Source organism: Ictidomys tridecemlineatus, chromosome 12 (genome assembly GCF_052094955.1).
Source record: "Ictidomys tridecemlineatus isolate mIctTri1 chromosome 12, mIctTri1.hap1, whole genome shotgun sequence".
NCBI classification, from domain to species: Eukaryota; Metazoa; Chordata; class Mammalia; order Rodentia; family Sciuridae; genus Ictidomys; species Ictidomys tridecemlineatus.
In genome coordinates, this window is record NC_135488.1 from 106,910,164 (window position 1) to 106,982,252 (window position 72,089).

General features: G+C 40.9%; 3 long non-coding RNA genes across 4 annotated transcripts; 2 read left to right on the forward strand and 1 right to left on the reverse strand.

Annotated features, from left to right (window-relative positions):
* The first annotated feature begins 15,599 nt into the window (after positions 1-15,599).
* Positions 15,600-44,154, forward strand: LOC120885046 (uncharacterized). Its single transcript, XR_005727531.2, has 3 exons — positions 15,600-16,477; positions 30,010-30,093; positions 39,533-44,154. It is a non-coding gene; the product is annotated as an uncharacterized LOC120885046 (long non-coding RNA).
* On the reverse strand, positions 17,903-20,260 carry LOC144369446 (uncharacterized). The gene is made up of 2 exons (XR_013429211.1): positions 20,074-20,260; positions 17,903-18,192 (listed from the first exon to the last, which is right to left on the reverse strand). It is a non-coding gene; the product is annotated as an uncharacterized LOC144369446 (long non-coding RNA).
* Positions 19,997-24,967, forward strand: LOC144369445 (uncharacterized). 2 transcript variants are annotated; one of them, XR_013429210.1, is made up of 3 exons: positions 20,009-21,634; positions 22,190-22,299; positions 24,722-24,967. It is a non-coding gene; the product is annotated as an uncharacterized LOC144369445 (long non-coding RNA). The 2 variants fall into 2 exon arrangements; XR_013429209.1 differs by having other exon boundaries at positions 19,997-22,299.
* Positions 44,155-72,089: the final 27,935 nt, after the last annotated feature.

The window sequence follows — 72,089 nt, forward strand, 5'->3', positions numbered from 1 at the left end:
TCCCCACTTTTACATCAACTTATTTTATTTTATTTTTTTTAATTTTTATAGTTGGTTGTTCAAAACATTACATAGTTCTTGATATATCATATTTCACACTTTTATTCAAGTGGGTTATGAACTCCCATTTTTACCCCATATACAGATTGCAGAATCACATCGGTTACACTTCCATTGATTTACATATTGCCATTCTAGTGTTTGATGTATTCTGCTGCCTTTCCTATCCTCTGCTATCCTCCCTCCCCTCCCCTCCCCTCCCCTCCCCTCTTCTCTCTCTACCCCCTCTACTGTAATTCATTCCTCCCCCTTGTATTTTTTTCCCTTTCCCCTCACTTCCTCTTGTATGTAATTTTGTATAACCCTGAGGGTCTCCTTCCATTTCCATACAATTTCCCTTCTCTCTCCCTTTCCCTCCCACCTCTCATCCCTGTTTAATGTTAATCTTCTTCTCATGCTCTTCGTCCCTCCTCTGTTCTTAATTACTCTCCTTATATCAAAGAAGACATTTGGCATTTGTTTTTTAGGGATTGACTAGCTTCACTTAGCATAATCTGCTCTAATGCCATCCATTTCCCTGCAAATTCTATGATTTTGTCATTTTTTAATGCAGAGTAATACTCCATTGTGTATAAATGCCACATTTTTTTTTATCCATTCGTCTATTGAAGGGCATCTGGGTTGGTTCCACAGTCTTGCTATTGTGAATTGTGCTGCTATGAACATCGATGTAGCAGTGTCCCTGTAGCATGCTCTTTTTAGGTCTTTAGGGAATAGACCGAGAAGGGGAATAGCTGGGTCAAATGGTGGTTCCATTCCCAGCTTTCCAAGAAATCTCCATACTGCTTTCCAAATTGGCCACACCAATTTGCAGTCCCACCAGCAATGTACAAGTGTACCCTTTTCCCCACATCCTCGCCAGCACTTGTTGTTGTTTGACTTCCTAATGGCTGCCAATCTTACTGGAGTGAGATGGTATCTTAGGGTGGTTTTGATTTGCATTTCTCTGACTGCTAGAGATGGTGAGCATTTTTTCATGTACTTGTTGATTGATTGTATGTCCTCCTCTGAGAAGTGTCTGTTCAGGTCCTTGGCCCATTTGTTGATTGGGTATTTGTTATCTTATTGTCTAATTTTTTGAGTTCTTTGTATACTCTGGATATTAGGGCTCTATCTGAAGTGTGAGGAGTAAAGATTTGTTCCCAGGATGTAGGCTCCCTATTTACCTCTATTTATGTATTTTCACTAATTTTTTTATATTTATGGAATATTTATTTTTATTTCCTTCTGTGAATCCATATCCTTTACCCATTTCCCATTGGATTCTTCATTTTTTTCTTACTGAACTTTTGGAGCTCTTTACATATTAGGGATGTTAGACTTTTGTTCTGTGATAATTTTTCCCAATATCTTCCCAGTTTGTCATTTTACTGCACTGATAATGGTTTTTGTTTTGCAGAATTTAAAAAATTATGTTTCTTTCACTAATGTTTTTTTCCAAATAATTGCTACCCTCCAATCAAATTCAGCCAACGATGCAAAGATATACCACTCTGGACAAGGAAGATCATTGTAGCAATTTTCTAACAGGAAAAACAAACAAAAAATCCTCAATATGCAACCTTGAATACATAAATGTATATCAACAGTATGGTCTACTATGCTCCAATTGAAAACAAGGAAATATATATAAATATATTGATTTAAATATATTTTTATTTAAAATATATTTATATATTCTTAAATATATAAAAGAAAAGTTAACGGTGGGTATCGTAAGACAATGAGAATAGGTCGCATGAGTATATCTTCCGGTCTTTGTCCTCAATCTTATTTCATGCCAGTCTCTTCCCTTCTCTCTGGATTTCAGTCTTGCTGATGTTCCTTCATCCCCTTACCAGGCCCTCCTTCTTTCTGTCTCAGGGCCTTTGCACACGCTTTATCCTCCTCTGTGTCATCAAATTTTATCTCCTTTCCCCTCAGTCTTTGCCTGGTCAATTTCTATAAATTTTTCAAAGCTCAGCTCAAACTATCTTTATTCAAGAAAGGTTGGGCAAGGTTCCTCTGTCACACTCCCCTAGCACCTGCACAATTATTGGTTTAATGATTGTCAGCCTGCGGGAAGATTAGCTCCCGGAAGGCTGGGGCCTTCTTTTCTGTCATTTTTGCCAAAGTAAGACTTTTGCCAAGTGGAATAATTTGAATGCTTCAGTGTGAATGAAAATCTCAGAGGTTTGTTAATACTAAATATTATGTTTTACTCCTGGAACTGGGTGTAACTCAAACATTAGGGCTTAAAGAGACCCCTGGGGGAGAATTCAGGGTTGGAGCCCAGGAATGCACCTTTTTAACATCAGTCCTGTTTGGACCCCACTGGCAGGCGGCACCTTGAGCAGCCTGGTAGAGAGAGGGAACATGTGTTTTAGCATCGAGATCTGATTAAATTCCACTCACGTATTAATTAAAAAAGCACAGTGAGTGCGAGGCACGGGGCTGAATGCCCAAGAGACAGCAGCCCAGGAGGGTGCACGTGGCTGTCCCCAGGCTCTGTCCTCTGGTGCAGGACAGAGCTCAACAGGGAGATGGATGTGCTGTGGGAAGGGCAAACAGAGGGAGCTCTGGGGATTCAGGGAGGGGTCCTGGCAACTCCTGGGTGGCCGGGGAGACTAGCCTGGGGCTGACGGCAGTTTTCCAGAAGGAACTCAGTGGGCCAGAGCATGTGGGGCAGATGACGTGGTAGAACAGCAGGGAAAGGAGCTCACGTGGCCTCGAGGCTCAGAGGAGATGAATGGGATGAATGGGAAAGAGATCTCTAGAAGGTTCCCCAAATCTCCCAACTTGTCTGCATCCCTCTCCCTTGATTCTGCGTTCCTGCCTTCCGAAGCCTTCCCCTGAAGTTTGTTTTGCCTTGTGTTATTTTCATGGAAATTGCAAAGATGGGAGATTAGCCTGTGGTGATATGGAAAGGGCTCAGCAAACACCAAAGCAATCAAGTTAAGACAGTGGGTGACAGCACAGAATTTCATACGCATTAAAAACTAATTTAAGGCTTCTATATGAAACCCCCCAAAGGTCCAGACGATAAATTCTCATCCTCTTTTCCCCGTAGCCACTCCTACTTCCCCATCCTAAACTTTTCTGGACTTCAAAGTCCCCCTGTGCCCCAGAGGCGCTCTCGGGCCATTAGCAGGAGAGTGAGCAGAGAAACTGGCAGATTTAGGGCTATCCTTTCCCCTCTCACCATGAGAGCGCCTGTCAACGTGGGTCACTGTCCCCTGGATGAAGGTGCATTTTGAAAACACTTTGAGCCGATGACTCTAGACATTTGGGTCTCTTGTTAATAAAGGACAATAAATTTCTAGATTCAGCAATGACAAATAACCCTTTGCAAGTTATTAATACTTCGTAAAACAAATATTTCAGCTTTCTTCCAGTCCCCGGCTCTCCTCTGCTCCCTTCCCTTCTATTTTTCTCCCTTTCTCTTAATTTTTTCTTTTCTTACATCTGTCTTTTCTCAGCCTCCCTTCCTAGTTCTAAATTTGGTTTTGATTGTTCCGATGTTGTTCCAAGTGTACTTTTGCTGATTTACTTTGATAACCTCTTTGAATTTCCAAGCAGGATCCTTTGTTTAAAAATGGGCTGTTTTCATGGAAACCGTTGTGGCCTTGCCGCAAGGATTTCTTTTACCCTGGAGTTAGAGGATATTTTATTATTTGCAATTTTTTTTTCCTTAACCAAGGCCACTGTTTCTTGTCTATTCTTTTTTTTTTTTCACCCTTTATTCCTTTCCTTGTATCATAACTCATTCATCTTCCCCTCTCTCTCTTTCTCTTCAGCTGCCCTTCCTCCATCTCTGGTGTTGATTTTCTCATTGGTAAGCTTTTATATTATTGGAGGGGGAAACAAAAAGTTTCTGATAATTCGTTGGAATCCCTACCAACACAGCTGGGCCTAGAAACAATAAAGGCTTCCAAGAAAGTTCTTTTAAAATTCATGCAATGTGACTTAAAAAAAAAACACACACACACACACACAACAACTTTACAGTAAGAGAAGAATCTGAAACTCTTTACAGAAGCACATACAGATTTCTCATGCAAATGAACAGTCGAGTTGCAAAACTACTTGCAATTTAATCCATGTTACTTTTCTCCGAGTTCAACATCGAATGCTAAATTTGAACGCCAGGCTTCCCTTTCGAAACATATGCATCCTACAAGTTAGAGCACTTGCTCTTAACGGGGCATCGCTAGCGCTTTCCTGCCCCTTTTTAACTCCCTGTGTTTTATTGCCTTGCGGGGAGAAAGGGGCCTGCCTGTGTCAGCATCCCTCCAGGAGGATGGACAGCATCTCCAAATACCTAACAGATGTCGTGCTGTATCTCGGGACGAATCCATTATTGACTCGGAACTCTCACTGTGGTAATGTTGCCAGGTTTCCCTTCACACTTGTGATGAGGAAACGGGCTGAGCATCCGTAAGGGGACAGGACAATAACAATAAACAGACACGGGCTGAAAGCGAGGCAGTAATGATACAAAACAACCCCCGGTCTCCTTGACAGTCATTCTCCCTCCAGCACCAGGTTACAAATCACTTTCTGTTTCCTTCTCCCTAAGCTCACACGCATTCAGAGAGAGGGAGAGAGGATCTAAAGACATCCCCAATGTGAGTTCTTGTCCAGGAAATATTTGGATAAGAGAGACAGGACTAGAGAAACTCAGAGTCGTCTTGGAGGAAGTTATCAAAGGAGATGGGTGTGTTAGGGCTGGGGAGTGAAAAGAAGTACTTCATTCTCCATCCCATCTAATCAGAATCACTTGTAGCCTCAAAAGCGGGTCCTGATTGCAGTGGATGCCAAAAGCATATTTTCCACGTTCAAAGCAGAATCCGTCATCCTCTCCCCCTCCTTCCGAACGTGCAGTCTCTCGTCCAATTTACCTAATACATCACTGTCATGTTCATTGTTTCTGAATCTCTTTACTCTCCACTGCTTTAGATGTTCCAGGAAGTTGGTGGGATAAGAATGTATGAATCGGTTCCCTCCACCATCCAGATCCCGTGCACAGAGCAGTTGGATGATGCTGCTCAGTGTATTGGGAAGATGGTAATAAAAATGGACACGATGAAATTCAGGAGGTAGAGTCACAGACCTCAGAGTGCTATAGTGGAGAAGAAGAGAGGGAGGTCCAAATTCAATGAGAGGGGCAAGTGTGGGGCTAGGAGGGGGGATGGCGAAGGTGACCTTGGAGTTGAATTGCCAAGGATGCACCCTGTTCACCTAGGCTGATGAGGAGGCTGCTCACACAGAGGTGTGGGGGTGTGAGAAATCAGGCCTTTAATGGAGTAGCGAGGGATTCCTGATCAAAGCTTAGGGCTGCTAGGGCACGTGTGGTTGAGGCTGTTACTGGTAGACAGGTAGGTGAAGCTAAAAGACAGATCTTGTGTACCATGATGAGGTTTTGGACATTGCTGTATGGAAGAGAGGGGCCTATTGATGGATTTTAAGCTAGGGGACAATATCATCTTATTTCTACTGATAACCTGTGGATAGGAGAGGAGGCAGGGAGCCTGGCAGGGGCTATCCTAGAGCAGGGAGGCTCTGTCCTGGGTGCTAGGAAGAAGGTACTACAGTGATCGTGCCCGGTAGAACTGATGGGGCTGGGTGCTCGCGGATGTGAGGTTGAATAATGATAAATAAAAAAATTAACCTAGGCCACTAACCTGCTGAGAACGTAACCCCAAACCCAAAACCCTCAGCAGTCTCTCAAGACTTACCAAGTTAAGCTGAAAATATTTAGCGTGATATTCAACCCCCTTAAGAGTTTGGGTCGAATCCATCTTTCCGATTCCATTTCCCCATACCCCTCTGCTGGGGGAAAAAGTAGAGGAAAGCGAATTGCTTTCCCCACATTTTCTCTGCAGTGACAACTCTTAACCCTTCTGCTCCAGTCTCCTGCCCAGCTGAGCACGGGCTCTCCCTTCGCGGTGCGTCCAAGGAGGCAGAGTTTGGTTTTCTTACTCTGCTTCTTTCTCAGATGCTTTGTATTAGTTTTGAGTCTTTTCTCTTCCCCACTGCATCTATCAACTAAGATGTACTCTTATTGAAAACTGGGAATCCCTTACGCATACATTCACTCCACTTCCTATCTCACATACAGAACATTGTATGTTAAAGTTGTGATTTCTTTAAAGATTTTCACTTCAGCTCAGTTTTCCTACTTTCATGAAGTAAAAATGGAGAATTAGAATATTTAAGCAGATAATCCGAATCAAAGTACCTACTTTGGCCATGGTATCTGGCCACGGCTAAGTAAAATCTTATGACAATATTAACATAAATGAGGTTTACTAATTGAGTAAAGGAAAACATGTATAAAGTTTTATGCTCCAAAATATATCCGTCAATAAATCCTGGTTATGTTTGGCACGTCTCAAAGAGACCAACAGATTGTAAAGATATTTTTTGATAAGATTCTATTAGCTTATATCCTGCTATTAATTTTTATACTAAATTTTTTATTGGATTTAATGAGAATAATGGTTTCTTCAAAAAAGACTACAACTCTATAAATGTTTTAAGTGAATTTGTTCTAGAGTGAGGTATGTGTGGGTACAAGTGGAGAAGTTCTTTTTAAAATATTTATGGACCAGATGTATTTATTCATTGAGAGACAGTTGTATAAAAACTTCCCTCAAAGACCACAAACCTGAAACAGTACATGAATGTTTGCATTATTACTATTGTGTTCCTCAATATGACTATCATTATGATATTTATATGATGTTTATCTTTGAATGGAAATGAGTACATTTATTTAAAAATTCTTTTTCATCTCTCTATGTGGTTCTTTTTTTTTCTTTTTTGGTACTGGGGATTGAACTCAGGGGCACTGAACCACTGAATCATATTCCCAGCCCTATTCTGTATTTTATTTAGAGACAGGGTTTCACTGAGTTGTTTAGCACCTCGCCATTGCTGGGGCTGGCTTTGAACTCACAACTCTCCTGCCTCAGTCCCTGAGCCACCAGGCTGGGCTCTATGTGGCTCTTTTTTTTTTTTTCTTCTCTTCTTCTTCTTTCTTTTTTTTTTTTTTAATATCTTTTAGTTGTCAATGGATCTTCTATTTATTTATATGTGGTGCTGAGGATCGAACCCAGGGCCTCACATATGCCAGGCAAGTGCTCTACCACTGATCCACAACTCGAGTCCTACTCTATGTGGTTCTTAAGGATCCAGTGTTATTTCTGTTTAACTGATGTGGAACCAAAACACAGAGGTGAGGCTCACTGTTTGAGTGCCTTTACAAAGCAATTCAAACCCACTTCCTTTCAGAAGGTTTGCTGGGCTATTAGGGCTGAACTTGACTCTTCTGACTTCATACTGCATCCAGGAGATGGCTGGGGCACCACCTAGGTTTTGTGGGTGGTTGGTCTGACCACCCATTTACACAGCAAGTTTTTTAGGGCTATGAAAACTCATCTTTTCTGAGTGCTTAGTATGTGCCAGGCACCAATGATAGACAAATAATTCTGCATAGTACCTTCTGGAAATCTGTAAGAAACACACAGGCAAGTGTGCAATATGGTAGTTGGGCAGAAGAGTGATTTTATGGAAAAAGCTCAGGGTGTTATATGTTCACAGAGGTGGAGCTGCTAACATGCTATCCATTTACTTATGATAGAGCAGAGGCCCACAGTGGGCAGGTGACTTGTCAGTGTAACAGTCTGGTAAATGGCAGCTGTAGAAATTAAGCCTCAACTGCACCACCTCTAAGCCCACACTTCTTTCTCTGCATCAAGGTTTTTCTCCCTGTTCACGTCATTCCCTTGAACACCTGTGTCTTGCATGTCTTTCTACTCCTTTGCCCCCATAAGACAGTCCCCATTACACGGGAAATGGTTGTTTTGTTGAGTTAATGGAAAGGAAGTGATCTTTCTTGCTGTATTTTATACCAAATATTAAGCTAATGCTAAATATCTCACTAAAGCATTTGCATGTTTTCAAAAGGTGAAAACCTGGAGGTTTTTAGGAGTTAGGTTGGGGGAGGTCAGTATAGAGCATTATTCTATTTTTCTTGTGCCAAAAAAATGGTAAGAAGAAAAAAAACCAAAAAACAAAAACAAAAACAGAGGCCACTGTTTAGCCCATAGGGATGGAAATGGGGCAGAAATGGTGCCTTGCGTTTTTTATATGGGACAAGTTTGTTGCAAAGTTAGTGAGTGGACTTGGAAAGCCTGGGGTTGGCTGCTTATATCTTCTGCTAAATTCACTATGTTTTCATGGGTATCAAAAAGGAAGATTCAAGTGCAGTATGGATTTGGGACATAAATGGCCCATTCTTTATGCCCATTGCTCCATCATTAACCTTCCCACTCGGTCCTCAAAATGAAAAGCCCAGCATCTTCCATCTGCTCCACGTTATTTATGATGATGTCTCTAATTATGTTCAATTGAGTTGCTGTCGATGATTAAAGGTAATAGGTAATAATAACTTGGCCTCATCATTACCACCATTATTATTAGCTCATTGATTGCAATAATTTCTAAAATTACCCCTTGGAATAAAATATGTTAAGCACCTGGTTTATCCTTTTTAGGAACATCTGCTCTAAATGTGTGATAGCATAGGACTGGACGTGTCTTGCTCTGAAAGGAAAGCAAACAATGTTGACATTGGGAGTCTTGTCTGTGCTGGAATGGACGTATTGTGAGATGATGAGAGGAGGGAATAATGACCATGCTCAAGTTCAATGCTGGAATTACAGAGCTATTAAAACGCAGGGGGTGGGGAGACACACACACACACACACACACACACACACACCACAGAACATATTTCAGCCTCTGCAATCTTCATATCTTTGAAAATATTCCCATCTTCACGGCAGCCCTGATCTTTGCCATGGTGGTGCCCCTCCGGGTCTATATTACCAGGATATCAGGTGTGTGGCTGTTGGGAGGCAGGGGTGGCAGGAAAGATGTTGGAGCTGCATGTAAAGATAGAAAGGTCAGTGGTATATAGAAAATTTTTTTAGTAGAATCTCTTCCCAACACCGTATTCCTCTTTTTGTTTTGGAAATTCCACCACTGGATTTTCATTCTTTTTGGTTTCTTTTAAATGCTCTTCTTTAGGGGTAGAGGTCGGCCACTGGGTGCTGCCCTGTATGTTCATAATGCCTCACTCTGCATAATGTACATACATACATATGTGGACGCACAGATGGCAATGTATACATATCTACTCTTTCTATATAGAGTATTTTGCCCCAAATGAATTTATTTGTGTCACGATTAAACCAAATGCAGATTAAATCTGGGAAATCAAAAGAAAAATCTTTATGTTTATAAAAATTCTGAATTAGGTTATTTTTTTGAAATTTCTTACAGGGTCAAGAAAATGCAAGATATTTTTAAAAACATAGCTGTTGATTAGTGATGATGAAATATTCACTGAGCTCAGTACAAATTAGATTTCTAATATCATAAATTTTAGCACATTATGAAATCACAGTGATGGACGTTTCACTTCCTTTCTAATTTGAAATCTGCATTCTTGCTCTCTGCTTTGAGCAGGTCATTAGTTACCTGAAATTGATTGTGGGTTTGGACTGCCCTGCCCAGAGCTGGGCAGCTCCCAGATTCCATGCCATGGTACCTCTGGTTTTTCAGGGGTTTTGCATATAAACCTTCTGATTGAAATCACAGAAACCAAGGAACATATATGTCACTGGTATATAAGGACTTGTGGAACGGCTATGTGGCTCCAGGGGTATGATTTGGCCCTGGCATCCAGTCCCTTTAATACCTTCAGGGTCCCTAAAGAATGTCATATTTCAGGCAAGAGTTCTAGTCACGTTGTATCATTAACTTTATGGAGTGTTGTGGAATAACATTTAGTTTGATTCTGATAGAATAAAGGTGCAAATCCACATGCATAATTTAAAATAAAAATCTTTTCTCCGGTACCATATAAATGCACGCCAGGTGTGAAAGGAGAACCAAAATGGTCTCCAAGGATGCCATCATGCAAGAGGCTTAGCTTTCTCCTCCAGCTACCCCCAGCTGCCAGGGCACTCATGTGAGTTGCTCTCCATTTCCACTGTCCTATCTGCTGTTGCTCTTAGGGGTTTCTTAGGAATCCCCTCCATTTCCCCAACCCTTTCTTTCTCTATCATAAACAAACATCAAATTTGAATTGTTTGGAAACATAAGTTGGTATACCTTGCCTCCTTTACTGGACCATAAAAAGGATGAGATAAAATGATTATCCAGAAAAGATAAAATAATTACATAAGCTTTTTGTCAACTCCTGACTGGGATCTATTTTGTAGGAGAGCCATTTTCTTATTTGCTGAAGAATTTAAGCTTCAGCTTTATACTCAAATACAGAGAAGGTCACTAAAAAGCTATCAGAAGGAATAAATAAATTCAATAAAGTTGTAGGATACACAATCAATTTACAAAACACTTGCATTTCTATGCACCAACAATGAAATATCTGAAAAGGAAATCAAGAAAACAATGACATTTAGAGTAGCATCCAAAAAGAGATAAATACTTAGGTATAAATTTAACCAAGGTGATGAAAGATCTATACAAGGAAAACTATAAAGCACTAATGAAAGAAATTAAATACAAACATATGGAAAGATATCCCATGTTCTTGAATTTAGATCAATTAATATTACTGTCCACACTACAAAAAGATATGTAAAGATTCAAGGTAATCCTTGTCAAAATTTTGATGGCATTATTCACAGAAATAGGGGGAAAAAAGCAACCCATGAAATCGTAAGGAACTACAAAAGATTCTGAATAGCCAAAGCAATGTTGAGTAAGAAAACCAAGTTGAAGACACCACACTTCCTGACTTCAAATTATACTGCAAAGCTATAGTAATAAAAACAATATGATGCTGGCATAAAAGTATATACTTAGACCAATGGAACAGAATAGAGAGCCCAGAAATAAGGACACACGTATATAGCCAACTGAGTTTTAACAAGGGTGTCAAGAATGCAAAAGGAGGAAAAGATAGTCTCTTCAATAAATAATGTTGGGAAAATTGGATATTCATAGGCAAAAGAATATAATTGGACTCTGATCTTATACCACACTCAAAATCAACTCCATTTGGATCAAAGACTATATAAGCCCTGAACTCCAAAATTCCTAGAGGCAAACTTAATGGGAAAGATCCTTGACGTTGGTCTTGGCAATAACATTTTGGATATGCATCAATAAAACAGGCAGCAAAGGCAAACATAAAAAGGATCACATCATATTAAAGTTTGTGCACAGCAAAAGAAATGACCAAATAATGAAAAAGCAGCCTGTGGCATGGGAGAAAATTTTCAAATCATACATCTGACAAGGTAATGCTATCGAGAATATAAAAGAACTTAGACAACTAAATACCCCGAGCCCAAATAATTCAATTCAGAAATAGGCAAAGAATGTAAACAAAGTGAGACAGGAGTCATCACAATATCAGACATTAAATTAACACAGCTATAGTTATGAAAACAGCATGGTTTTGGCACCGAAACAGACATGAAGACCAATGGAACAGAATAGAAGATACAGAGACACACCCACACAAATACAGTTATCTCATCCCAGACAAAGGCACCATAAATGTACACTGGAAAAAAGATAGCCTCTTCAACAAATGGTGCTGGGAAAACTGGAAATTCATAGGTAATAGAATGAAATTGAACACCTATATCTCACCCTGCACAAAACTCAACTCTAAGTGGATCAAGGACCTAGGCAGTAGACCAGAGATCCCGCACCTACTAGAAGAAAAAGCAGGTTCAACTCTCCAATATGTCAGCTTGGGAATCAAATTCCTCAACAAGACTCCTAAAGCACAAGAAATAAAATCAAGAATTAATAAATGGGATGTTTTCAAACAGAAAAGCTTCTTCACAGGAAAGTAAATAATTAGGAATGTTTATAGAGATCCTATAGATTGGGAGAAAACCTTCACCACCAGTATTTCAGATAAGGCATTGATTTCCAGAAAATACGAATAACTCAAAAAACTTAAACCCAGAAAAATAAATAACTATATCAATAAATAGGCAAATGAACTGAACAAACACTTCATAGAAGAAATACAAACTGGCAAAAATATATGAAAAATGTTCAAATTTGACCCAGTTATCTCATTCCTTGATCTATACCCAAAGGACTTAAACAGAACACTACAGTGACACAGTCATATCCGTGTTTATGGCAGCTCAACTCACAATAGTCAAGCTATGGAAATGACCCAGGTGTCCTTCAATGGATGAATGGATAAAGAAAATGTGGTGTATATACAAAGTGGAATATACCCAGCTATATATAAGAATGAAATCATGACGTTTGTTGGTAAATGGATGGAAATGGAGAATATAATGCTAAGAGAGATAAGCCAACCCCCCCCCCAAACCAAAGGTCAAATGTTCTTTCTTATTTGTAGAGGGTAACCCAAAACAAGGGAGGATGGGGAGAGGAATAATAGAAGCCCACTGGATTACACAAAGAGAAATGAAGGGGAGGGGCGGGGAGGGGAATAGGAAAGACAGAATTAACTGGTCATACCTTTCTTTCCTAGTGTGGTATTTGTGTACATGAGCAGGATGACTCCACATCATGTATGACTACAAGAGTGGGAACCTAAATAGAATAAGTTATACTCAACGTGTGCATATTTTGCCAAAATACATTCTACTGTCATGTATAACTAAAGATAAATAAATGAATCATTAAAAAATAATCTAAACAGATACTTGTCCAAAGATGACATATAAATGGCTAATAGGTATATGGAAATGTGATCAGTGTCATTAATCATCTTGGAATGTCCAATCCAAACCAAAATGAGATCTCGCCACGCACCTGTGATGATACCTATCATGAAAAATCAAAATGTAACAAGTGCTGGTGAAGATGTTGAGAAAAGAGAATGCTTGTGAACTATTTGTAGGAATGCAAATTGGTACAGTTATTATGGAAAACTTATGCAGGTTCCTAAAAAATTTACAAGTAGAATAACTATATGATCCAGCAATCACAAATTGAAATCAGGATCTTAAAGAGAGGTCTGTATTTCCAAGTTCACTGTTGTGTTATTCAAAGTAAGCCAGAGGTAAACACCGAAGTCTCTGTAAATGGATAAATGAATAATGAAATTGTGAGATGCATGCTTCTGTGTGTGTGTGTGTGTGTATGTGTGTGTGTGTGAGTGTGTGCGTGTGTGCTTGTGTAATTCAGCTTTAATAAAGGAAATCCTGCCATTCGTGGCAATGTGGATGGACTTAGGTCTATCCATGTTATATTATTGTGTTAACTGAAATAAGCTGAACTCAGAAAGACAAGTACTGTGTGATCTCATTTATATAAGGAATCTAAATAGTCCAACTCAGAACCAGTGAGTAGAACTGATGTTGCTAGGAGCTGGAAGGAGAGGAAGAGGGAAGGTGTTGGTTAAAGGGGAGTTTCAGCTATGAAGATGAACAGGTTCTGGAGATCCACCTTACACCACAGTGTCAGTAGCCATCAATGCTGTATTGCACACTTATAATTAGCCAAGAGGATAGATCTTATGTTAACTGTTCTCACTACAAAAATAAATTGATAGATAAAATAATTACAATAATAAAGGGTATGCAAGACACTTTGAGAGGTGATGGATATGTTTATGGCCTTTTCATGATGATGGCTTCATGAATTCTTATCCTCAAACTCATATATATCCATTTTTTTATAGGTCAGTTACTTCAAAAAATGATTGAAAAACTATCCTTATTGGTAAGGAGATTTCTTGTCTTCATTCTCAAATACTGGGTGTGAGGTTTTTTCGGGAGCTCGGAGCTGTGAAATGTAGAAGGCATTTATTTCAGCACTCTCTGCCTTCCGTCAGCTTTCGGGCAGCCTTGTCTTCGACCTACCTTTCATTCTTTTAGCAGCATCAAAAGGTAGTTTGCTGCACACTTTAGAACCTCTTCTCAAGAAACAGGATGGGCAGAGTTCCTCTCAGCTCCTTCAGATTCTCCCGCTAGACTCTCCTAGCCCTTTCCCCAGCACCTTCTTTCTCCGTTCATGGTCCTCTGCTTCTCAAGGATCACCCATGTTGGTCACAGAGGCAAAGAATAGGACCATTTCTTCAGAGAGTAGTTCTAAGGACTTACAAGGGCCCTTGCGGGGAGCATCTGTATTTAAAGGAAGAAACCAGGGGAAGATGCACTCAAAGCTGTGAAGAAGTCAGGATTTCGTGCACAAATTTGGAAACACGGGGACGAGGGCCTTTACCAATATCAGAACCTCCTCTGCTTGATGATTGTTTCCTACGCTCTTGCTGGGCGCAGGGATAAGTGAGAAGGCTTCTGTGGGGCCTGAGCATCCGACAGCAGACCTAGATGAAAGAGCGAGGAGGCCCTCAGCCACAGAACACTTGGAAGAGGACGGGAACATGTGGTCCACTTGTGATCTGTGTTTACTCGTCTGTCTGGTGTGTTCTGAGAGGAGGATGCAGGCCAGCCAGGGGTCAGCGAGTCAAAACCCTTTGAAGACAGACCCGGCTTCTGAAATGGATCTGGAGTTCCCTTGCTGGCTCTGTGTCCCACAGTAGTCCACACACTTCCTGGCCCATCACTTTTGCATGTGTATCATCTACGGATTTCATTGGTAGAGCTTTAAGTGTGCAAAACCGCAACATTCTCTGTTTTTTTTTTTTTTTTTTTGGAACTAAACAATAACTCTCTTGAACTCCATTTTCCCTAACAGGAACTTGAATCTCGTCACTTCTAGGAAGTTTTCAGTTTAGCCCAATCCATCAGTGTCTTCCCTCACTTTGCATCAGCCCCGAGTGGCATCCAAATGATGCTGGGGTTAGTAGGCACATTGAGGGGCATTACCACCTCTGTCTAGCCACACCCTTCTTCTCTCCTGGGGGTTCCCAGGATCCATCAAGGCTCAGGTTTGTCCTGCCTAGGCCGTCATTGCGATGGCAGCCCCTTCTCTTGACTTTTCTGATCCAAGTCCACCCCCCCCCCCAATAGGACCTAAGATATGTCTGGGTGCTTATCCACATTCCTAAATCTTCCCGTCTGCCTTCCCAGTTCATGCATGGGGGCAGGGCACATTGGAGAGGCTCTGAACTCTTGGCTTGCTGGACAGGAGTGGACACCCCGCCCAGAATCGAAGGGCAGTTCAAATCACCTTCCTTCAGGGCAGAACTGACACAAGAAAGGAAGGCAGGGCAAGAGGGTCTCCTCCCTAAAACCCACGCAGGGACTACTGAATCTTGACCCCCTTTCCATTTCGGTTCCTTTCTTCTTTCAAGAGACTAAATTTGTGTAGTTTTTGGAAGAAAATCTGCCTTCTTCTTAATGTTACTATTTATGGTAGGAGATTTGTGTTCTTATTCCTTCTGAAATGTTGAGAACTCAAAACTCCTTTTCTCTATCACAAAGTTTGGCTCTACAGCGAAACTCTTGCCTTTCAAGACAATGCTCTGGTTTGAATTTCTAGAGCATACTTAAAAAATACAAAGTCAAAATTTGATTCCTCTATTCTCTGCATTTTCTCCTTTCCAAATCAGAAAGAATTAAAAAATTAGATTTTTTTTTTCAGGTAAGATGCCATTTAGAAACATGGACTTAGTAATAATATATTGATTACTATTTTAAAAAAAATCATCCTGTTTCACTAGAATTTTCACAATCTGCTTTGACCATTTCAGAAATGGTGAGATTCTCATGAGTATCAGGGGAAGAAAGGTAGACACCATTAAGAATAACAAGGAGACAAAAAAGGGTGGATATTCTAAAAAAAGGAAAGTGAATGGAATAGAATGTCTGTTGAATTTTTTTTTTAAATCTTTACACTATGAACCTTTGTAAAAGCCATCATAAAAATATCAGAGGTAAGGTAGAAAAGAAATTCCTGTTAGTCTTAACTGTACCAGTTAATAGCCACATGATACTGAACAAGACAACCTTACTGGTCTCCTTGTCCATGAAATGAGTGTGGTAATACTTCCTTGCTTTGTGTAGTTCAGAGGCATGTCTGCATAGAAGAAATTCAAGGACACACACACACACACACACACACACACACACACACAATTTGTATTACTGGGGATTAAACCAGGTCTTTCTGTGTGCTTGGCAGACACCTTACCACTGACTACTCCTCAGACCCCTAGAGATATTATTTTAATAAGCTTTGTTCTCTACAGAATAGATATAATTACTTAATGATAGTATGAGACATAATGATCAAGGTCTCACTTTCCGTTTTAAAAGACAGTAGCTGATATTTGCAAACTTAATAGATTTTTCTTTTCCCAGGATGAATCTGTGAGTGACTGTTACAACATTCTGATTCCATTGTACTTGTTTCCAAATCCAGCATAGGACCATGGTCTACGCCTAGGCTTTTGGGTGGTGTGCAGTCACTGGACACTGCTGAAGTGTGTTTGGTAAGTTGCTAAGTGGGAGGCACCTGTCAGTGGATTATGGGGAATTAAAAAGGAGATATCAATATAGTTCCTGCCCTTAAGAGATTCCAGGTCCTATTGAAAGGCTTCTATTATTCTCTCATTTACTCATTCAACAATTTTTATCAAGCCTTCTCAGTGTTAGGTGCTGAGATTACAGCAGGGAACAAACTTTAAAAAATTAAATTGATATTTTAGTGAGATCTGGCCAAATTGTATAAAATCAGAGTAAGCTTTTAAAATGTAATTCAAAATTAATTCATGATATGCATAGGATTGATGCTTTTGGAGAATAAATGGGGGGAAAGGATGATGGTGGGAGGGTTGGTTATAGAATGTGGCCTTCCAGGAGCTGCATTCTAAGCTGGGTGAGAAGCCTGAGAGAAATCCTTCAAATGGAAGGAAGAAAGACAAGGAAAATATTCAAGAGTGAGCATGGTCTTGCTTGACTTGTAGCAGGTGTATTCTGAAGAGGATTGGGGGGTTCAACTGGAGAACCGTGGAAGATGATGACAACCATAAGAAATTTAGTTTTAATGGGGTTGGGAGTAAAGGACCATGAACAGTTTTGGGTGGAGTGGTGGTTGGGTGTTGGGGATACAAAGATATGTGATGGGTTGAATCCTGTCTTTATAGAATATGGATTTTCTGTAGGCCACAGGAAGAACTACACACAGGTTTCCATTTTTAAACACTACATATCCTGAAGAAGATTGTAAGTTACCTAAACAACTGATTATTTTTATAATGGTAATAAGCCTGGATAGAAAAAAATTCACTCTGAGGTCCAGATTACTTATTTAATTAAGAAAAAAAAATTCTTTTTCTTTTTTCCCTTCAACTAGGAATTGAACCCAGGGTTGCTTAACCACTGAGTCACATCCCCACCCTTTTTTATTTTTTAATTTAAGACAGGGTCTTGCTAAGTTGCTCAGGGCCTTGCTACATTGCTAAGACTGGCTTTGAATTTGTGATCCTCCTGCCCCAGATTCCCAAGCTCCTGAGATTATAGGCGTGCACCACCAAGCCCAGATAATTAAGCAAATCTTATTGTATCTTCACTAAGTCATACAAGTGTGTGTAGCTCCATGTCATTTACCAAGGGGCAGTAGATGTGGATTTAATGGAAAGGTTTATGATTTTTGTTTGGGGTTACCAATTCAATGTTTCCACTGAATATCAGAGACTAACAATAGTAGTTTTGACTTCTTAGGAACCATCTCACCACACACTGAGAAAAAAAGGGCTTGTGGTATCAATTTAGAAAAACTTTTCTCTCTTTTTTTGATCCAGTGGCCAAGGGCAAATTGATGACCAGGCAGTATTTTCCAGAGACACTTAAGAACTTATCAGTTAAAAAAAACTAATCAACCCTCTATTGAACAGTCAGACCACAGCAGCCATGTGTTTTATAAGCCTTTGCTTTATTTTACAGAGGAGGTTTCCTCATGCCACTGAGTCTAGGGCTTGGTTAGGGATAATGTGGTTCAGGTTTTCCCATAATTGTATGGAAATTCCCTGGGTAAAATGTATGGGTCTGGGAAAGATCAAATGTGACAATGCTCAATAGCTTCTGATTTTCCAATCCTTCAGAATTGCCCGGCGGTCTTTCCCTGCGTATCTCCTCATCAAGCCCTGAGTTCATAAAGTCCTTGGTAGATGAGACAATGCTTCTGACCATGGGCTGTCACTGAAACCTAAAAGGAATAGAATGTGTGTTTGGTCAGTGGACTTGGCAAAAGGAGCAGGCTCCTGGGGCATCTGGACATTGTTCACACTGAGTCCTTTTATTTGTTCATTTAGAAATGAACAATCAGGAAAGCTTCTGCATTTGGGAGATGTTTGCAAAACGAATTCTTTCAGGTTGCATTTGGCTACAGTCCCATGTGAAGCAGTTGTACTTTGTACTCAACAGATTTCGGATAAACCAGGAAAGCTTGGCTTCTCAAATTGTTTGATCTTTCTTGCTTTGCCCAGTTTTGCAGATTCTGACATCTGGAATGTAAATTAGAACTACACATTTAATATTTCTGTTTAATGTCCATTATCAGGCTCCCCTGAAGATTGTTATTCAGAATTGACTGCCAAGGGCCTGCTGTTCTAATTGACAGAGCTCTCACCCAGATTTGGGGTTATTTCTCTTTGTCTCTCCCCAGGCAGACCAGGAAAAAAAAGGTAGTTCCCTTTCTGAATTTTCATTGAAGACAGTAAGTCATCAGAGATGTGTAAGCTGATATTTGTGCTGGGCATTCACAAGTATTCATTTAATGAGCCATTCTAGAGTCTTTTAGAACATTGCTGTGTAGAAAGTTCTCAAGTGAAGAATTAGCATGGAAAATCACCCTGCTAAACTCCCCAGACACACCAGGTGACATGTCATGCTTCATTCAGTTCTGTAAAATTTAGTCAATGAATACTACGTGTAATGGCTTTACAGACTACTGGGAATTCGATGAAAAATAAGGGATTACTTCTACTCCTGTGAACTGTGTTAGTTTGTTCGGGCTGCCATAACCAAGATTCCCAGGCTTGGCAGCTTGAACAATAGAAATTCCTTTTCCTCGAGTTCTAGAGGCTGGAAGTCCAAGATCAAGACGTTGACAGGGTATATCTCTTCCAAGGCTTTGTTCTTAGGTGTACAGGAAGCCACCTCTTGCTTTATGTTCACATGGGCTTTCTTCCACATGCATACATCCCCTGATGTCTCTGTAACCTAATCTTTTCCTCATCATGGGATTGGTGCCCATTCCAATGACTTGGTTTTCACCACAATTACCTCTTTGAAGCGCCTGTCTTACCAGTCATGTTCTGAGGTTCTAGGGATGAGGGCTTCAATATCTGAATTTGGGGGAGCCTCTACCTGTACTTTCTAGTGGTGGAAGAGAAGCCACACAAGCGATGGCTTCAAACAGTACATCAGCCAACGCAGAGGCAGAGTTCCATAGGGGTGGGGAGGAGAGGGCGTGTCCATGTGGCGGAAGACCTTGATGGATGGAACGGTTTTGAGGTTCACATTGAAGAACAGGTTTTAAGGAACAGGCAACTGAATTATGTAAAACTGTGATGCTTTCGATAAAGTACCAGCAGATTTTATACAGCACAGTGTATTTCTTTCCATACTCACCCCAAAGGGCAAGGTCTGCCAAGGTTTTTCTAAAAAGGGTCGGATAGTAAATATTATAGCTCCTGGAGCTCCATGGGCTCTTACTACTACTCATTCCTGATGTGGAAACCTCTGTGTAATGTGTGTAAGCAAGTGAGTGTGGCTAGGTACCAATAGAATTTCATTTACAAAACTAGGCAGTAGAACGAACTGGTTAATAGAAGAGTCAGAAGAAGAACCAGGTCCTGTGACTCCCACGGATGAATGCCCTTTCCTCTCCACCATGTTAATTCTACCTCGTGAGAACGACTAAGTTTCTACATAAATGTTTGAGCTTTTTTAAGATTTCAAAACCAATTAGGAAAATAAAAACTCAAACTGCAATAGAGAGAAAGAGAGAGAGAGAGGGGGGTGGGGAGGGGAGGGATTGAGAAACAGCAGGCAGACGTTGGCCCCTTGGCCGTGATTTGCTCACCCTTGTGTAGGGGAACTTTAAACCCCCTCACTCTGCTTTCATGGAGTTCCTCTTCTGCGACATGATGCCTGTCTTTCCAAAGTGGAGCCTTCAAACATGCAGAGAACAGAAAATACCTTGGCTCCAGCTCAATGTTGTCATGTGGTAACAGACCACAAACCTAAGCCACTTCCGCCCTGTTGTTTAACTCCTGGCACATGTGTGTTTTGTTTCTCTTTTATTGGCTCTTTAGTGGAACTGCAAAAAGACTTGCGGCTTCCTTTCATCCAGCGAGGGAAAACGAGCAACTATCTCTCCTTTCACAACCTAGAGCACTTCTTGGTATTCGTATCCCAAAAAGGGTCCTTGCACAGTGCAGGATCTTTCCAGATGCCTGAGAATTTCCAGTAAATACAAACACTCCACTGTGGACAGAAGACACGCTGAATTCTGGACAGAATGGCTCATATCTTTCTAGAAGAAGGAGAGGAACAATGACGTAGCCCCCGCGAAGACTCCTGGCTCCTTGGAGTCAAGACTAGGGGCTCCTCCCCTCTAGCCCTTTGTGAGTAGAGGGGTGCTCTGGCCTTCCGAGGCCTGCAGGTGAGCGGTGGCCAAGCCAGGCAGGAGTGCTCTTCTTCAGGAGCTTTTACTCCAAAGGGAGACGACAGAGAACAGGCAAGCCAGAAAGTTTATAAATTAGATAATTCCAAATGCCAACTATCATTTATAAAGAAAATAAAGCAGAGTCATGGGAGGCAGATTGGGGTGGCTATGGGAGAAAGAGAGAAGTGACTTTGAACAGGGAAGGGATGGCTGAGGGATGAGCAGAGCTGGAGAATGCCAAGGGCCAGGCACCGAACTGGGGACAGCCTTGGTGAGGTCACAGGCCGGCCGGCCATCGTTCAGGTGGTGTGACTAGTAGACCCTGCAGATCATATTGGCCTGCTCTCCACATGCTCCATAATTTCACCAACTCTCTAAAGTGTGATAGGGTCTCCTACTGAATTTTAGGTGTGTTCCAACCAAGACAGATGGCCATTGTTATTTCACTTGTCCCAGGCTCTCAACTCAGGTCTTTTCTTTTTAATTAGAGCTTTTTAGTTTCTAACATAGTCATCGGGTTCCTCCCAACAAACTCAGAAATACCTGGAAATCGATTTCAGTTTGAAAATTTTCCCTCCCATAACCCCTCCCCTTCCCCACTCTCCTTCCTCTACTTTACTCAACTTCCTTTTAATAAGTCTATTAATTTATATTTGATTGATTCTCACGTTTTCCTCTTTTCAAACTGCACTAGTGGAATTGTGACCCTTGAGTCATTAGGAGGAGTTCTGAAAAACAACTTGGAAATACCTCATATCCTCCTCTCCAACATTTTTTTGTTCTTTTTTGGTACTGGGGATTGAACCCAAGAGCACTTAACCACGGAGCCACGGGATCCCCAGCCCTTTTTTGTATTTTCTTTAAAGACAGTGTCTCATGAGTTGCTTTTCTCTCATGAGGGCGTTTCTAAGTTGCTGAGGCTGGCTTTGAACTCTCGATCCTCCTGCCTCAGCCCTTGAAGCTGCTGGAATTACAGGTGTGTGTGGCCTCAACATTTTTAATAGTGCAAATCAAAAAAGAAGTGTGCTTAATTTGTTAGATCCAACATCTTAAAAATATTGAACTAAATAATTTGGCGATACTACTTTGACTTAATAATATGGACTATATAAACCTGTTTTTGAAGAGCATCCTTATTATAAGACTCCAATATAATGTCCTTCAATATGGGGTTCACTAACCAGCTGCAACAGAATCACTTGGGTTCTTTTATGTATTTGGATAGCATGGTCTTCCAGATCTTGAATCAGATTGGGTCTTGGGTATCAGCATTTCAAAACAACCTCGCTCTCCCACTCTTATGCAACCTAATATTCCTGGGAGCTCATGACCCACCAGTTGAACTTCCTATTGAGCTTCCACGAAGGAACTCTTCTGTGGCCCTGCCCTGTGCCTCATACGTCCCACTGTTTAAGGAGAAATGACTTCCTAAGTGGTGAACATGGAAAAGAAAAACAGGAATGCTTGGCTCAGACGCTGCCTCTACCCTTGTCTTTGGTCTGCTTACTTGTGTTCTTTATCCTGTGAGTAGCTCTTCCCTGATGGAGGAAGCTTGTGATTATCCCACGGTTGCAGAGATTGACTGGAGAAGTGTATCTAAGACAAGATTAAAGCTATGAGGATGTATTTATTGTGTTAAAGGTGGGTAATTTATCCTTCATGTAACTATGGACCTTGACCAATTGGTTCTTAACTAAGGCAGGTTAATAGCTTTTGAGAGGATTGTTATATATTGAGCCTCGCAAGTCCCAAATTCCCATTCAAAGATAACTGACCTGGAGGCAAGGTTTTAAAAAATACAACATAAGTACATCATGTAGAGCACTAGAAAACACATGGCTATTCATTTTCCTTTTTCACAAAAAGCTCACGCTCATGAGAGGAGCAGACAAGGTAAGGATGTAGTAACTGAAATTCATTTATTTGGAAGCAATTCCAAAGGATTTGAAGATAGCCAGACCTACCCTTCATATTTCTTCTAAGATCCCTCTTAAGACAAGCAGAGAGATAGGAGACCAGAATGCGTAACATCTGGTTTGCTCAGGGGTAGAAGGGGTGAAGTGGAGGGAGTTCTTGGAAATTCTTCAAGGATATGGTGGGAGAACACCTGGAAAGGCCTACTTTATGGAAGCAAGGCAGCAGGGACCCAGGCAGAGGGGGTCATGTTCGACAAATCGGATGGAGTTCCTTGAAGATATCCCTGTCAAGAAAGATGAAAGAGATTTAGTGGCTGTATAAAGAGCACTTGGATTTTAAACAAGATTTGACAAGATTCTACATCCGGGATTAATGGTCAAGGAGAAGAGCTGTTGAATGTGGGTAGCATAGAGTGTGAGATTAAAAAAAGAAAAAAAGTACTTGCTCAAGAGAGGGAGATGGATGAAAGACAGGGAAGGGTTTTGTGACCTGGAAAGGGATTACCTGGAAGGAGGAGGGGACAGTTGTGAGAGAAAATGGTCAGCTGGCTTTTGAATGGCTTTTCTTATAACATTGAAGGGGAGCCAGAATAGAGGCACCATCTTGAGATGGTGCCCTGTACAGGAGGATGAAAGCCCAGTACAAACCAGAGACCAGGGTTAATAAAACAAAGTTGGGAGCAATTAGCGCAGTGATATTTTCTGAGGCCAGAGCTTCAGATGATTGTAGAGTCAGCCAAAATGTCTTTGGTGTTTCTAGCCTTTCGTTTGGAGTCTTCCTTTCAAAAATCTTCTTTACCTCCACCAAGTACTACCCCTGACCTCCACCCAAGCTTCCTGAGTCCCCACATTCCAGGCTTCTCACATTCTCCTCTTTTCCTCCTGTAAAAACCGAATGTCAGTAAAATATCGAACTCATCCTCAGGGATGAATGCTTATAGAGAGTTTAAGGCATTATTCTTCCTCTGGGCATTAACATTTTAATGGGAGTCAAAAATTTTAAATCAAAGTATTATAGCTGTTGTGATGGAATTTCAGAGAAAGGTTTGGGAAGGATACAGTGAGATTATGTGTCCCGGAGGTCACTCATGGTGGCTCTCTCCTGCACCTGGTGATAAAATCAACAGAATACCCGGGAACAGTATTCTGGTCTTCAGTGCTTATTAGAAAAACAAAATCAGTGAAAATAGCATTCGAAATTCTATTTATGGAGAAAAAAATAGTATTGACGAGATGTAGCCAAAGGACACCGTGGTATAACATCATAGAATAAGAATCTATGAGGAATGAAAGAACAGCAAAGGAGCTGAGACCCAAACAGTTGAAAGAGACTAGGAGTCTCCTAGGTTAAGATGGCAGCTCAAATGCATGTCTCTAAACTCACTGCCTGGCAAAAGCCCACAAAATCCTTAGGAAGGAGAGTCAAAGAACTAGGGAGTAAAGAGAGAAGACATCAGCCGCACCTTTTCAAAGCTGGAAAGCATATGATCGAGAGAGCAAATGAGTTAAGAGAGGCCAGACCACGGAATCTAACCAGAGTCTATAGAGCTGAGAATTCACATGTTGCCATCACGGTTTTCTCAGAATCTCTAGAAAGGACTCCAGTTTCTCTTGAAATGGAGTAGTAGAAGACTAGAGGTTTATTTTCTGAAGTGAGTAAAACAGAGAGCCTGGAGTTGGGGATTGCCTGGCATGGACATTAGTGCCATTGAAGATGGAATATTCTACTGAATAATCAAACTCTAAACATATTCAACACTTCTACAGTCCTTCTTTAACCCCAGCCCTAGCAAGTCTTCCAGAATATTCCAAACATGAAATCAAACAAATATATTTTTAGGAATTTATCCCACCAAAAAAGACTAAAACCAGCAGTCTTGCCCCCAAAAGCCATTCAGATCCCCCTTGAAGGCAGCTCAAAGACAACAGCCCCACTCACGAATAGCAATATTTCCAGTCTTTTGCTCTTCCAGAGCCTTGCCACTCCCCATGAAGAGACCCTGTCTGTTTTTCTCCCCTTGGGACTGGGTAGGACTTTGTGATAACCTTAACAAATAAAATGTGTTCTACATGAGTTTTGATGCAAGGCCATAAAGGGTGATAACATTTCTTCCTGGCCTTTTCTCTCTCTGGATGCCTGCCCTTAGAACCTTGCCACCATGCTATGGAGAAGCCTGAAGTACATCCCATGGAAAGGCCCACTGAGGAGGAACTGAGGCCCTCTGTCAACAGCTACCACCCACCACCAGGCCAGTGGGTTTCCGACCTCCAGCTGTAGAAACTCACAGCTGAGCTCTCTGACACTGAGGCAGAAGGGCCTTTCTCACCCTGCTCAGTACCAAACCCGACCCACAAAATTCATGAATATAATAAAAGATCGTCTTTGGCGACTAGACTTTGGGATAATTTGTTACGAGTTTATTAGTAACCAGATTAAACATTAATTAAATATTTGAATATTGAAGGTACTTATTTTGAAGGTCATCTTTGTATAAATTTGCCATCGCTGAATTGACAAGAATCATGTTTATATTTACATAATGGAGGGTAAATGAGTAGAGTATTTGATATGATTCATAATTTTCCTAAAAGCTTTTCTGGAATTTTAAACTATTTTCTTTGATAAAAAAAAATAGAGGATGAGACATGAACTCATTATAAGAATAATAAGTTTGGGGATTTGGTAAAATGGAGAGAAAGTTTGAGCAGGCTGCATAGGAATTCAGTGACTGCTCCTAATCCATTCCAGAGTCGAGCAGCTTTTTTTCTCATATCGCCTGCTGTTTAGGATTATATTCATCACGGCTGCCTTTAGTTACAGGTGGGGACATTATTTTGGAAACCTGACTTTGTATTGTCTTTGTAACCTAGATCTATTGCCCGTGACATTTTAGCTATTTAATAACTCTACTGCTCCAGCAAAGCCTCCCAGAGGAGCACTTGGGCTCCCAGTGTCCACCCACCTAAGCTCTCCATAGGAGCAATGAAAAGCTACAGGTGCGAGAAATCTGAGGATTCCTTCTCCGAGGGGTCTCTCTTCAGTCAGGTCTGCTTTTTTTCTCAAGAGAGATTTGAAGCTCTGTGGAGTAGTTAATCTTAGAAACTCAGAAATGGCAGATTAACCTCCAAAGATTAAGTGATTATCTAAACATGTTAATTCCACGAGAATGCTTATTTATTACCTCCTAGCCTCCTGATGGACGAAAATCCGCCCTGCAGACTTCACGTAGATTTTTCATCAGATGAGAACAAAAGTAAGAAAAGCCCTTATCTTTTCCTCCAAATGAACAACATAAAGACAGCACAGTGCTGTGTCACTTACAAAAGGTGTGAAGGAAATTCTGAAGTTCTGCAGCTCGCTCATCTGGTGTGACATTTTGCGTTGGAAAGAATGTTGTTTCTGCTTTAGCTCATTGTAAAAATAGGATGCCAGTGTGTATCGAAATGAACACATCTTTCTCAGCCATGCTCCCCCACAGACATTTAGGATCACTAAATCGCTAGAAAATCCTACTGATTCATGAAACACTTAGTGTACGCCTTCTTTCCCCCCCTGTTATGCCATTTATTTGCTAGGCATTTTGATTGGTTCTGGAGACAAACTAATTAAGAATCAAGACTGACTTCAGAAACTCACGGTTTCCTAGGGAGACCAACACGGGGCCCAGTGCCACGGGGAAGCAGAGGTCTCAGAAGAGCCCCACACTGGAGTCTACCTGGACCTAAGCAGGGGCCCTGGCCCCTTGACTTCACTCATCCCCTGCCAGCATCGCTGACAGGTCCCCGCCCCAGGAGTGCAAATCAGAGCAGCAGGTCTTTGGGGGGTCAGCTCCATTTTATCAGGTGTATAAATGGTGCTAGCAGAAGGGGGGACACTTTTGACCTCTCTCCATTTTAAAAACTGTGACCCTGACAGGAAGTGGGGGATTAAGAAGGAAGACCCCAAGTTACAGGACAGCCACTGGCTTTCAGGGAGCGGGGGTCGCTTCCCTCTCACCTCCCCGCAGTCCCAGCACTTGACCTCGAGTGTGTTTCCTCGAGTGCACGTTTTGTTGTCATCACTGCGCTCTGTCCGCTCCCCTGCCTCATTCTGTATTTCAGACTGTCTCCGAGTCGCCAGCCCCCCTTCCCAGGAGGCACTGGTTTCGGTTTCCCTCTGCCAGAAACCGCAGAGCTGTGCCCCAGCCCTTGCTGCTCCCTGGGCTCCAGGTCCGCCTGGAGGGGGAGAGGACTCGGGAGGGAGCCCAGACCAGGTGCCACCCCAAGGGTTGAGCTCCCCGGGACCTCAGCGCCAAGAGGAGCCAAACTGCAGCTCGTTCACCTGTACCCTCCTACCACATTCCAGCACACCTAGGACCCTCTGGACCACACCGCACAGTGTTCTTTTAGAGACCGGTAACCATAACAAACACTGAAGAGGGGTGGGAGGGAGAGGGAGGGGGCGGTGCAATGTGATGGACATCACTATCCAAAGTACATGTGTGGAGACTCGGGTGTCAACAGACTTTATATATAAACAGGTATGAAAAACTGTGGTATATATGTGTAATAAGAATGGTAATGCAAAAAAAAAATAGATGTATAAAGGCATGAATTGGCACGAACATACTCTATATACAAAGATATGAAAGATGGTACTCTACATGTGTAATAAGAACTGTAATGCATTCCACTGTCGTGTATTCAAAAAAAAAAAAGTCAGTGAAACTAAAAAAAAAATAAAAAAAAACAATAACAAACACTGGCAGATGAACAATATACACTATTGACCCATAAGATGCTTTAAATAACAGAGGAATTTAAAAGTTTAAAAAGCAAGTGTGTCTCTTGGAATGGCAGGAATATTTAAGCGTGAAACAGCCTGACTTAACAACAGTAACTAAATGCTTGTCCTTTTGCAGACAATATTTTGACATGATTTTCTATTGCCGTTTTAAAATTCTTAGTTTTTTCTATACTAATAAGCAAAGAAGTACATTTTCCTAAGTTGTCAAGCTACATGTATATGTCTTGTACAATCAGAGAAATGAAAAGTTGTGTTTCATTTGTGTACAATGAGTTGAAATGCATTCTGCTGTCATGTATAACAAATTAGAAAAAATTTAAAAAAACCCAAAAAACAACTAGATGTAACTCACTGTGTGCAGTGGTGCACTCCTGTAATCCCAGACACTTGGGAGTCTGAGTCTGAGTTACTCCTTTGAGGGTGCTGTTTTTCTGCCAGGATTACAAATTCAAGTCCAGCCTGGGCAACTTAGAGAGCCCCTGTATCAAAATAAAATTTTAAAAAAGGGCTGGGAATGTAGCTCAGTGTAGAGCATGAGGTCCTGGGTTCACTTCCCAGTACCTCCCCCCCCCCAAATTAAGAAACAATCAACTATACATGATAACTATGTATCATTCTCCAGGATAAGGTAATAAAGGCACGAATTAAGCTACAGTCCCAGAGATTTTCATGAATATTTAAGCTTGTGATTATTGTATATGGGGTGATTTCTCAAGGGTCCTGGTTTTCTTATGAGTGATACTTTCATTGTTTCAGGTGACCTGATAACCTTTGCTATCCAAATCTTTGCAATCTGACTTCTTGCCATTTAAACTAAGAGGCTCAATCAATCTAGGTACTTTTTTTTTTTTGAGACATTCTAATATCTCTCCATATCCAAACTCTCATTCCTGTCTCTCTGAAACCGAGGCGCCATCTGCTTTGGAAAGTGTTTCACAATCTGAGACTGAAGATTTCCAGACCTAAATGGAACTTAGCAATGAAAGAATCGCTAAGTCTCTGTTTAGGGCCATGCTTGTGTTCTCTCTTCAGCCTCCTTCCTACAGAAGCCTGGCAACTCTTTCATGGAAAGCTCAATTGTCTGCGTGAAGCTGAGCACCTTGTCTGTTTCCTCTCTGACCTTTGTTTCCCTCTGGGTAGGACAGAGATCCTAACTTGATGAAAGTGCGTGAGGGTGCTCAGTGCTCCTGACTGGCCTCCCTCCTACTGGGGGCTCCTCTCTACCTCTCCAGCCCCACACCCCTACTTCTCCACCCTGCTGCAAGCTGGCTCCCTCCTGGAGAAGACTAAAACCTCCTCCAGACTGCATCCCCCAAGTCATGTCCCTTGGCCGACTCATTGGTCTTGGCAAATAGGAGGCACCAATGAAGGGTTGGGGCAGGTAAGAAGTGGGAGTTTGTGTACTAATTCTTCAGGAATTGTCTCCTCCCTCCGTCCAAGTTGAGGCTTCACAGTGACCATGCATTCCCGGCTCCTAGCAGGGCCCTCTCCAGGGAGAGAGCTCTGGTGGCATCCCCTCTGGCCTAGGAGTCCTAAGGGCAGTCAACTGTACCTGGTCCTGGAGGGTCCCACTGATTCTTTGTTCCTTTAACTCTACTCACATCTTTAAACACAGTCCTTCTTTTGCCCTCTCTTGAGTTACTCCTTAGAGGGTGCTATCTGCTTTCTGCCAGGGCCTTCGCTGGTATCCTCTTCCAGGGCTACAGATGGTGGCATTTGTTCCCTGATGTATTTTGCTGCCTTAAGAGATGGTGTCTCACTGCAGCAGTCGAATGACTTAGCCAGAAGACTCCACTCCCTTGGAAGCTGGCTTAAACATTTTGTTTATGTGGTGAAAATAAGGACAACGTCATTTTTTGAAAAAAGGATTTCTTTTTTAGCTTTTAGCTAAATATTCATTTCCATTCCCCCCCCCCCTTCCACCTAAAAAATAGAAGAAGAAGATGCTCTGGCTTGTATTTATGAGGGAGTCAGGCATGCCGTTCCCCTTTCAAAGCTGTTCACATGGAAAGGAAACTGGCCTTGACATTTACACAGTCCAGGAGGATTTCAAATAGAATTTGGACAGATTGGGAAGTTACCATCTTGGAGTATATGGGGAAAGCAATCCTGGTGGAAAGATGTGGTGACATATATGAGACAATCCATAGATGTTAGGAATGTGCAGCTTTATATGTGCCTCTTCACTTCACAGTCCAATGGGATTGCCAAAAATATGCATTTGTTCTCTGCAATATCACATGAGAAGACCGGCCAATTAAAGCAGTCCGCACTAAAGACAAGGAGTATAATTTCTGGGTATATTTACGATTGCTTAATGTCAACAAAGGGGTCTTTTAAACACAGCCCATTCCTTATCCTGCACTCACAGATCATGCTAAACACATCCAAATGCACAAACCATAAAAGAGGGAAGAGCCAGTATCGGCACCAAGCTCTTTGGTTTCTGCATCTGGCCAGTGTCCACTGGGAAAAATGTAAGTCAGAGTTTACCACATGGATTACAAATGTGCTGAATTGCAAGAATGATTATTAAATGAAAATATCCATAGCACCTGCAGCTTGTCCTAGGAAATTCCCCCCAGGGTATTGTGGGTGCTTTTTTAAATTTCTTTTTTTTTCTTCTTCTTCTTCTTCTTTTTTTTTTAGGGAGAAAAAAAAAGTAAGACAGAGCAAGATGCAAATGGCAACTCCAGCTGCTTGTAGTAGCGACTCCACTAATGTTCCTGAAAGGTTCGCAGAGTCAATTCAATCAATCTAAGCTGCTTCTATTCTCAGCATGAGCATGGTGAGGGAGGGGCTGGGGGATATCATTAGCTTTCTTCCTTTGAGGTTTGGATGATCAAGACAATGAAAATAATAGTAATGTAAGTGGAAAGTGCTTAAAAAAAAAAAAAACACAAAGCACATCAGGAAGCATGAGGCTAGCTGTGTGCTCTGCCCAGAGAGGTGTTTATCCTTTTGGAAGGGCAGGCATCTTCTGGAAACAGAAACTGAACGTGTGTGGATTTTGTTGATTTAATAGATGATTGTGAATGCACTTCTAGAACACTCTGCACATATGTACTATTTGGCTGTGTTTCAACTAGCTTCTGTGTGTGTTGTTCATGCACATGTGAAAATAAATACGGTGATTAGGAGAAGTCCAGGGAGGAGGTTAACTTTTGAAATCAGAAATCAGAATACCCAGAGTCGAGCTGCCGCCCAACCCCTGTAAGTACTTGGGCAAATCGCCTGATCTTTCTGAGCCTCAGTTTCCTCATGTATAAAATAGGAATGATGTAGAGCCCATCAATACAAGGCTCAGGTGAGGTGGGTCACTTGTGTGGAAATGCTTTACGTTTTGGAAATTGCTCACTAAATACTGGTTGTTATTGTTAGAAAGAAATGTCCACTATAAGGTCCTTGCTTAGCATCTGGGCGGCCATCTTAAATAGCAGCCAGCATTTTAAGGAAAAAGTTTCGCTTTTCCATGAAAGGGTGTTTCTGAGAAAGGCTCCCCACTCCCTCACACCAACCCAACCTCTAACTGTCCCCATTAGGACCAGCCTGGCTCTGATTCCTGAGCCTGCCCCATAAAAGTCCCAGCCTGTCTTGCCTCTCTCTGCTATAGAGAGATGGCCTTTGTCAGCTATGACCAATAAACTCTCGTGTGGATCTCTGCCTGGTCTCCATCTTTCATTTCTTGCTTACCTGTCTCTCATTCCTCACTTTTCCTTCATCCACTGCCCAAATTCTCACACATACTGATGCCTGTAGCAAGTATGTCAGCATCAATATGACACACATACCAGGAAACTGGAATCTGACCCCCACACTTCACATTTCAGGTAACATCTTTTTGGTTCTCAATTAGTAAAGAGAGTGTATAAATGTTAGATTCTTTCCAGGGCTGGAGAATCAAAGGTAAATTGGTATACCATGGGCATTGTTAAAGAATAAAAAAAGAATCATTCAGTGATACCTATGAAAGCAAAGTAAGGAAGGCTTTATTCAGGGCCCTCTGGATAGGTACAGGGGCTCCAGCAATGGGAGTTTATAGTAGCAGAGAGAGACTTGGTTCAACTATGAATATAGCAAGGGCAAATGGGAACCAATAGCCAAGGGTCAGAGGATGGAAAACTACTAAGAGGAAACATTAAGAATGAATCACCTTTGCATTACTATTACAAAATACCAGAGGCAGGTTACTTGCAAAGGAAAAGAGGTTTATGTAGCTCACAGTTTTGGAGGCTCTATGGCCTGGGGCTGACCTCTGTTCAGCTCTAGCCAGTCTCCCACAACCGCATCACCTTGTGGTGGATGGTTATGGCAGGAGCATTTGCAGAGCAAGAGATCACACCTTGTTACCAAGCAGAGAGAGCTTGGTGAGGTGGGTGGGGCAGGCTCGGTTTTTATAGCTAACTACCCTCTCTGAGACCTAGGGAGGGGGTCACAAGAACTACCTTAACCTCAGTTGACCAAGGACCTTTTACTTCTGCCTCTTAAAGGCTCCACATTATCTCCACAGCCACCGGGGGCCAAGCCTCCAACATATGAAACTTTGGGGGACAGAACTTAGCGAGAGATAAAGAGGATTCTGGTGGGACTGACCTAATAGGATTCTGCTAAAGAGAGGCCAGAATGGTCAGGCTTCACCTGGGGGGTGATGGAGGAGGCAGAACTTGATCAGATACGAAGAGCAAGGACAGCTCATGGAGAGGGAGGGCTGTTCCTGCTAAACGGATTCAGCAGGCACCTTTACTAAACGAGATATTTACAAGGAAGTGCCCAGGAGAAGTTCAGAAGCCCTCCCCAAGTGCGGTCCAAAACAGTATTTGTCAGCTTGAAGCGTTTTTTTTTTTTCCCCCCCTAAGTTGAGCTGTCACAACACAAATGTGGCAGATTCATTAAAGGGCTGGTGGAAGAAGACATTTTGTCCCTTTTCCCACCTCCTGCCCTGAACTGCAAACTTTTGAGGGTTATGGGGTTCTCTGGGCCCCTGGGTTTTAGTGTGTCTGTGTAACTGGTAGAAAGAAGGTTGAAATGAGCCTAAGAAAAGCTGAACTCACATTATGGAAGGACCTAGAGATGTGAGAGGAGAGAGAACTAGGGGAAAAAAAAATGAAGGCCCCTGAGAGTTGAGTTTTAGGAGAGGTCTAGGCAGTTCTGAGACAGAAAAGGGACTTGGTTAAGACTTACCATGTTCTGATGAGTGAGACTGGATAAGATAATGGTTGAAAGCAAATCATGGATCTTTTTTTTTTCTGTATGCTGTGCATTGATTTGCCTTTTGTCATTTTCTCAGGCTTCAATAAGTAATTGAATTTTTTTTTTTTTTGGAGATCTCTTCTGAATGTTATTGTGAGTGGAGCTGGAATCTTAGGGAGCTTATCTTTCTATGGGTGACATAAAGATAGTTTAAAAAAATAACCAACATAAGAATTTTTACATATATTTTAATGTTAAACAGTTAACAAGTTATGTTTCCAATTATGGCATATTTTGCCAAGAATATAGGTACTGCAGTGAGAAAAAGCAAAATGCATAAGACATGTAGGAATCTTTTCTTATCTCCATGGCAAAATGTTGAATGGCAGAGCTGAGAAAAAAAGCCAAAAGCTCAGGCTTATGGAGAAGCTCCCCACCAAAGTACAGACTCTCTGCACAAAGTACCAGATGGCGTTCCTGCTTCCCTAAACCTTTAACTTCCCAAAGGGAATCCTAGATCCATGGACTAATTCCAAGGACAGGAATCTTAACATGAGCTATTCCTACCCTGTCATTCAGGCAGAGAACAGGAAGAACTGACACCAAATCAAACAACTAGCTACTCGCATCTGAACTCACAGTCCAGTGTCCTTACCAAGGGAGGTGATACACCAAACCACTTCCAGACTTTCTGTTTTCTTCTCTGGCCCTCCACCCCACAGTGTCGGGTAGCAAGCTGAAGGTAGGCAGGAAGCAGTCAGCTACAGATGCAGGATGGGGGCCTCCCACTGGGAAGGCTTTAGCCACTTGAGGAAGGCATCTGAAGGAAATGACCATGACTGTCTATCATGCACAAGGCTGAAAAGTATGTTCCTAACTCCCTGGCCCTTAAACTGGAAAATTGAGATTTTACACACGTACCATTCCCCTTGAACCTGATATGCACACTCAGTTGTAGACAGGAAGTACACATAAGGCTCTTCCAATGACTTCATGTAACTATACATAGGATTCCATTTTTCTTTTTATTTATAACAGGCTGGCAAAGTCCTGAGTTAACATGAGAGTAATATTGCTGAAAAACCTTAGTTTGAAATTCTTAGACGGTAAGAAATCCATTTCAAATCTTCCTATTTTAACAAAATATTTTTTTAGACCTATTGACAAGAATTTCACTCATGGGATTAAAAAGAAGTTCTATACCTCATGACTATAACGAATCTGGAAACATCGAGCAAACGTACCGCTCTTATATTTTTGTTCTTTCACTTTAAGTTGTAATCACCCATCTCTGAGTTATGAGCAAATCCAAATGAAAACTGTGGGAAGAAAACACATGGTTCTGTTCAAGGTCTGAGTGTTTGGATATTGATAGGAATTAGAGATCCATAGGGTCACAAGAAGTCATGGAGACTTATTTTGCATTATTGCCACTTATTCTACACCTCTCCCTATTCTATGTGCCTCTTTAATCATCTCAGGTCCCCAGGAGTTTCCTCTGACTTTTAAAAGGGGGTGAGAGACTGGCCCCATCATAGAGGACTCGGCATAGCATTTAATAATCGTCACAGAAAAATACATAACTATTTTTCTTATGTCTCACGTAATTTCTAAATATAGACTTACACTTCTGGCAATGATGCAGTAGCTTGTGGTAGACTCACACTCCTGCCAAGAACAACTAGAAGGTTAATTTTTACAGTGCCTAAAGGCATGAGGGAGTTGTGGACACAACTAGGACTCGAGGGGCCAGGCACTGGAAGAGGGGAAGCTAAGTAAGGTGAGAACACTGCTATTTTATTCAGGAAATTTGGCAATTTTTTTAGTATCAGATGAGAGACTGAGAAACTAGTCAAAGGACCATTTCTACTGTGGAGAGAAGTGGTAGAATTTTAGAATATGTTAGGGTATAAGGAGAAAATATTAGAATTAGGGACTTTCAAGGAGGCTAAGATTTGATGGCCAAGATCCTGGAGATAAGTAAGGTACAGAGAAATGAGCCTGGTATTTGGCACCAATTTTCTTTTCTGGGCATTTAACAATTAAGTTTTTTAGGGAAAGAAGTTTGAGAAGCTAAACAGAAACAGATGAAAATCAGAGCAGAGTTTTGGGGAGTCACATGATACCAAGCAATGAAAAATGGAGTTTAGAACTTGGGAAAAAAGCCATTGCACACACTTTGAGCTCTTAGTTGGGAACTACTGAAGGATTATACTGTGCAAGTGGAGGCCAAATGGGGGTAGACCAAAACTCCCAATAATGGAAATTAATCTCAATCAGTTCAATCTATGATTGGATTGAGATAATCTGTCTCCTCCTACCTTCAGAAGAGAGGCTGAATCCTTTCGAGAGAATAGTATATCATCCAAAACAATGTATTTTTTCATACACAATGGCTGATATTCAATTTAATAAGATCAATTATACTGAGAAAAAGCTCAGTAATAAATGGATAAAAGAAACAGGTGACTTGGATATTCAAATGATTGGATATGGATTTTAAAATAATTGTGGTTAATTCAAGAGAATAAATGGAAATAGGGAAAATTTCATTATAGAACTAGAATTTATATAACAAAGTAGAAATTCTAGGATGAAAAGTTCTAATATCCAATAATAAAAAAATGATAGATGACATTAGCAGCAGATTAGAAAGGGCTAAAGATGAGCTCAGTAAACTGGAAGATATATTAAGAGAAAATACCCTTGGTAAAAAATAGAGACAAAAAAAAAACAAAGATAAGAATTATAGAAAAGAATATAGAAGACATAGAAGAGATGATGAAAAAAATCTAACAAAGTGTCTTTAAATCTCTGCAATGTTGACATTTCAAGTAAAATAATTATTTGTTTTAGGCAAATTTTGCACTGGGGAATGAAACCGTCCCAAGTTGAGAGTCTCTAGTCTATCTCAAATATGATGTTAGAAGGATAGTAGAGGCAAATGAAATGCTCAAAGCAATTGACTGAGAATTGATTCAAGTCACACTACAAGATCAACACTTACACATATCACAGATAAACTTTCCAAACACTAAGGAGAAAAATTATAAAGGTGGCCAGAGGATAAAAGGCATATTACCTTGAAAGAACAACTTTAATACTAAAATTTTACTTCTCAACAGAAATGAAGGAAGCTTGTGACAATGGAAGAATATTTTTAAAGTCTCGAAGCAAAATAAATCCAACTCAAAATTCTATAGTTAGCAAAAACATCATTCAAACATGAAAAAGAAATAGAACAGTTTCTGACAAAAGCCAAGAGAACTCATTCCCAGCCATCCTGACATTCAGGAAATATTAAAGGGAATCCCACATGAAGAAACAAAAAATGAAAGAAAAAGTGATGAACAATGGAAAGGTTAAATATTTAGATTGACCTAAAAGAATGTAGACACTGAAAAACAATAGCAATGATGTCTCATTAGGTTTAAAGCATATGGAAAAATAAAACATATGGTAGCCACAACACAAAGGAGGGGAGAAATTGTGCAGAAAAGAACCAACAGAAGGTCTAAAAGGGCTAACATTAGAAAGGTCTGGTTGCAAGATTGGCTGTGCTTCTGGGAACTTATATGTGAGAAAGATTCTCATCATTCCCTGAACTATTAAGAGTGGTTCACTGAGTCAGAACTATTTGTGGAAATGATGGATTATGCTCAACATTTGCTTTCCTTCTGGAAGTCTGAAATTTTGGTACAAACTAGATAGAAGATGTCTGTATAGCCAATATGCAATAAAAGTATGTTGAGTGGTAACCTCACATGAAGTCTCTAATGAGCTTCCCTGGTAGATGAGCATTTCACATTATTTTCACAACTTGTTGCTGGAGATATTAGACACTTACTGTTTGATCTCACTAGAAGAGGAATTTTTCTGTATCTTCTGATCTCTGCCACATGTACCTTTATTTTATTTTTATATCCTTTCACCATAATCAGTTGTATCTATAAACTGAGTCTTGTGAATCCTAGTGAATTATCAAAACGGGTGGTTTTGGAGATTCTCCAGATATACCATCTTTTACTATTTAAGATTCAAAATTTCAAGATTCCCAAGTTCTTTTGACACAAGGGAAATGGAAAAAGCACATTAGTTTTTAATATATCAAGTATGCACATTGTAGTCTTCTAAATCACTAAAATAGGAGTAAATAAAATCTTTGCATAATGAGCTAATAGGGGTATGAGATTGTGATGAGGTCAAAGAGAAAAACAAAAGGAGAAAAAAGAATCAAAACTAAAGGAACAGATGAATGGAAAACAAACGTAATTCTGGAAAATATTATTTTAGTAATTACACTAATGTAAATGGCCCACAAACATTATTTAGAAGATTTTACAAAAATACAATCATATGCTACTCGAAGGAAATTGAAAGTATGTAAAAGTGTGTAAGAGAGATATCAATCAAACCAGTAATATACTAAAACCAGCCCATAAGGTCTTCAGGAGTTTGTGGCCAGTTGTTAAATCTTTGGTTGCCAGAGATGAACCATAATAGACACATTCACATTCTGAAAAATATGAAAATGCTATAAATCAAGGTGATTTTTTTTATTGGTGAGGTTTTGTTCCGTTTGTTTTTAAAGACTTGATTTAATCGTACATGTCTCTTAGAAACCTCAATCAATGGGAACCTGATGCAGCTATACCAATATCAATCTTCTCTAAGGCAAGAAGTATGATACAGAGAGAGAAATACATTTATTAATAATAAAATAATTAAACAAGTAGTAAGGTGTACTAATCTCAAATTTTCTCATACCTGGCATCTTAGAAAATCAAAAGCAAAGTTAAAAGAACTTAAAGGATATACGTATCTTTCCTAATCTGTTATAAATATATTGGAAAGATTTTCTGCCTTCCTGACCTTGATAACATGGAATAGAAATATTAGAACTTTTCATCTAGGATCTTCAGACTTCAGGTCTGAAGCAAAGATATCACAGAGAGGTCATCATTGCACCCATTCTCAACTATTCAGTAAAAATTGGGATATTTGGTATGGGTAATGACTATTCAATGCATGTATTTGTAATCAGTCTATATCCACTGAAAGGCACTCTTGGTTATTCTGTTAAATGTCAATTATTTCAATAAAGGCAAAATAACATTCTTGTTCTCAATAATTTAGTCTAATTTGAGCTGTAGACATACATATAAATGGAGAGAAAAAAAGTAATAAGGACTCCATTAGCAGCTAGCATACTCCCCGTTGCAAATAATAAAAATCCTGATTCAGATTTATGAATAACTCAATGATAGTCTTCCGATACTTTTCAAGTCCTATGATCACAGAAGCCTAGAGATATATGGACAGGATCTTTGCAATCAACTGTCCCAGCGCTTTGACTTTAGCATTAATATATAACACACAGAGACTGAGGGGTATAGCTCAATGGTAGAACACTTGCCTAACATGTGCAAGGCCCTGTGTTATTTGATCTCCAGCACTGGGGGAGAAAAAAGGACAGAAAAGAAAAAGAGTGTGTGTGTGTGTGTGTGTGTGTGTGTGTGTGTGTGTGTGTGTATGTACATATACAACATAAACATACTAAATTCGAGAGTGGTGAAGTCCCTTAGCCATATCCATATAGCAAATTAACTATAATGCCTGAGATGAGAATCTTGTGTTCTTTTTTAAAGCCATGTTGTACATTTTGATTCCATTTTGAATCCATTCTGTCTCAAGGCAAAGAAAGTTGTCTTTCCTTCAAACAATCAGTCTAAAAATATGATACAGTTGGTTATAAAAGTGTTATTTGGACTTTTCAAATTTCATTCATTCTGAAACTTCTATATATTTATAACTAGGTGCAATAGAGAATTTTTAAGAAAAATAAAAATATGTTGATTCATTTATTTATTCAACCATGAATAAGATACTGTGTTAAGCACTGGGAATGTAAGAGTGACTTCATTGTGTGCATTGTCTGGTGGGGAAATAAATAAACATATCACTAAATAATTATTAAAGTGATAAAAGCCGCCATAGAGGTATGAACCACATATATGAACATAGAAGGAGTTAAGCCTTCTATTGAATCATCTTCTGTGGTCAGAAGGCTTATGAAAAATGGGAAATTACATCATAAGCTTTGTGGGAATAGATGTAGATGAGCCTGGATGTATGTATATGAATAAGAATTCAGGTTATTAATAGTGGCTGAAGGTGACTGTGGCAGCAACATAATAATCAAGCTCAATATTGTTGACCTAAAAGTGATTGCCAGATCACTAGTAGATAGGAGAAAGACAAAGGTAGTCATTAGCCCCTGGTTGAGAAGACCAGAATGAAGGTACATCTTAGGTTCTTTAGCTTAGGTAGAACCTCGTTTATGTGAAATGATGGAAGAGGTCACGGACATCATCTTTGTACAAGCTTAGGACAATGGACTGTCCTAGGACTCTGATGCCCTCTTAGCATTTAGTACCTTTGTAAAATAAATGGCCACAATTGGTTGTTTCAATATATTATTTAATCCTGACACTCTGACCAATAATGGTTGCAACTAAAGATCAGTTTTCAGGCATAAGTAACCCAGCATATTGTTCAATATGGTAGGCCCTAGCTACATGTAGCTATGAGAACTGGAAATATTGCTAATCTGAATTGAGGTATGCTCCCAGTGTAAAGTACACACATGATTTCAAAGACTTAGTATGAGAAAAGTAAGTAAAGTTACATTACTTTTTTTACTCAATACACATTAAAATGTCAATTCAGATATCTTGGATTAGGTAAAATGCTATTACAATTAATGTAACCTTCTTTTGGTTTATTTTCTTAAGTAGCTACTAGAAAATTCAAAATCGTATATGCCCTTGCTTTTGAAAGTGGCACTCTATCTCTGTTGGACACTGAGCCGCTGCACAGACTGGACCAGCAGCTCCTTAGGGATCCTGGGGCAGCAGCTTTGCCAACAGAAGAGCCCCATGTTAAATGGTGAGTAGTGGCCAATCCGATTCTTTCCCTCCAGGAGTTCTGAAATTCACTGACTGACACAACAAAAGAGGAGAGGGATCATAGCAAGAAGTTGCTTCGGTAGAACTGCAAGACCTCAGGTAGAGAGCAATGGAGAACTGATCTAAGGAACGGGGATAAAAGAAGCACCGAGGCCGCTTCTCACCTGGGACACCGTTTTGTTCTCAAGAGACCCAGCCGTGTGGTTTCCCTTGGTGTATCTCTTCCCTACTCATTCTTGTGATGAGTCTCTATGATCTGAGGTACCGAGGTATTTCTCTGTCTCTTGTACCTCAAAAGTAATGATAACCTAAGTTGGGTAATAGAAATGGGTTGAGAAGTGAATATTTATCTATAAAAAGAGGAAGAAAGAAGACTTCATCTTAAGAGTGTTTGAGGGTAGCATAACATCTCTTAATCTCCTTGAACATGCATCCATACCTGCAACGACGCAATTAGAAGGCAGGGTAGGCGCTCAGCCAGTGTCAAGAAAATAGCCGCCGTCTCCATCATCGTGATTGTGATCATTTTTATTGCAGTTATTTTTTTATGAAGATTCAATGAAGTCAACACAAGTGCAGCACCAAGGATCATAATCAACAGAGAATTCTTTTCCTCTTTCCTTTGAGAAAGAAGCTGAACAAGACACACAGGGGTAACTAGAAAGCTTAAATTGACAATGACTGATGTTTATTTTATTTTATTTTTGAGGCATACAAAAAGAATGTCTCTCGCTCCACCAAAAGAAATAAGTTTTTCTTAAGGAACCCTATTCTCTACTCTCCTGTAAATCCTCTCTTCCAGCTAAATGGCACCTGCACTGAAGCCCTAACAGCCATAGACAATTCTTTATGTACACTGGTGGTTCTCAAAGTGTGGTCCTTAGACCAACAGCAGCTGTATCACCTGGGAACCCATCCAAATTCTTGGACCTCATTCCAAACCCACTGAACCAGAGGCTCTGGGGGCCCAGTAATCTGCTTGACCCTGGTGACCAGTATACATTGAAGCTGGAGATTGACACCTTTGAAGGTGTATAACTTCCTAACTGTACTCATCAGTTTCTGCATCCTGAGCTGCCTCACCGCCTCGTCTCTACACATTCAGTCTCCTCAGCTAGCCTCTTGCTCTTTCTCCAGGAAACTGGCCGTGACTTCTCCAGGAAATGTGTGCCCTCCCCCTGAAATGTTGACATATCTGAGCGAATTCATATACAGTGTTAACTTGATCACTAAATGGTTTCATGTGTGCAAGACAAAGAGCTTGAAAATTTCTTGAAGTTAGGATTTTTTGCAACCTCCCTTCCACCTCTCTAGTCAGTACACAGTAGAGGTATTTTCTGCACTGAATTGAAGTCACACAAAACCCCTTTGTCTCTGCATGGAAAATAGTGATAATCTCCTTTCGGTCAGGAGTGACATCCAAAGACTTGCTCCTTTGTCTGCTTCCTGCCTGAGGTGAGGTTTTCAAAGACCTAGTTGAATAAAATTTGGAAGCCTCTTTCCCTTCATTTAAAAACTTTCTCCCTTACTGGTAAACATACTGGGGAAGTAAGTTCTTTTTTTTCCTCCTCTCTTAAAACACTGGGGTGTTTTTGTAGCTTCAGAAGTGTTGCCGAATTTTTAAGAGAACCTCCGAGAAAGGGAGATAAGGCTTAATAGTCCTGAACAATTTGCCTGCTCTCTTTAAGACCATAAGAAACTCTTAGGTGCATTAAAATGTTTTCCTTTAATTTTTAATTTTTGTTTTACGATAAGGCTAATTAAAGCAACACCTGTTTGGAATGATATAGTTGGTGCTGGGTCAACATTTCCATTGGTTTATATTCCAGCTGTGAAAACTCAATTTGAACTAAAACTTGGGTGTATAATATCCAAACCCAGGGGGATTCAAAAGAAACACTAATATACCAGTGTGCATATTAGGGGGCAAAACAAATAGAAGCAAAGTGGTTTCAGGTGCTCTTTAGCACTTGTGTAGTGTGCAAATTTTTTTTTTTTTTACGATCATGGTTTGTAGGCCTTCAGCTCCCCATGTAGGTAGGATGCCTTTGGGTATTTAAATAGGATGGAAACAGGCCAGTTAGTCCATGTAAAATACTAGCTACTGTGCACGCGTGGTAATGAGATTTCTTTCATCAGAGGGGTCTTAAGATCTCAAATGGCTATTCTCATGGTTCTCTGGATTTAAGATCCCCAGGGGGATCTTGAGGTGACAAATAACTGTATATTTTAAAGACCAGTGACTGCTTCTGTCTCTACTGGGAGGCCATGAAACTGGGATTGATTAGATGACATGAAGAGACGTTGGAACTTGGGTTCAGGCTAGGAATAATGTGACAGACTGGAACCTGCCCTTTCATGGCTCTCAAAAGCTTTTTAATAAGAAAAGCAGATAAAAGTGGAGCTTCTCAGATTAAGTTAGGGGAGAGCCTGGAGTCCTCGGCTGATCATCTCAAAGATACCCAGAAGCCTTGGAGAGGCCCAGGGGATCCCCGGAGGATGTGAGCAGCCATCGACCTGCCAATGATGTGTAGAGCAGCTAACTCCGCTCTGCACTGTATTCAGGTAGGTTGTTTTGGAGCCAAATTTTGACAAGTCAATGGGGAAGGTGAAATAAGTTTTCAGCGTGCTTTGCTTGAAGATGTCTTTAAGAAACCTGAAGCTCTAAAGAACTGGGTATGAGGAAGGGAGCACCAGGCTAGAGTCTGCTTCCCGCTGACCCCACAGTTGTCAGGTGGAGCCTTTGCAAGTCATTGAGCACGGTTGGGAAAGGAGATGGATATTCCTGACGAATTCATTGATCCCAAGGATGTACACATGCTAGGCAATTTTCTATCTCTGAGCTGTATCCTCGGCCCTTTATTAAATTTTATTTTGAGATAGGGTCTTGCTTAAGTTTCCGAAACTAATCTCAAACTTGCAATCCTCCTGTCTCAGCCTCCTGAATAACCAGGATTACAGTGTATGTTACTGTATCCAGTTAAACTGATGGATTTTAAATTATTTCAAAGATTATGGCATGGTGGAATGAAAACGATTAGGAAAGTCCAAGACCAAAGTAGAATGAGAGCTACTATATTGGCAGCAGAAAGCCCAGGGGAAAATTGGAGAACTTTTTCCTGGAACTGTTGGAGATGCTGCATGGATCGCAGGTGGACAACCTCAACATGTCGCTTCATGTCTTCAGTTCCCATTTCCTCATCTTTATCATATCTCAGACTTCCTTGCTATCCTTGTCTCTCCTAGGTTTCTTGTCATTCTGGAGAAGCATCTAATTAATCTACGGTTGCCATGGACCATTCACACTGAGCAGGATGGGAAAGGAGAAGTGCCACCTGCCTCCTGATTTTGCAAATGAAAATTTCAACTTTAAATTAGGGTCCCGGCCTTCCCGTTTGGGCTGTTTGGACTACTGGTGAAGGGCCCTCCATTCCCATCGTGGTAGATGAAGAGGTAGCCGCCATGACACTGGCCACGTCTTTCAGTATATCTCTTGCTTTCTCCCTGGAATCATGGGGAGCCAGAAGATCCCACACTCTAGGACCCCACTATGGAGTATTTGGCCATTTTCCAGAGAGCCTGCAGCAGACAGCTGTTAAGGGTCTGTGTTGGCTCTGTCATCTCACACATGAGTCTCTACGACTCTTTCTCTGTAAGTCACCTACCTGATTACCAAACCCTGTGCCTTAAGATGTCAATGACTGAAAAATAACTTTGAGTCCAGACCCTTTTGGCTATTTTTTTTAAGATATAGTTAAAAATTGGTATCAAAGTTACGAGTTCCCAATGGTTGTGTTTTAGGCCTCAGTGGATATAACACTAGGGGTCAGAGGCACCTCCACAGGCCTCTGGTCCCCCAGTGCCGCTGTCTCCTTTACCTTAACGGCATTTTAATTCTTTGAGATAGTGACAGAGTAAGAGTAAGCAGAGGGAGAGGTCAAAGGAGGTCTCCACCCAAACTTTCTGAGACAGGCTCATTTCAATTTTATTTGGTTGCTTCTGGAAAAGAGGTTAGAAACCATTGAAGTACTGTGGGAATAATACCTTACTACCAAAACTGCCTTTGCTACACCATCTATATAGTCATGAATAGCAAAAATATTCTTTCTGCCCTATGTACTGATTTTTGTGTTTCAGAAAAAATGTGTTTCCCATGGGCAGGGAGCAGGAGACCCACAGATGGTTATGGCATCTCTTGTGCTTTGGAGGTTGGGAACCTGGGAAGAATTCAGGAGAGGAGGTGGGCAATGAATGGCTTTTGTTTGCAGTCTGACAACCTGGTGATGGCTGGAGAGTCCTCTGGAGGCCCGGGGAACCATCTGTCATGTGAGCTCAACAGCAAGCTAACCCCACTGGAGAATATTGGGAAGATGTAACAACTAGATGCAACGAGATACTATGGATTGGACCTTGGAATTGGAAAACAGAACAAGTAGAAACCTGTTGAAATCCAAATAAAGTTCAGAATCTACTTATTAGTAGTATATCATGTTGGTTTCTTAGTCTTAATGGATGCAGCAAGGTGATGTAAGATATTAACAATGTGGGGAACTGGGCTACACTGGTAACTTTTCTGTAAATATGTAATTATGCCAAAGGCAAAAGGTTTTTTAAAATAAAATAACCCATCAACCAATTTATTATTTTCTCTGACCCTCTCTTAGAAGAGACTACTAAAAGCTCACGTTCAGTATCTTCAGTGTCCACTCGTACAGTTTCTTCCAATCCATTCTCTGCCCACTTCTTTCTAGTTTCTGTTCTACAGGACTCCATTAGATATCATGTATCTGGCCCAGTTGACCGTTTTCTCCTTAAAACTCAACCTCCTTCGGTTACCAATTCCTGACACTCCCCTCCTGCTTCACCTGCACATACCACCAGGCTCCCTGGTGTTCTGGATGATCTGTCTTCCTCTTGTTTTCAGTTTTCATACCTGGACATATCTATGACTCCAAAGTCCATATTTCCAGTTCAGACCTTTTCATTGAAAAATCCTCTTGCTGTCTACAAATCCCTCTGCAGAGCCCCAAAGACAGTCATTCAAAATACCCCCAAACTGATTTCCTTGTCCTCGTTCCTCTTCCTGAAAAGCCTTTCTCCATTCCCTACATTGGTGAATGTCACTGTGATTCAGGCAGCTGTCCAGCCTCCAAGTAAATGGGAAGTGCACTTGGGTCATTCTGGTCCCACTCTCCTTGTGACCACTCTAGATATTGCTGCACCGTGGCCTCCTCTGCTGCCTTTGCTCAGGCTGCCATTCATTCTCACCCGACCTCCTGCTACAGTCTCTAAATGAAGTCTCCCCATTGATTTCTGCATGTCTCCAATCCAACCTCCACTTTCTGATAGAGATATTTCCGGAAAAATAAAGAGCTAAACCCATGACTCCCTTTCTTCAAGTCTTCATTGACTGGTTATCACTTTGGAGAGCCCAGGCCAAGTTCTTTACAAAGTGTTCCAGGGCTTTCATCATGTGACGCTGCTTCATCTTCATCTTCTCCTTTATCTCCTTTACCTCCTGCACCCTAGACTGCAACCACAGGATTCAGAGGCCAGACACTGTGCTCTGTGGATCTTTGCATACATAACCCCTTCCTTCAGAGGGCCTGGCACTGCTCCTTATATCTTTCAAGAGTAAACTTTATCCTACTCCATCCTCTGAGTGAACAGAAGCACAGAGAGATTCAGTAACATGCTTCTCCTCGCCCCCCTACCCCAATTCTAAGCTTACCACCAGTGGCTTTTGTCACTGAGGACCCTGTGTTGGTGTGAACTCTGTGTTTTGGGTTGTTTCTTCCTTCATTTGGTTGTGACTTCTCAGAGAAGTGAAAGGGGAGGGGACATACAGTGTGTTGGCTATCAGAACTCTTTATGAAGGGAGGAAGGGGGAAACTGGGAAGCCAAACGTGGAACTTTCACAAGTTCAAAACAGGTGGGGCTCAGAGAAAAAAGCCAAAACACTCCTCCCAAGGTAGACGAGTCCTAATATGTAAAACATTAATTCCTAATGCTAATCCCCAAAGAAAAACATCCACTTTCACAAGTGATTCCCAAATTGGAATGGCTGATGGATGGGGAGGGAGCAACTGCTGATGAGGGATGAGGCTGTCCATGACCAAGAGGAGCAGACGACGGTGAGTTATGGACTCTGGTTCCACCTGGGACTGTGAGTAAATAACCCAGAGCCCGAGCGGGGCTCCAGATGGTTTGTGTAGTGAGTGTGACCGGAACACCACTGAGGAATCAGAGCCTGGTAATTCAAACCCGGCCTGCTTTTCTAGTTGTAGCAACTCACAAACCTTCCAGAGAGTGGCTATTGGACGTGCTGGTGGCCCTTGTACAAAAGCAGACTTCTGCAGAAACAACTGATGCCAGGATTCAGAGGCCCTGTTGTGTGCTAACTAAAGCCCACTGTGTGCTGGAAGATGGTTACTGGTGATTTTAAGAACCCCTCAGTTGGGCTCAGGAGGCTTTGCGGACACATGTCACCCCCTCATCTCACCTATTATAAGGTGAATGATCTGGGCTGGAGGGTGCAGAACTGGGATAGGAAGTGATGTGAGACTCCTAGGTCACCTCCACCTTCGTTCCTGGTGTTATATCTTCCGCTGATTAGACAGTGCTGATGGCTTGTTTTCAGACAGTGTGAGAAGTATGAAGGGCCCCCAGAGCCCTGTGCCATCAAAGGTGGGTCACAGAAGTGGCCGTCCAGCTGGCAACACAGGCATGCCCTTCCCTCGGCTGGCATCTGTAAAGCTAGCACCTCCCCATCCAGTGCTTGAGCACCTGCAATAAGCAAAGGGGAATGGCTCTGGCATCACCTGGAGTGGAGGGAACTGCAGCCCACATAGGCACTGGGACAGGAGGAGGCAGTGCCTTGGGCCAGGACAGAGGGAGCACAGCAGCTGAGTATGACTTGGGGACTCAGGGCACAGTGGGTTATAAAGCCCAAGTCCCCTATCAGCATCATTGGCTTTCAGATTTGCATGTCTGAGGACAAAGTGCAAGTCCTCTTAGCTAGAGAAATAAAACTTTTTGCTTCCTTGCCCCCTACACAAGCCACTGTGGAAAACCAATTAAGATCTGGGGAATCAGAAAAAGCGTAAAACTTATTTCCTGCCCTTAAGGACCACAGGAATTGATTGTGTTTACTGAGCACATTCTATTTATAAGATGCTGATGTAGTCACGGAGATGTCCCAAATAAAATTTTCACAATCGAGCTCTAGAGACAGACTTTTAAAGCATGTATTATTATTATTATTATTATTATTATTATTAAATTGGTTCTAGGGATTGAACCCAGAGGTACTTTAAGGCAGGAACTCACTAAGGTGGTCAGGACCTTGCTATAAAGCAAGCATTTTGACAGAGATCATTTAGGAACCCAGAGGATCTGCTACAGAAGGATGTTCAATGGCTGAAGCAAAGGGTGAGGGTTTGAAATGGCAAGGGGAGGAAGAGGCAATGCTGTCCACAGCCACCTCAGGGGGAAATGAAGGTTCTAGAAGCCCTGGAAATGCTCTGGGAGGGTATGGCATATTCACATGCATGTTTTATACCCACTTGTCAGTTAGGTGGAGGATGACCAGAAACCAGGGGGATACGAACATGAAGAAAATATGCCTCGATGCCTCTTTTCCTTGTGTTCTAGACATCTCATCTCTGGCACTTACACAGATGCCCAGCACCTAATATTCATTTCCAACAACTACCGCGAATGGCTTAGAAGTAAAATGGCTCGGCCACCCGTAGATTTCCCAGGCTACTTTCCGCATGCAGGACTGGATGCCCATCTGCTTCCCTCTGCTTCAAGGGGAAGAGAGCAACACAGGGTTAGCCTTCCTGTATCATGCTACAAGCAATTTGTGGCCTGGCCCCTAGGTCCTGGCACAGGGAGATGGCCCAGGTCACCTCCTCTGTTCAGGGAGGCAGGGACATGAGGGCTGGTTCTCCTGGGCTGGCACAAGCTCTTATTATTCTCATGCTAGAGAAGTGGTTGAAATCAGAAGCAAAATGCCACATTGTCCGCCTACTCAAGTCTGGGCTCAAGGGAAAGGGAAATGACTGCCAGAGCGTTCACTGTTCCCGATCCACTCAAGGGCCTTAAGCTGTCTTCAACACGGTTGCCAAACAGCTTGGTAGAGACTGGCCTTTCGGGTGTGGGCAGGGGAGGAGGAAGGGAGGGAGCCGTGGGCCCTCCCTCTCGATTTCTTGATCAGAAGAGCTCCCTTGCCGCGAGGCTCTGGTGTCCTCTCCAGCAGGGTGAGTCTTTGACTTTGCATGTGAACTTGCTGCTAGTCTTTGACTTGCATGTGAATTTGCATGCAATTTGACTACGGATGCTCATAAAGGGTCCTGGTTTAGATGGGTCGGCAGTGTTGCCTTTTCACTTATTATTTTATTTGGGAATCTCTTGATACACTCCAAATCCAGTGGTAAAGCCTTAAAGGAATTATCTTGTTGTGCAAGAATGATAGCATCTTTCTGTGGACTTCTGATCGGTGCTTTCATGTGGAAGAGTCTGTGACTGGGAGGTGACAATTCAGACGTCTGGCAGTGGCATGAGTACTGCAGAGAGAGCAATGTCCAGGGCACAGTAGACTGGGGCTTGAGTCCCGGTTCTAATCCGGTGTGTTCTCTCCTGCAAATTCCTGCACTTCCTCGGCCTTGCTATCCCTGGGGGACTTTGGGATGTTCATCCTCTGAATCAAACTGACCTTTAGATTTGACGATGGATCAGACTGGGGCCCGAAGAACTGAAAATGCCTTCAGAGAGTAGATGTCAGAGCTCAGGGAAGATTGTCATTCTTCCCATTTGGCAGCAAAGGCATTTGGTTTTGTGCTTTGCTGTGGGGCAGGGGGGCGTGGTCCCTGCAGGGTCTCTGGTCATAGCAGTTTCCCATCCTGTGGGTGTGGAAGCCAAGGCTGGGACGTAGCCTAATGGGATAGCAGTGTTGTCGACAGCAGCTCCTATCTGTCCCTCAGTGCACTGACATGGCAGAATGATGGTCTGCAGAGAAGGAAGGGGATGGGAGGGTCCTTCTGTGCCCTTGGAGCTCTGGTGAATAGACGATGCCTGCAAAGTGTCCTTGTGCTTCTGTCATTCACTTTTTTAACACACAGTGCTTGCTTGGGACCCTGGTAGGATGGCAGGTCTGCCTAAGAGCTGCCTGTGATCTTGGCTCCTTAGGATTTGCTGGATGCAGATGCTCATGCCAGACGTCAGGTGTGGTGTCTTCTGGATGGTTGATGCAGGCTCCAAGCCACAGAGGGCTTGCAGGACACAGAAGACCACTCCTCAGGCACCCATTCAGCCGTTTGGAGAAGAGGGGGAACCCTGAATCTCTCCCAGTGGTTCCTGGCATCACTGATGTCTTCTATATGAAAAGAAAGGGACAGGAATTGGTGCAGTTAGGACAACATTGGAGTGAGAAGATAAAATACTGCCTCTTTATAGGAAACAAGAGACGAGTCTTCAGAAGTAGAGCTGAAAGCACAATGCGCTCACTGCATGCCCTTTTTCTATTTCAAATTTTAAGGAATATGTTACGCAGTTTCATCATAATAATAGTAACAGTTATAAAACACCAAGTGCTGCTCTTCCAAGTGCTTTGATTTATTAACTGATTCAAACCTTACAATAACCCCGTGTGGCAGGCATTACTATTCTAGTTCAAAAGGGGAAATCAAGGCCTGGAGAGATTGAGCACCTTTGCTCAAGTGCAGAGTCAGAGTCAGAGCTGGAATCCAAACCCAGGCAGTTTGGCTGCACAGGTGGGGCTGTAAGCACCGTACCACACTGCATCTCTGAAAAGCAGAGTTAAAGGATGTGATAAATCTCATCATAGCTCAGGGGAAGAGTGCTGGCCTGCTGTGTGAAGCTCTGGGTTAATCCCAGTACTTCAAAAGACAAAAACAAGAACAAAAAAAATTACAAAAACAAGCAAATAAACAAAACAAAAAATGCAGAGGTCTCTTGTCCCCACTTCTCCACATGTGATTTTTATTTTTCAGAGATAGCTTCTTGGACTCCTTCCTGTAATTTCTTCCGACATCTATTTCCATAATTCCAAATAGCATGTTTATTTGTGGTCTTGGTGATTGAACCCAGGGGGACTCCACCACTTGAGCTACATCCCCAATCCTCGTTTTTTTGTTTGTCTCTTTCACTTTTTATTTTGAGACAGAGTCTTGCTAACTTCCCCATTCTGGCCTTGAACTTGCCATGCTCCTGTCTCAGACATCTCCTGTGCACTGCCATGCATACCCAACCTGGTGTCTTTTTTTTTCTTGATTTTTCAACTTTAGACATGATTTATTGACTTTGTTCTGTGGAAAATGAAAATTTAGTGTTCTTGTACCATCCTGCTGCCTCTGCCCCAAACACAAACGCCTCATTTCCCCATGCCCCTTCATCATCTCAGCACCGTCTTTAGTTAGAGCAATATTCCATGACCAGGATTGTTCATTCCCATAAATATTATTCGCTTCTCATTATCTTTCTTTACAATAGTTCCTCCTTCTTGTTTTGCATTGTTATCTGTAGAGCTAAGCCTAATTCCTCTCCAGCTTTTCTAACGGAGCCGGAAAGCACTTCTCAATATGCAAAGATACTTTGGGGGTTTGTGTTTTCTTGGAGTTATCCCTCTGGGAGCCATCTGTCCTGTCCTCTGTGCCAGTCAAGATTGTTTATGTTGTAGGACTAACGCAGAGCTGATATCCCAGGATCCCAGGAATCTCCTTCAGCTGCCCCCTGAGTGGCACCCCTGGTATCCCCGACCTGAGTTAGAGATCTTCCAGTAGCTTCCTCAGAAAACACACAAGGAAGAACAAGCTTTTGAGAGCTAAGATGTTTGAAATTATTTTTTCGTCTACTGTCTTTAATCGTAGCTTGGAAATCACTTTGTAGATTGGACGTTTTAATTTTCTGTTCAAATCTTAGACATTCTTTTTCCCCTTGCTGTCTACCTCCTCAGAGACCGTTAGCTCCTTTTTGAAAACTTACGAAGCCATTCTGTTTCCTAATTCTTTGTAATTCCTTCTGATTTTTTGTTTTCCTCTGAAAAAATTTTAGGAACTTCTGTTTATTTTAAACTTCATGATGCTATGCCTTGATGGGTCTTTCTTCAATTCAACATGTTGGGCATGCAATGTTCTTTTTCAATCTGGAAGGTCGTAGCCCTTGGCTCGAGAATATTTGCTTAAATTTTTAAAAAACATTTTTTTTCCTCTGATCATTCCTTTAGATAATTCATCAGCTGAATGTCCGTCGCCATGGATTTGTCTTTTCATTTTTTAAATTATTGCTTTCCCGTTTCGTCCATTTTTCTTGTTATACGTTCCAGATTTTGTCAAATTTAATCATCCATTTATTGCATTGAATTATTGAATACTATTTTAAGTGCTATAAAATTTTTAGTTTCTAATTTTTTGTTTTGTTAACACACTTACTCTTTTTGCACAGATTTTATGTCTTTTTAAAGATGTAAGAGTATTAACTAGATTCTTTGGATAAATTTTTCAATTATTTCTGCTTCCCCTGAATTATTTTTTCTTCCTTTTTGGGTTTGGGGGGTGGTTTGGATTCATGATAGAAACTGACTGCTAATGTCTCAGTGCACAGAGGTTCATTTTCAAGGTGAAAGAGCTCATTTAACCTGTGTGTGCCTTTATCAGCTGTCATAGTGAGGAGACCAATGCTTGTCAACCGGTGCTGGGCTTTTCCTTGAGGTTGTTGGCAGGGACCTGATATTTCACTGGCTCTCCTGTGTAGGTAGGTTTTTCTTCCCTTGAGGCTGATCAATTTCCTGGGAGAGGAATTCTCAGCCTCCTTCCCGGGAGCACAAGTCAGTCTCCATGTTCTGGCTGCGGAGCAGTGGAAGACAGCAGGTTTCCCCATGTGTGTGTTGTGTTTATTCACACCCCTTCTTTTTATTTTGCTGCCTTGATTTGAGTCTTGGACTGAGTCTGGTGTGCTCAAGTCCAAAGTCCCTCCAGAGAGGAAACCTCCTGTATGTAGGAAAAGCAATCGCGTGGTTGTGTGGGCTTGGGAGAGATATGGAGCCTAGTTCTCATGTAAGCTTTCATCAGGCAGCCTGTCTGCAGGCTCACCCCTCACCAGCCTTTCCAGATCCCTGACACCTCCCATCTGGGTACCTTTCCAGGCTTGCGCTGGATCCATCCATCTGGCATCTCGATGGCTCAAAGGGGCCCTCAAATGGCAGTTGGATTTTAGTTGCTGCCTGTTTATCCACTTTGTTTCCTAAATTTTGTTGACCATCTTGTCTGCAGTAATTCCGTTTCTCCTTTCTATTGTCAATTGAGTTCTTGACTTCTACATTCCTTTAGTCTACTGATGCATCAGGACGGGGTGGAGTGGAGCCTATCTGACTTTCAACCAACCTTTCATCTGCCTGGTGCTGACTTTCCATGCCTAAAGTGGGTGAAAAAATAAAACAGTCGACACCCTTGCAGGATCACTTCTAAGGTCTACCAAGACACCTCATGCACATGTTCATTAGAAAGCAACTCCTGAGGATCAGGATTACACGACCCACTTTCTGCCGTAGGGAGGAATACACATCATTCTAGCAGACAGAAGAGGGGGACCTTCTGGGATAAGAGGTGTTGCAGAGCCACAGAGCAGGTGAAGTCACAGACAGAGCATGGAGGTGACAAGGTGACCAGCGTGTTCTAAGTGGTAAGAACAGATCAGCATGTGCTTGGGGCAAGAACACAAAATGCAATAGGAAGGATGTACGGGGAGTCTGGTGAGGTCCTTCAAAGATGCCAGTCATCAGGGAGCAATTACCCCCGTTGCTCTAACTTTCTGCTGGCCTTCGTAAGTGGACTGAGGTGGGTCCATTGTCACGAGAATCTCCAAGGGGAGGAAGTGTACTTATCAGCAAAGCCCAGTGACTCTTGGAAACCCCCACTGAAGGTGAGCAGAGAGGTGCCGTTCTGGCTCCTTAAGCAAGGGAGCAAAATGAAGCCCAGCAGGACTGGAGAGAGATGATGGGCAGTGTATACAGTGGTGATCAGAAAGGTGGTCAGAAACTTCTGTGCCCTCATGTTGATATGAAGGTGGTTTGGCAATAGAGGTCTTGAGAGTTTTGTTATTTCTTGTCTTCTCACATTCAACTGTGAACAAGTTCCTTCCTTTGCAGATATTTGCTGAAAACCAAGAAGCAAACTTCTGTTACACATGGCGGGTAAATTTCACAGTGGACAGAACCTCCCTTTACCACCATGGAGGTGCCAACAATTTAAATCCATTTGTTCTTTGGAGGGGGGTGTAGTCAATGCTCATATTAATGGCAAGGAGAGAGAGAGAGAGAGAGAGAGAGAGAGAGAGAGAGAGAGAGAGAGAGAGAGAGAGAGAGAGAGAGAGATGTGCTCGTTTCTGCTGAAGTCCACCAAAGAACTTTAGTGAGATGGAGGGTGCTTGATGGGAAGTACCATTATTTCAGTGTCTAATTTCTCAAGTTGTCCAGAGGGTCTTGAATTTCCAAATCATTGCTAGTAGCAGCAATCACTAGCACCTCTCATTAACTACTCTGACCTGAATTAATTTTGAGGCATGAAAATTATCTTGGCTCTGTTTTTTTGCAAGCATAAACATCATGTGATATAGAAGGAGCTTAATTTTAAAATGATAGCAATCTGAATACATATAATATATCAAAGGTTTCAAAATTATGACTTAAAAGGATGAAAAAATTGCCCAGACAAGTAAAAAAGAAAGTCACAATAAATGATGCATCATTATATACTTTTCTAAGGTATAGAATAAATAAATGATTGAATAAAGCAAATGGGTAAAATAGACAAATTTCCCATATGGAATTCTGAATAATGTCTGGAGATCTCCTGCCCTGGAGGAAGTGGAGCTTATGCCTCCATTGCCTAGGTGTTGGCTGTGAATAGTGACTCCACATGGAGTAAACATTAGAAAGGTAAGAAAGGGAGGCTATAGCGGGAAGGATGATGGACACTACCTCAGCCAGGTGATCCAGAGCATCGAGAGTGATTGACATGTTTATGGAACACATCCTCAACATGATGCCATGAGATTGGCACTTTACCTCTCTGGTTTCCCTCTGATAACCCATAACCCCAGCTCAATCGTGAGAGAAACATCAGACCAATCCCTAGAGCAAGATATCCTACAAAACACCTGACCAATGTTGCCAATGTTGTCAAGATAATTAAAAAAGGAAAAGACAGGGGAACTGCTGCAGTAAAGAGAGGCTGTGGAGACATTACAATTAAATAAAATATAGTATCCTGGATGGGATCCTAGCACAGATAAAGGATGTTAGGTAAAAACTGAGGAAATCTGCATGAGTATGGACTTGTGGTACTAATAATGTGTCAGTACTGGTTTATTAATTATAAAAAAATATGTTATAGAAATAATGTAAGATATTGTTAGTAAGGGAAAGTAGAGGTGAGATACAGGGAATTCAATTCAGTTCAAAGTGAATTGAATACTCAGTTGATGTCTAATTGGGTAAATATCATCAGTAACATTTTCATTAGTACAATAACAGTTATGGTCTAAATGAGATTATCTTTCTTAAACATTGTATTACTCTTCATTGAGCACAAGATCTAGACTTTTTTTTATACCAGGGTTTGATTGTACCAGGATCACTTAACCACTAAACCACATTCCCAGCTCTTTATTTTGAGACAGGGTCTCACTAATTTGCTTAGGACCTCACTAAGTAAGTTAAGTTGTTGAGATGGCTTTGAGCTTGTGATCTTCCTGCCTCAGCCTACTGAGTTGCTGGGACTACAGGTATGCACCACTGTGCCCAGAAAGATCCAGATTTTTAGTATGGTATTTGAAGTCCTTGAAAAATCTGGCTCTGGCCAGATTTAAAGATTTTACCAACTTCATTTCCTATACACTGTGTACCGATCCACTCAAAATCCTTGAACTTTCTTGCCTTCATGTTTTTGTTTGTTTTTGCTTTATCTCCCCCAAATGGTCTTTCTCCCTTGTCTATTAAATCTTCCAAAACAAAATTCAAATACAGTTTCCTCTGTGAAGCTATATCCAGTTGTTGGCACTCAGGACTGGCTCTGTCCTCTGTGGCACAGGTAACAAATTGTGTAGCTGTCCACAGGACTCATCATGCTCTGCCGTGAGTTCTAGTCAGGTGTGTGTATTTTTTTGCACCACACCCCAACATTCTGCTTTTTGAATACACACCCTCTTGCTTAAGGCCCTTACATACAGGTAAGTGCTAAAGAAATAATCAGGGGCCAGGTGCTGTGGTGCATGCCTGTAATCCCAGCAGCTCAGGAGGCTGAGGCAGGAGGATGGCAAGTTTAAAGCAAGTCTCAGCAATAGTTAGTAGTTAGGCTGTAAGAAACGCAGTGAGACCCTGTCTCTAAATATAATACAAAATAGGGCTTGGGATGGTTCAGTGGTCGAGTGCCCCTGAGTTCAATCCCAGGTACCAAAAAAAAAAAAAAAAAAAAGAAAAGAAAAGAAAAAAATAATCATTTAATGCAGTGGTTCTTCAATTGGGCTGAATAGTTTTTATGGTTCAGATATGAGATGTCTACCCCAAAAGCTCATGTGTTTGTGCAGGAGGTGAAATGATTAGATTGGGACAGCTATAATCTGATCAATGGGTTAATGCATTTCATGGATTAATGATTTGCATGGACTACTGGGAGGTAACTGTGGGCAGGTGGGATGTGGCTGGAGGAAGTGTGTCATTGGGGGATTATATATTTCATCCCTGGCTTCTTGTACGCTCTCTGTTTCTCATCTTCCATGGCTGAGCAGCGTTTCTCCACCACTTCCTTCTGCAGTAACGTTCTGTCTCATCTCAGACCAACAGCAATGGAGTTGGCCTACCATAGCTGGGACCTCTGACTCTGGGAGCCCAGTTAAACTTTCCTCCTCTAAGCTGCTCTTGTCTAGTATTCATCTCACAGTGACAGAAAGCTGACTAACATAACAGTAGAAGAACATGGGATTATCTTCTTAAAGGTAGCAATACACAGATTCTATCTCACAATTAGGCAGAATCTCTGGGAATGGGGCCCATGCCCCATATGTTAGAGTTCCTCAGGTGATCCACTGTGGCTGGGGAGAAGGCAGCAGCAAGAGACACCCTAAAGCAGGTAGATGGAAGGGGCCTCCCCTTCACAGGCCTTGATCACATCTCTGAAGATGGATAGCTGAGCCTGGAAAAGTTTTGACTTCGCCCCGGCTTTGAAGTGAACTTGAACTTCTAAAGAAATCTGTGATGACACGAGAAGCAGATATGATGTATAGTTGAGCGACGAGGCCCCACATGTGGAAATGGTTTGCTGCACTCTGGAATGTACCTGTGGAAAATGTAGCTTTGAAAATGCTGGTAGCAGATGCTCCTGTTCATACACATGCAATTGACCGATGATGGTGTGCGATCACTTCTTTTCGGAGTCAAAGTGTCTTTTGGGAGGTGTTTTCCTCAACCAGGGCCACGGGGCTCACGTGTGCACTGTCCAGAATACACCTTTGAGGCAGCGATACCTCCTGGAGGCGTATCCCAGGCTCTTGTGGCCGGCCCCCTTTCTATCTTTACAGGTGCACTGGCCAGGGTGGGAGCTGTTTCTCAAGGTGCCAGTCTACCCGGTTCCTATGAAGCAAGGCCACTGTCACAGCTCAGTGGCTCTCAATCTGGAACATGCATCGGAATCACCTGTGGCACTCTGTCGGACATCACAGGGCCCCACCTACAGTTTCTAATTTAGTATTTTTGGGATGAAACTCAAGAATTTTCTTTCCTAGGTTTCTGTGATGCTGGGTGATGCCGATGCTGCTGGTACTGGGACCAGAGTTTGAGAACTACTACTCTTAAGTATAAGGGCAAAAAAAAAAAAAAAGACCGATTAAAGAAAAACTAATCCATTAAGTTTTTAAACAGGTATGGATTAAGGTTGTAAGTGCTTATAAAGGCTAGTGGAGAAAAGAATGACTATGATTCTTAATGTTTCAAGAACTTTCTGTGGCTTAGCAACGCTACCCTTTAGCAAAAAGGAATACGGAATAAAAGTGCACATGATTTGCTACCATAAGCTGCTCTGAGCCAGGAGAATGTGGGTGACGGTGTGCCATGAGATGAGGGCAGTTATGTATCTCTGCTATGGAATCTTTTTAAAAAATCACAAGTGTGAAGCTTTATCACAGTAGAAAACGTCCCTTTCCAAATTTGAAAACCAACTTCAGTGGCCACGGCCCTTAGAAAACACAGGTATGCAACCCAGACAGAAGGGCACTCTCAGCTGCATCCATGAGGGGCGTTGGACAGTGAGAAAAAGAACAGAGAGGAACAAAAACAAAAAAAGTAGGTGAAGCAAAAGAAGTTGGAACGGTGTTATCTACTGCTTGCATCAAGTAATAGCTGCCCTGCAGAACATTAACTGGTGCAGAGAAAAGCCCAAGGACCAAAGATTAATCAACCCTGTGTTTTCTCAATAGCCCAGCAGAACTCATTACCTGCTGTATGTATAACCCTGTGTTAGGCTATGACTGAAAAGACAAAAAACAAGTCTTAGAGATGGCCCCACCCCTTAAGAAGCTTGTCTATTTTGTGAGTACAGGAAAAACAGAACTCACAAATCAAATGCAACATCATACTAAGGGGGACAGGCGGGGAGAAGTAAGCGGTTGGAGCATCCGTCCTGTCCAGAGTAAACAGTCAAACTGATGCCAACCAGAAAATGAGACGAATTCTCAGAATTCTAGTAACACAAGAACAGGATTTTAGGCTTGGGGAAGGTTGGACTTGGTCTTTTTCTCCCCAAGTTTTCCCCCATACACACTCAGCCCCATCAAGTAGCATGCAGACCATTCCTTGGTGTGTAAGACAAGGGCTGGAGAGGGCTGCACCCTTTAACAACCCAAGAGCCGTGGGTGTGGGGAGTGGTTTCTGCACCTTGGCTGGCCCCATCTGAGCAGCCACTAAAACAACAAGCAAGTTGGGTGTGGAGGGAGTATGAGATCAGAGGCTCAACACTGTACTGCAGCATTTGCCTCAATTAGCTGGACTCCCAGTGTAGAGAAGGCGGCCCCTTTCTTGCAGTTTGGTGGATGTCCTCTGAGATGGGACCTGTGTGAAAGTCTCCCACAGGAGACTGTCTTTCTCTGCAGATGCAAATAACCCTGACCACCCCCTATTTAACAGACCCCCCAGGTCTATTTGTTTTTCATCCAGTAAAGGACACAGGATCTTGTTGATTTTTTTTTTTTTAAAGGACTGCACTAAAGTGTCCTATAAGGACCTTTTGGAGGAGATATGTAGATATTCTTTTCATTAGTACATTGTGATCCAAATTCTTGTCTGTTAAATTAAGCAAACAAAACTAAAAAAAAAAACACTTAAAAATATACTAAAATATGATTTCTGAGGATCCAACTTAAATACATCTGTGGAAACTAAGCATAATTTATTTTAAAATTAGGTTAAAAATATTTGCAGTGTATGCCCAAACTTTTCCAGATGTTAAAACAAGTAAACACCATTAGATCAAATTTAATTTGGTTTGGTGTTTTAATCAACTTTTACCTTGATTTTCCTTTTTTGCTGGTAACAAGGTTTACTCGTGTATTGGAGGTGGTCTTAAAAGTGTTAATTTTAGCTTTACTTTATAATGCAAACACATGCACCAAGGCATTTTCTTATTATAAACTTGAGTTAGATAAACTTTCAGTGTAGCTCTGCTTCATTAAACCAGGAAGTTTATACACTCTAACAAAAAAAATATGTATTTCCATTTCATGTTGGCATCAATGGTGGTACTGTGTATAATGTCGTTAGTACTGGTAGCTGGAATTCTCCATGGGAGACTGATGAAAGACAGATGACAATAAAAAGGGCATCAAAACCCAAAAATAAAACGTGGGATGTGGATTGAGAAGCGAGGACACTCTTCACCAAGGCAGAAATAGTTTCTTGGGAGGTGGCCGTCAGAGATCAGAGGAGCCTGAGGTTGGCTTTCTGAGTGCTATGACAGGGAACAGGGGAAACTGGGACGAGCACAGGGAGAGGAGGGGGCTTCCTCGCTCAGGTGTGCATCAAGAAGAGGGGCTTTCTGGGCTGGCTGCTGCATGATGCGTGTGTGGTACTGGGGACTGAACTCAGGGGTGCGTTAGACCTGAGCTACACAGCCCCAGCTCTCTATATTACTTTCTATTTTGAGATATGATCTCACCAAGTTTCTCAAACTGGCCTTGAACTTGTGATCCTCCTTCCTCAGCCTCCTGAGTTGCTGGGATTGCAGCCTTGAGCCACTGTGCCCAGTTTGCATGTTATTTTTCAAAGCAGTTTTCTGAATCATTTTGAATGTCAGGGGAAGTGGTGATTAAGCTTCTATTTAGAGGACTGAATGACACCAGCTAGAGTTTACCCAAGTTAAAAGGACGGGCCAATATGGGAGTTGATGTTTGATCCTCAGAAGCAGGCCTCATTTGAACAAGATTCTCCTGAATTCTTTGTGTTGTGAAAATCAGATAAATATATGTATCCATGTTAATTATGCCTATCCATGTGTGGTTAAAAAATAATTAAGATGTTATTAATGATTCCCACCTCCCGTTTCATACAAAGATGATTTTGACTTGACCGCTTCTTTTTCTGATATGGATAATGGGCAAGAAGGAAAAGCCACCCAAACTGATCTGATTGATTTAATGGGAAAGGACAGAGAGAGCTACCCTCAGGAAAGCAGAAGATGGATTCCGACACTGAGGAGAGGTAGGCAAGAGAGACGGAGTCCAGCTCAGCACAACTTTGAGGAAGCCTTGGGTAGAGAGGGAGAAAGACTAGAAGCCATCATGCTGGGCTTAGAAGGGATATGAGGTGTAGAGAGCAAAGAGGATTTCAGCTAATTCCATGGCGCCTTGTGAATGGGCTGGGGAACTCCCACTCGCAGGCATGGTGCTTCCTGGTTTGTGTTGCTGCGAAGCCTTGTCTTTGCTTCTTTCCTTTGTGGTACAACTGACCAGCCCCCTGTTCTGAAATATCTAAACTTGGCTTTCCAGGGACTCACCTAGATTGCAAGCTCGTCAGAACCTTCAGCAGTCTCCATTGCCATCAGCATGACACATAAGCATCTTAGTGTGTTTACTTTTCCCACATAATGAGAAATCCGGTGATGGGCAGTTTGGGGATAGCACAGCTGCTGCAGGAACTCTCTTTGTGTTTAGGTTAGTTTCTCAAGATGGCTCTTCTACTTCCAGACACCGGAACTGTGCTCCAGGTGGAAGAAGATTGAAAAGAGGAAGGAAAAAAAGGCATGTGCTGGATGAATCTATCTCTTTAATCAGAATGAAGAAAACTTTCTGGGTCTGAGAGGCTTCTCCATAAATTGTGACCACAGTTACGCCACCTGGTTCACGCCAAGCTGCAGGTGGTTTGAGAGACAAAGCACATTATCTGCACATTGTGAAGAAAATTGGGTTCAGTAAAAAAAGAGAGAAGCAGAAGGAGAAGGAGGTTATTAGTAATGTTTGCCACACTCCCACCTGCTACACTAGGCTCCAAACACGGGTGGAGATTGCGAGAGATTTACTGACTTTACTCTCCCCATACCCTCTTGCATCCGTAAATTTCTAGTCTGTGATCCTCAGCTTTAGATTCTTCATGTCTTCCTCATTACCATAGATGATAATGCTAATGTTACATATGCTGTGTTAACCACATCAAGCTGGAGAGGTCTGTTTTCTACACCAAACTGAAGTCTGTTATACCAACACAAATGGAGCCCCATGTTGGATCAGAACCATCCACATGCTTATGGTCCACAACCCAAAGCACAGACTTCAGGGCCGAGACATCTGGATGTGGTACAAGAGAAGGTCAGTCTTATAATAGGCACGTGGGACTGGCTCAGGGTCAGAGCCTCCTGGGGCTCCCCCTGCCACACTTTGTGGTTGATAATCTATGAACAAAGAAGAACCACCCAACTATATTCTCAGTTTTTCTAGATAAGGGAGACCTTGCAAATCTTCTTACACTTTTTAATCAGAGTGAGAGATGTCACTTTTTTTCTCACGATAAATGAATTCTAGTCTTTATACACATTTAATGACTTTTTTGTCTCCATAATTGGATTAGGTCAATTCATGCTATTGTTGTTTTGTTTCAAATCATTTTTTAAAAAAACTTAATTTTTTTAAATGGAATCATAATCATTGTACATATTTAGGGGAAACAGAGTGACCTCTCAATATCTGTATAAAAAATATAGTAATTGGCATATTTACCGCCTCAGACATTTACCATTTCTTTGTGCTGGGAACATGTGGAGTACTCTCCTTTAGCTATTTTGAAATTACTAAACTGTTATCAACCATAATTATCCTACTGTTCTATAAAAAATTAGAAGCTAGTCCTCCTATCCATGCTTTTTTAAAAAAAAAAGCAGAATTTTATTCTGCTTTTCTTTCATAGTTCAATAATGTATGCTTATATCTGTAGTTCATCTCATCTTACATAATTTATTTTGACAAATGTGTAAAATCAGAAAATGAAATAACAACTCTATTCCATTCTGAATTAATGGCTACCATGTATCACTATTTCTTTGCTTTTTGATGATTCTTCACAAACTGTCATCCTAAGGAGTGATTTAAGTGGTCATGGCAATACTATCTATGTTCTCATTGACAACAATTTGAAAAAGGCCAGATAAAATAAAACACCACATAATAAAAGCAGCAGGAAGCTCTTGAAGCAATGAGGACAAAATTTTTAGGAAGTACAGAATCATTTAGAGGGAACCAAAGATCCCTTTGTTCCCAGGGAAGATGTGTGAATTCTAAGTGCAGCCTAGAGGCTGAGCACCAGAGGGTCACTAGTGGGGCAAAGAAAACCTAGCAAAGCTCTTAATGGTCTCATGAGGCTAACGTGGATGAAATGGTGCTCAAATATATGACTACTATCCTCCAAACGCACTTGATCAATTTAAGCTCATGTGGAAAAAAATATTTTTAAGTCCTAACAATTCTGGATGTTAGAGAAAAAAAACAACTATTAAAGAGTTAACTGGAAAACTTTGAAAAGGAACATTAATTACCTTTTCCAAAAGGTCCATTGAATTCTAAGCTAGAAGTCCTAGAACACTTGGTTCTAGGATCAGAGACAAACCCAATGTACACTGATCCCCACAAAATTTCAGTGCAAAAACCCAGTTCAGTCTGATTGAATTTACATACTTATTCCCTGCTTGATGCCTAACAGAGGAAAGGATGAAATGATAAGTGCCTTTCCATGAATGATAACAACATTATCTGGAGCATTTATAAAACACACACACACACACACACACACACACACACACACACCACATTCTACCCAGCAAACAGCAAATTGCTGAGCATGAAAAAAGCAAGAATATATAAATAATGAAGAGGGAGAAAAGCAGACAATTGAGATGCTGGAGTTAGCAAGAAGTGATTTTTAAATGACCATGATTAAAACATTCAAGGAAATAGAGGGAAGGATTAACAAAAGAGAGGAAAGGGCCAAGAAACTCACCAGAGTATTTGAATGTATAAAGGAAAACACATTCTAGAACTGAAAAATACAGTATGTGAGATTAAAAATGCAGTAGATGAAATGAGTCTGACAGCAATTTGGACACAGCAGGAGATCAGTATAGAACTCAAAGACAGGTCAATAGGAAATTTCAAGGGTGGAGTGCAATCCTTAAAACAGGCAACCAAACAAAAAGAGGCAAACAAACAAGAGCTTAAGAGACCTGCTCAAAATTTCTGACAACAGATAACTTGAACTCCCAGAAGAGAAGAAATATGAGGATGGGTGCATTAATCTAGGATAAAATAGTGAAGAATTTTCTAAAGTTATTGAAATACATCATCCACACACCCAAAAACCTCAGTGAACTAAAAATTGAATAAACACAAAGGAAACAGACATAGGCACACCAGAACAAGCTACAGAAAAATCAAAGACAAAGAGAAATCTTAAAAAGAGCTACAGAAAATAACAACGGAGCTAACATTTTGGGCTTAATGAAAGTTCCTTCCAAAACATGAAAGAAAATTAAATATTTTTTTCTCTAAGTAAATGAAAATTGAACAAATTGCCATTGGTAGGTGTGCGCCAAAAGAAATACCCAAAGGATGCTTTGGAAATGACAGAAACTATCCCAGGAAGAAAGGTGGAAAAGCAGTTTGAAATGAAAAACACTGGAAATGATAAATTTGTGGCTAAAGTAATATTGATGGTACAGACACTCATTGAAATGAAATGTCTCCTGTAGTTTAAAATGTGTGCAGAACAAAGATGTTTGATAAAGCTAATGCAAAATGTGGAAGGGAGCAAGGGGACTTTGCCTGTTTTAAGGCTGTCAATTATAGAAGAAGTGGTAAAATTAGTAATTCTGTAAGATTGAAGACATGAGCCGCAATTGCTTAAGCAAAATAGGCACAGAATGTGTAACTAACGAATTAATATCAGGGAAACAGAGTAAGAAGAAGATTTGGTTAATCTAAAAGAAGACAAGAAGAAAACAGACAAACATTATTTAGAAATTAATAGCTTATAAATATGTAATAGTATGTATAAACCCAATTTAATGAGATGTTGGACAGAATACTTTTAATAAAACAAAAAATGATTACATTGAAGTTTTTAAAAGGAAAACATCTCAACTACAGTATTTTGAAGAAAATAAAAGCTAGTATAAAAGATTGAAATACAAAGTGATAGAAAATAACCCATGAAAACACTACCCAAAAGAAAAATGGTGTAACTATGCTAATAACAGACAAGGAAGACTTTAAGACAAAGAGCACCAAGGGAGAACAAAACAACTTGGGCTGGTTGGCATATATAGAACACAGGCCCAGTGATGTCACCTCGACATTATTTTCAGTTTCAGAGGACACATTCCCCAAAATGCATTATGATGTTGGGGCATAAGAGAAATCTTAATAAAGTCAAATGTTCAAATCATTCAGAATTCATTCTTTAACATCAATGGTATAAATAAGAAATAATTAACAAAAAAAGATTACTGTAAAGCCAGGGACTGTATTGCAGGCTTGTAATTCTGGTGACTCAGAAGGCTGAGGCAGGAGGATACCAAGTTTGAGGCCAACCTCAGCAAATTAATGTGTTCCTGTCTTAAAATAAAATATAAAAAGGTCTGGGAATGTAGCTCATTGACAGAGCAACCTGGGTTTAACCCCAAGTATTTAAAACAAAAAGAAAAGAAAGAAAAAGAAAAAGGAATGAGAGAGATATAACTGAAAATCTAATTGCCTGAAATTGGTTAAAATCTTGCTAGAAATTGTTAATATATTTCAGTCAATAGATTTTTTTTTAAAGAGAGAGTGAGAGAGGAGAGAGAGAGAGAGAGAGAGAGAGAGAGAGAGAGAGAGAGAGAGAGAGAGAAGAAGAGAGAGAATTTTTAATATTTATTTTTTAGTTCTTGGCGGACACAACATCTTTGTTGGTATGTGGTGCTTAGGATCGAACCCGGGCCGCACGCATGCCAGGCGAGCGCGCTACCGCTTGAGCCACATCCCCAGCCCATTCAGTCAATAGATTAAAGAAGAAATTAATGTTAGAAAATATTTTTAATCAACTGAGAGTGAAATTCAACATATCAAAATTTGTCACTTGAAATTAAAGCAGCACAGAGCATAGCAAAATGTTAGCATCAAATAATGTATCAGAAAACAATGAAAACTGAGAAGTAATTAGTCAGGCTCTGTCTAATAATAGTGCTATAAAACAAACCAAAAGTAAGGAGCTAGCAAAGATAAGCACAGAAATAAATTTTTAAAAGTACAATTAATAATCCTAAATTGGAAAGAGATAAGCAAATAATAAACATGTGGCAAGATAGAATAAGGAGCAAAAAAAGAAAGAAAAAAGACAAATTGCCAGAATTTGGAATTAGAGAGGAGATAGTACTACAGACTCTACACACATGATCCCTTTATACAAATGGAGTTGGCAATTTGGATGCAAAAGACAAATTCTTCAAAAAATGCAAATTATTAATGTTGGAAGAAGTAGAAATCCTGAACATTCCAATACCTATTAAAGAAACTAAATATTTTCCTAAACACTTCCTACACAAAAAAGGACTAGCTGGTTTCCAAATACCTAAGGAAAACAGAACATAAATCACATATGAGTCTTCCAGAAAAGAGAAAGCAAAAGTGTTCTTGGAAACTCATTTTAAGTATGTTTGCTACCCAAACCTAACGAGTATATTATAAGCAAGGAAAGTTATGGTCCTCTCTTTCATGTGGCCATAAAAGCAAAAATCCTGAACAAAATATAGGCAAACAGACCTGAGAAATATATAAGAAAGTATTATATATCTTGAATACCAAGTTGGTTAATTTTTAAAAGTCAATCAATAATAATTGATGCACTTATTAATAGAAAATGAGAAAATCCCATGATTTCAATAGATACAGAAACATTGTTTCATAAAATTGAATACCTATTCATGATCTAAACTCAAAACAAGCAAGGAATAATTCGGTTATAAATACTTATTTTAAAAATTACAATAAACATTATAAAATGCTGAAATATTTAAAACTTTGCCCCTGATCTTGGGAACAGAGAGAGCTGCCCTATGTTACCACTTCTCATGACTATGATAATTATGGTCCTGCCAAGTACAGTACAGCCAGGGAAACAAGCAAGAGTCATAGGGTAGAAATGTCATTCTACTCACAGATGACTTGGCAGTGTACTTTAGTATTTCAGAGGGTCATAGTGACAAAATCATAAATTTAATAAGTGAATATAACGAAATTGCTAGCTGTAAATCCAGGAGAGAAGCATCAATTACATTTCTGTATATAGTCATACAGAGAAAAATAATATATACCATTTACAATAGTATCAAAACACTTGAAGTGGAACAAATAAAGTTCAAGAGTGCTGTGATGAGGATGGCAAACCTGTGGCAATAAATTGTACAAGATCTTAATGAATGCAGAGAGAACATATTCGTGGCTTAGAAGGTACTCTGTTATTGTCAATTCCTCTTAAATGCTCCAAAAATTTTAATTGCTTTAATGACTCCCCACCCCCACAAACATCAGTAGGATTTATTGTAAAAATGCACGAGTTGAGTCTAAAATTTAAGTGTAGGTGCAAACAAATGAGAGTACCTAAGTAACTTTTAAAAATCAACTTTTTCTTTTATACCAATTTGGGGATTTATATCCCACACCCAGTCCCCCTTATCATTAACATCTTGCATCAGTATTTCAATTAATTAACTAATGTTGACACAGTTTTAATGACTGAAGTCTATTATTCAGATTACACCAAGGCAATTTAAAAGTTAGAGGTTTTACTCTAGCAGATTTCAAGACTTAAGGTTGTTGTAATTAAGACAGCATAGCATTAGCAAAACATAGACTAATCATTGATGGATCAGGAAAGAGTCCAGAAACAGGCTCATTTACCCAGTCATCTGGTTTATGACCCTTTTCTGTTTTTCTATCCAAGATTGTGAATGCATTTGTTTGATCAAATATCATATCATTCAAGAATCCTATATGCTTATTTTTTAATCAAAATAGTTTCTGAGAGAAGTACGTTAAAATCACCCTCTCTGATAGCCTTTTGGGTAAGGTTTTCTTTATAATTAAGTCATATCAAGTTTGTATATTGTGTAGGTGTTTGGCTAGAATTCATGGATTTGGATCAAGTTCCTGGTTGCTCCTTTCTTTAATCCTCTGTGTTGCATACCCTGGTGACTTTTCTCAGTTCTGTCTTCCAAGGAACTGTTCATTCTTTAGTAGATCCAGTCCCTTGTCTTTTTTTTAATCTTTTATTTCAGTCCTAATTTTCTAATGGTTTTTAATGTCTACGTTTAATCTTTCATAACTTCTAATTCTTCCATGATGTTAGTTTCTCCTTCGGCTATTCGAGAATTTTAAACATTCAGTGTTTATTTTAGAGTCTTTTCCAAATACCTCAATCATCTCTATATTGTCAGGAGTAAACAGTCCCATCTGTTGGTTCCTTTGACGTCCTTTCTTGGCACTGGATCCTCATACACTTTGCTTCATTTCTTTCTCCCTTTCCATCTACTATTGGAATGTACACATTTTTTTTTATTTCAACTTTCTCTCATGCTCCCCTGGGTTGGAGGTTTTATTTTACATTTTTTATTTTTTAGATAGTTATACTTACATTTTTAACATGGATGATTAATTTTAAAATGTCAAGTAGTGTCATCTCCACATTTGTAGCAGATTTGTATCACTTCAAAACTACATGGGAACACTTAAGCCTCCAGCCATGTTGGAAGCTTAACTGTTAGTGAACTTTCCCTCACACCATAAACAACAGGAAAACTTGGTAAAATATATGAGATAACTGTTTTTGGAGTTTGGGCAATTGGCTGTACAGTATTATGTTCCCTAAGGGAAAGGAAAGAAATGAGTGAAATTAACCAACATCCTGGCTTCCTCCCTGGAGACATGTTCCATCCTGCGGCACAGGAGAGGGGTCCCAGGTGGAGAAGATGATGGTTTTGTGGAATTGAGAGAGTTGGGTACCGGAAGCTGGTGATGCTGGAATTTGATGAGCAAAGTACCGTAGAGGAAGGACCCATAGACGGAAGGAGTGGCAGCAGATATCTTGCTGGTTTAGTCCACTTGGAATGCTACCAAGAAATACTGTAATCTGGGTTCACTCTAAAAATGGAAAGTTATCTCTCATAGTTCTGGAGGATAGAAAATCCACCATCAAGGTGCCGGAAGATTCTGTGTCCAGTGAAGGCCCTGTGTTCTGATTATAGATGGCACCTGCTCATCTGTAGCATGGTGGAAGAGTGAAGGTTCTCTTTAGGTCCTCTTCCTTAAGGATACTGGTCCCACTCAGGAGGGATACCCCTCATGACCTAATTACCTTCTAAAAACCCCACCTCCTCATACCACATCTTAGAAGTTGGGATTTCAACATATGAATCTGGGAAGAAAAATAAAAAATATTCAGGCCATAGCATCTGCACAGGGGGCCCCTTCGGTTTTCTGGAGTACTAAGGAAAGGTAGATTAAGATGCAGTGAGATCAAATAACAATCACTGGAGAGTTGTGGGTTGGATAATTCCCAGCGCTCATCCAGGAGGGGGAGAGTTTCAAGATCCCACACTAGCCTGAGCACAGCAGAGAGACTTTGTTGAAATCCTAATTGCTTAGTATATTTTTGTTTCATGAACAACTCATTAATAAAATAGCCTACCCTTGGAACTCTCTTAATTGCAAGAATTCCACTACCTCCTTTTTGTTCTTCCATGCTATCAATGAAATGATGATGATTGGCGAAAGCACAAGCCTCAGACCCTTCACGACTATGATTTCTATTGCTATCTGCATCTGGTGCGCCCAACCATTTTATCTCTTCTGTCCAGATTCAGTTACCCACTGAACATCTCCCCTGATAAACATCACAGTGCATGGAGCTCTTTAGATACTGTGAGAATGAGCTCCATGAACATGCTGTAGTGCAGAATTTGCTAGTTGTTCCACATCTTTATGTTTATGTGCTTTAAAAGCTGCTAGAAATTATAAAACTGGCATTATTATAGGCCTGCATCTCCAACAGCAAGCACATCCTATACACAGCATGAGGTGTACAGAGGGTGCTTAATAGATGTCAGGATATTTATGAACTAGAGATTGACAGTTTAATGAACTCTAAGAAAAACCAAATCAAGAACAAGAGGATCTGACCTTTAAAAATTAAAAATAAAACTACCATGTCATCCAGTTATCCCATTACTAGATTACTTTCAAAGGTAATGAAATCCACATATCAAAGGGACACTGGTCCTCCCATGTTTATGATGGCAGTGTTCACAGTAGCCAAGATATGGAATCCACCTGGAGTCCATCAACAAGTGAATAAAGGAAATGTGGCATATATACCCCATAGAATACTACTCAGTTATAAGAATGAAATCCTGCTGCCTGCAGCAACATGGATGGCACTGCTAAGTGAAATGAGCTCAGCACAGGGAGACAAATACAGCCATGTTCTCACCCATGTGGAGGAGCTAAAAATATTGCTCTCTGAGAAGTAGAAAGAAAAACAACGGTCACCGTAGACTTTCCCTAGGTAAATAGAGGATAAAAGGCAGCCGGAAAATGGGCACTAAACTACTGTGAGACAGGAAGAATAAGTTCTAGTGTTTTGCAGGGCAATAGGTGACTAATTCACAAGAGTTTATTATATATTCTCAAGAACGACAAGAGATGAGTTGAAAGTTTCCCAACACAAACTAATGGTAGATGTTCAAGGAGATGCAAACGCAAATTACCCCGATTTGACCATTACGCATTGTATGTATGTATCCAATCATCAAACTGTGCCACACAAAAGGTATAATTACTTTGTATCAATTAAAAATAATAAACAGAAGGTGCTAAACTTTCTTAGTATTTCAAAGAAATCTAGAACCATCTTTTTTTTTCTTTTTTTGGTAATGGGGATTGAACCCAGGGGCACTTAAACACTGAGCCACACCCCAGTCCTATTTTGTATTTTATTCAGAGTTGCTTAGGACCTGGCTAAATTGCTGAGGCTGGCTTTGAACTCATGATCCTTCTGCCTCAGCTTCCTGAGTCTCTGGGATTATAGGCATGCACCACCGTGCCCAGCTAGAACCATTTCTTTACCTTTGCAGATATGACACTTAACAGAAAATACTAATGACCCCTAACTGGTTTTCAGGAAGGAAATAAAAAGAGAGAAAGAAAAGAATAAGAGGAACTGGCTTCACTCTCATTTGTACCCTTACTTTCTGGGGACTGTAGAGCAATCTCTCAACCTCTCTGGACTTCTCATTTTATCCAGATAATATCAAAGAATCCTTTCTGTACGTAGACCTGTAGTCTTAGTTCTCAGAATTCAAAATGAGAGCCCAGTGACCCTTCCTACCCCATAACCATCGTAACTGCCAGATCCACAATTACTCTCCTTCTAGGTCTTACTTTCTCAGCCGTCTTAGGTGAAGATGTATGTGGCCCATCACAAGGGAGTCTCCATGACAAAGAGAAAACAAGTGTGGAATTCCGTACAATCCCACATAACTCTCTGGCAAGACGAGTCCTGGCTTTCAGTCCCCATTCCTCAGAGATGGACAACTGAGGAAGCAGAGCCAACCCAACGTGCTGTTGTTTAAGCTGGTCAACAAGTGGCTTGGCTTTGCTGTCCACAGGGAGGGAGGGACTGTTTCTCCCCCAGGCGTGGGGTGCTGCCCTGTCTACCTTTGCACACTAACCCCTCAAGGCTCACGTTTGGCTCCCTCTCCTCTTGGCTGTGTCTACCTAGATGGCCAGCGACCAACTTTCTGTCCGACTTCTATTTGTATTTAAGGCGGAAATGAGGGTCCCTCGGGCAAAACCTCTTCCACTTCTGGGGCTGTTTCCAAAAATAAAGTTGCTGTAATATCCAAAAACACCAGGCAAGGGACAGAGCAGTCACAGTTGTTCTCTGGCCTTTCACCTCCTGGTGGCTACCAGCCAGCAGACTGCAGGGACCGTGAAGGCTGCATGATGAAACGTGGTCCCCAGGGTCCTCTCTCTGACATTTTTAGACTCATCATAAAATAAACTGCCCCAGGATGCCACCTTCTCCAGCCCTTCCCAGGGCTTCCAGAGGGCACTGGTGACATGCAGATGGCCCTTGAACTTCCCTCTCACAACTGCTGTTTCCTAGCAGCTCTGCTTTGGAACTCTTCCCATGGCCTTCAAAAGTATCTTTTTCTTTGCCCTGTTCTTTGACTCAAAAACTATAAAAATTTGCAAAACATTTTTTTTCATTTAAAGGCAAAAAAAAAAAGTTTCACGTACATAATTCTTTTACCATTCCTGTCCCCACTCATCCCACCTCTGCCACCTCTCTCTTCGCACTCGCACCCTCCACCCCCTGCCATCTCTCTCATCTCTTTCTTTTCTCTCTTAAACTTTAGCTGGAGTTAAGGATAAAAATTTCTTACAGGTAAATGAGAACACTGATACAACATATCAAAGTCTCTGGGACACTGTGAAGGCAGTTCTAAGAGGAAAGTTCATTGCATGGAGTTCACTCCTTAAAAGAAGAGAAAGTCAACAAATAAATGACCTAACATTAGGTCTCAAAGCCCTAGAAAAAAGAAGAACAAACCAACCCCCAAAGCAGTAAAAGACATGAAATAAGTAAAATCAGAGCTGAAATTAATGAAATTGAAACAAAAGAAACAATTGACAAAACAAAAAGTTGGCTCTTTGAAAATATAAATAAAATTGATAAACCATTAGCCATGCTAACAAGGAGAAGGAGAGAGAAAACTCAAATTACTAACATCTGTAATGAAAAAGGAAATATCACAATCGTCACTGTAGAAATACAGAAGATAATTAGAAATTGTTTTGAAAATTTGTACTCTAATAAAATAGAAAATATCAAAGGAATCAACAAATTTCTAGAGGCATATAATATGCCCAAACTAAATCAGGATGATATACACAATTTAAACAGATCAATTTCAAGCAAGGAAATAGAGGACACCATCAGAAGCCTACCAACAAGAAAAGCCCAGGACTGAATGGATACATAATTGAGTTCTACAAGACCTTTAAAGAAAAACTAACACCAATACTTCTCAAACTATTCCATAAAATAGAAAAAAGAGGGAACACTTCCAAACACATTCTATGAGGCCATTATGATTTTGATTCCAAAACCAGACAAAGACATATCAAAGAAAGAAAACTTCATACCAATATCTCTAATGAACATGGATGCAAAAATTCTCAATAAAATTCTGGCAAATTGAATACAAAAACATATCAAAAAGATAGTGCACCACAATCAAGTGGGGTTCATCCCAGGGATACAAGGTGGATAGAGTCAAAGATAAAAATCATATGATCATCTCAACAGATCAGAAAATGCACTTGACAAATACAGCACTCCTTCATGTTCAAAACTCTAGAAAAACTAGGGATATCAGGAACATATCTCAACATTGAAAAAGCTATGTATGCTAAGTCCCAGGCCAACATCATTCTAAAGGACAAAAATTGAAATCATTCTCTCTAAAAATTGGAACAAGACATGAATGCCCTCTTTCACCACTTCTATTTACCATAGTTCTTAAAATGCTAGCTAGAGAAATTAGACAAAGAAATTAAAGTGATATGGATAGGAAATGAAGAACTAAAATTATCACTATTTGCCGACGATTTGATTCTATACTAGAAGACCCAAAAAATTCCACAAGAAATCTTCTAGAACTAATAAATGAACTTCGCAAAGTAGCAGGACATAAAATCAACATCCATAAATCAAAGGCATTTCTGTACAACAGTGACAAATCCTCCGAAAAAGAAACTAGGAAAACCACCCCATTTTACAATAGCCTCAAAAAAACAAAACAAAACTTGGGAATCAACTTAACCAAAGAGGTGAAATACTTCTACAATAAAAACTAAAGAATGCTAAAGAATTAAGGAATTAAGGAATCTTTGAATTCCATTATCTGGAATTCTTTACAGGAAAAA